The sequence below is a fragment of the Zea mays genome, chromosome 3 (genome assembly GCF_902167145.1).
Source record: "Zea mays cultivar B73 chromosome 3, Zm-B73-REFERENCE-NAM-5.0, whole genome shotgun sequence".
In the NCBI taxonomy this organism is placed as follows: Eukaryota; Viridiplantae; Streptophyta; class Magnoliopsida; order Poales; family Poaceae; genus Zea; species Zea mays.
The window spans coordinates 97354330-97426418 of NC_050098.1; the positions used below are offsets into that span (position 1 = coordinate 97354330).

At 48.0% G+C, this 72089-nt stretch overlaps 1 protein-coding gene and 1 pseudogene across 10 annotated transcripts; one reads left to right on the plus strand and one right to left on the minus strand.

Annotated features, from left to right (window-relative positions):
* Nucleotides 1-19742: 19742 nt before the first annotated feature.
* On the minus strand, nt 19743-57051 carry LOC100193153 (uncharacterized). 10 transcript variants are annotated; one of them, XM_035965639.1, is made up of 17 exons: nt 56933-57051; nt 54711-54775; nt 53896-53951; nt 52957-53052; nt 51397-51788; nt 49263-49401; nt 48608-49027; nt 41595-41830; nt 41277-41404; nt 41088-41206; nt 40921-41013; nt 38663-38764; nt 38474-38576; nt 20772-20855; nt 20611-20706; nt 20387-20514; nt 19743-20251 (listed from the first exon to the last, which is right to left on the minus strand). In XM_035965639.1, the coding sequence occupies exons 5-17, from the start codon at nt 51681-51683 to the stop codon at nt 20150-20152; spliced, it is 2037 nt and encodes a 678-aa protein (XP_035821532.1). In that variant the 5' UTR covers nt 51684-51788; nt 52957-53052; nt 53896-53951; nt 54711-54775; nt 56933-57051; the 3' UTR covers nt 19743-20149. The 10 variants fall into 10 exon arrangements, with proteins under 10 accessions (XP_035821532.1, XP_008672124.1, XP_023157592.1 ...); XM_008673902.3 differs by lacking the exon at nt 52957-53052 and having other exon boundaries at nt 51397-51770; XM_023301824.2 differs by lacking the exons at nt 52957-53052; nt 56933-57051 and adding an exon at nt 55850-55942 and having other exon boundaries at nt 51397-51770.
* An 875-nt stretch (nt 57052-57926) lies between these two features.
* On the plus strand, nt 57927-58537 carry LOC109944826 (germin-like protein 8-14; annotated as a pseudogene).
* Nucleotides 58538-72089: the final 13552 nt, after the last annotated feature.

Here is a 72089-nt window from a genome sequence, read left to right on the forward strand (position 1 = left end):
GGCATCCCAATGGACGAGGGTGGCACTCAACCCCTTTCAAGTGATCCAAAGATCCACTTGAATACCACGGTGTTTTTCTTTTTTTCACTATATCCCGTTTGCGAGGAATCTCCACAACTTGGAGCCTCTCGCCCTTACAAATGATGATCACAAAGAAGCACAGATGTAAGGAAGGGAAAAGCAACACACACAAGTCTCAAAAGCAACAGCACAATCACGCACACTGGTCACAACTTGAGCTCTAAGTTCACACGCGGAGTTCTCAACTCAAGAGGAGCTCAAATTGCTATCACAAAGAATCAAATGTGCTAGAATGAGGTCTTGGTGCTTAGAGATGATCAAAGAATGTGTGGTGTACTCCTCCATGCGCCTAGGGGTCCCTTTTATAGCCCCAAGGCAGCTAGGAGTCGTTGAGATCAATCCAGGAAGGCAATTTTTGCCTTCTATCGGGTGGCGCACCGGACAATCCGGTGCAGCACCGGACAGGCACTGTAGCATGTCCGGTGCAGATTGCTTTCCTATTTTGCCGCAGCCGACCGTTGAAGATTTGGAGCCGTTGGCGCAGCGGACACTGTCCGGTGCACACCGGACAGTCTGGTGCTCCCATCAGACTGTTGGCTCGGCTACGCGTCACGCGCGGATTGCGCGGCCGACCGTTGGCGCGGCCGACCGTTGGCTCACCGGACAGTCCGGTGATTTTTAGTCGTACGCCTCCGTCGAGACCCGAGAGCAGCCAGTTGACCAGACGCCAACCTGGCGCACCGGACACTGTCCGGTGCACCCAGAGTGCACAGAGTCTTGGCTGCTCCAGCCAAGTCTTTTTCCTGTTGTCTTTTCTCTGATTCTAGCACTTAGACAATTATGTTAGTACACAAAAACCAATGTACTAAGTCTAGAATCATACCTTGTATCTTGATTTTCACTTCTTGAGTCTTTGGCACAATTTAACACTTAAACCATTTGTGTTGGGCACTTAATCACAAAAATACTTAGAAATGGCCCAAGGGCACATTTCCCTTTCAGTTAGATAGAGCTAAAGTAGACAAAAATAATGAATTAATCGATGCTATAAATGAAAAGGATAGACTGCTAGAAAATAAAGAGGATATGTTATATGAGGAACATAACAAGTTTGTTAGTGTTCAAAAATATCTTACTTTAGAAATTAAGAAAAATGAAATACTGTCATCTGAGTTGTCTTCCTGTCATGAATCCATTTCTAGCTTAAAGAATTTAAATGTTGAATTAAATGCTAAGCTAGAGAAAGTTAATGAAACTAGTTCATGTGTAGAGCATGTCATTATTTGCAATAGATGTAAAGACTTCGATATTGATGCCTGTGATGAACATGTTACTTTTATTGCTAAACTAAACAATGAGGTTGCAAGTCTTAATGCTCAACTTAAGACTTGCAAAGATGATTATGATAAGCTAAAATTTGCTAGGGATGCCTACACTGTTGGTAGACACCCCTCAATTAAGGATGGACTTGGTTTTCGAAGAGAAACCAAGAACTTAACAAGCCAAAGGACTTCCGTTCTCAACAAGGAGAAAGGGAAGGCCTCGATGGCTAGTAGTTCTCATGCCTATATTTATGATAGGAAATTCACTAGTCATGCTTATAATGATAGATGCTATGATCGCATTGTTTCCCATGATGCTACATTTAATTCTCATGCTATGTTCGCATCTAGTTCCACTTTTGTTCATGGTAGAAGAAGGCCTAGACGTAATCATGTTATGTCCCATGCGCCTAGGAAAACTTGCAATCGTCCTACTATTGTTTATCATGCTTGCAATACTTCCTTTGTACTTTTATGCAAAAATGCAAAAGTGGTTGCTAGGAAGTTGGGATCCAAATGCAAGGGAGACAAAACTTGCATATGGGTTCCAAAAACTATTTTGACTAACCTTGTAGGACCCAACAAGAGTTGGGTACCTAAGACCCAAGCTTAAATTCCTTGTAGGTTTATGCATCCGGGGGCTGAAGCTAGATTATAGACAGCGGATGCACAAACCATATGACGGGGGAGAAGAAGATGTTCACCTCCTATGTCAAGAACATGGATTCCCAAGACACAATTATCTTTGGAGATGGGAACCAAGGCAAGGTTAAAGGATTGGGCAAGATTGCTATCATGAACGAGCACTCGATTTCAAATGTATTTCTAGTAGAGTCGCTCGGGTATAATCTACTGTTTGTGAGTCAATTGTGTCACATGGGTGTTGGAACTTGCTCTCTGGTGCAAGGTGATCCAACGGGGGTGTGAAGCGACGTAAACAGGGTTTTCGCACGAGACGGCAATAGCTCTGTTAATCTAGCCTCTCAAGGGCACTGTGTGGGGGTATTTATAGGTATCCGGGTGCCCAGCGTCCCGTGTTAAGGACGCATGTGCCCTCAGACACCTAGGTTATCCCCGGAATATTCCCATAAACCAGGGTTACATACCGTAATTACAGGGAGGCCTTTACAAATTAGGCATGTAACGCGCAACGGCCACGCAGGGCCTGTTACAATGGGCCGGATCACACGCGGGCCTCCACTCTGGACGAGGTCACAGGATGATACGACCTCGTTGCGGGTCTTCGTCCGGCGGTGTATGAGACGAAGGGTAAGTCTGCCCGTTGTCTTGTCACCGTTGGTGCAGCGAGTACGGCGAAGGCCTCAAGCGAAGGGTGGCGTCTTCGCCTTCGCCCCAACATTTGCCCTCCGAGGGACCAGTTCGACTAAGTCACCTGGTGCCGAAGACGTCGCTAGATGGCGGAGACGCTGCCCTCGCTCGAAGTGGTTCCACGGGGGTTTTTGACATGACCGTTCATTGACGTCGTACTGTTGGATTGCGGGTTTCCCGAAGCGCCGCGCCCTGTGTATAAAAGGGGACGGGGGGGCGGCGCGTTTTGAACTTTATCGTTCCGCGCTCCGTGAAAACCCTAACCGCCTTCTCAAACCTCCTGCTGCACGTTTGCCCTCCTTGCTCTTGTTCGCCGGAGATCTGGTCCGTGTGAAGCAGACCGCCCGCCGCCGCCGACGGTACGTAGCGATGCCAACCTTTTCTTCTGCTGCCGCTACGCCGCCGGCCGACGCGTCGTCTGAGGAGACGCTGAGCACTGTGGCGGCAGAGGAGTTGCGCGCCGGCGACACGGTGGATTTCGGTGTGTCGCGGATGTCCTCGGTCCGCGTGCAAGATATGCAGCGGCTTGGTTACTTTGGCGGCGGAGTCGCTCGTGTCCTGGGGACGGAGGAGGTCCCCGAGCCAGAAGGCGAGTTGGTTGTCTTCGAGGCGTTCTTTGCCGCTGGTCTTCGCTTACCTGCGCACCGATTCGTGGGAGAAGTCCTGCGCAGATTTAACGTCCAGATTCACCAGCTGACTCCGAATGTCGTGGTGGCTCTGTCGAAATACGTCTGGGCGACGACTTCGTACGGCGGACAGCCATCGGTCGAAGTCTTCGCGAAGTACTATTGCCTGCATTGGCAGAAAAGGATGATCGGAAATAAGGTTGCTCAGTTTGGGTCCTGTACATTTACGCCGAAGACCGGCAAGACCTCGATGGAGGTAGTTGAGTTGGTTCCTTGCGCCCGCAATAAATGGGGCAACTGGCATGAGTTTTGGTTCTACGTTGCGGAGGGCACAGTCGAAGACCATCCGGGGCTCCCCGTGGCTGAGATGTGCTCGCATTATTACTCAGCATACCCGCAGTTTGAAGTGGCGGAGGAGGATGCAAACGAAGGGGCCCTTCGGTGCGCGGCCGGCCTGAGCAGCGGACGCGATTTGGTTGAGGAGTTTGTGGCGTATGGGGTGTGGCCTTTGGCGCATGGCTGGGCGCTGGGCGAAGTATGCCCTCGCCAGATGCCTTCCCGTGGTGGGATGCTGGTGCGAAGTCCCGCCTTCGCACTGGATCTGCATAGCCACGATCCAGCCGCCTTTGTGCGTGAGGCGGAGGATGGGGCGGTGCGGATTGTTGGTCGGTACGTGCCGAAGACAGAGGGCCAGCGTAGCTGGGATATACGCGGGTCTAATGACCGCTTGAACAGGGTCTTCGAGTTGAACCGTCTGCCGTATGGCGGTTATCCCGGGCAAGACGATGTGGATCGTCGCGGGAAGAAGCCGGTGGCAGAGACTAGAGACGACCCCTCGCCGGCGGCCGCCCCATCCTCTAAGAAGAGGAAACTAGGTATTGCTACGGGAGGACTGGGGGTTTCCGATGGTTTTGCTAGGGAATTGATGAGGACATGCGCGGCCCCAGGGGGAAGGATGTCTTCGCCCGAGCTCCGGGAGTCTTCGGCGCGGATGCTGAGGGTTACCGGGGGTTGGTGGCATAAGAATGTTCCTATCCCTCGCGCGGTCGGCGAAGACTTTTTTACATCTCGCATGGTTCGTGATTGGAGAGTGTTTCCTTACGGGCGGAATATTGTTGTTGTTGTGTCGGCAGTGATGGACAAGGATTGTCAGGGAGCTGCACAGAAGCGCCAGGCGATCGTCAGGCTGCATGAGGCCAGGCCGAAGAGGTCGCAGGGTACTGCGAAGGCTGCTGCCCCCGGCGGAAGCCAGTCGACGCTGGCGGCGAAGTCAGCCGCCCCTGGGTCCAGCAGGGTGCCGGAGGCTGTGAAGGCGGCCGCCGCCGCCGGTACCAAGTCTGTCCCGGCGGGAGCCGTGAAGGCCCGAGAGTTGCCTCCGCCGGGCAAGCGCGTTGCCGACTTCGCCACCGATATTAGCGTGGATGATTATCTTGTTGGTAAGTCGTTAGCTCGAGTTTTTTTTTAATCTGTTGATACGCTGCAGGGTCAGGCGAAGGCCAACTCGTTGTTGTTCTGCCCGTCGTGGCGACCGCGGCGGCTGCCATGGTGCCTAGGGCGAAGGGTAGTGCTCTTAGTGCCGGTGGTGAGATTCCGGCACTCACTGCCATCAGGGACGAGGCGGACGCTGTGTCCCGCCGGCTGAAGGAGGCATTAAGTCAGGTAAGTTGAGCTAGACTTCGGTTTTTACCAGCTTCGTTGGGGTTGTGGTCTTATGTGTGTCTTGTAGGCGGCTGACTTCGCAGACCGCGCGGTGTCGGGGGCCCTTACGGCAGTTGTGTCTGCCGAAGTCGAGAGACTTCGGGCGCAACATGCTGACGTCGTCCGGGAAAAGTCGGCCGCCGACAGCAAGTGCCGCAAGTTGGCGGATAAGGTGGCCGCGCTGGAGGGTGAGAGGACTGACCTCCGGCGCCAACTGGCGGAGGAGAGGAAGGAGGCTAATGAGGCTCTCGCCAAGGCGCAGTCTGCGCAGGCGGAGGCCAATTTGGCGCGGGCGAGGGCAGTCTTGCCAGACAGCGCGCCGAGGAATTGGAGGAGCGGTTCAACGCTCTGCAGACCCGTGTGGAGAAGGCCGAGGCTTCGACGCGCTCGGAGGCTGAGCGGACACGCAAACAGCTTATGGACTCATACCACGAGCTGGGCGCGCGGACCGCTGAATTCGAAGTGCCAGACCGAGAGCCCGGACTTCGCTGCCTCGAGTGGCTGCAGGAGGAGTTGCTGGCGCTCTCCGCCATCGTGGAGGGGTTTATGTCCTATGCCTCCCTGGTCACCTGCGAAGGGGCGATGAACGAGCTGTCCCGCGAAGGGTGCCGGCACTATGAGGTCTTCGACCAAGCTGATGAGGATTTCGAGCGCGATATTTACAAGGTTGAGGACCCTGTGGTGAAGGAATCCGCGGGAGCCCTCTTCGACCGGATGTGGGGCCCTCACGGTCGGGAGGTGGTCAGGGAGCGGACCGAGACGGCGAGGGGTCAGGTAATATTTGACTTTTGTTTGGTGTTGTTGAATGTGGGTTATATGTGGGTTTGCTGAATCTGTGTGCTGTGTCTCAGTCGGCGCGTAACGAGAAGGTGGAGGACTTCGGGGCTTTGAACAGCGCGCAGCCTGATTCGGAGTCGAACCCGGTGGCGGCTGTGTCCGAGGCCGCCCCGGCGCCGCCCCCGGAAACCGTTGAAGGCGCCCCTGCTGCCCCCGCAGCCACTACGACCGGTGGTGGCTCGTCGCCAACTGCTGCGCCGAGGGCTGAGGATCCTGTGAAGATGGCGGCGGAGCCGGCAGCGGAGGATCCCGCGACGGCTAGGTCTTCGCAGGTGGCTTAGTGGGTGTGGGTAGTTAGGGAATTTTGCATATGTTGCTGAACCTTGGTTGCTGCGCAGGTTCAAGATTTTGGGCCTGCGCACGCAACCGCTACTGCTAATTTTTTGGCGGCTTCGACCGTGGATGATGGGAATGAATCGGATGAATCTGCGTCTAAGTTTTCTGATTTTGGTGACTCTGTGACTTCGGTTGAGTGGACTGAAGAGTCGTCGGATGAGGACTTGGATTACTTTGCGGCCTTGGATGTGGCGGCGGCGGAGGCTTCGCCGCGTGCTGTGGATGTTGAAGTTGTGCCTGGTCCAAGTGCTGGGCGCAGGCGGCGAAGGGCGGTTGCGAAGCGTAGAGTGAGTGAGGCGGACGGCGGTCGGCTTCGTGTGGGCAGGGTTGGTAGGCAGGAGCTGTTGTCCCTGCCGGTCGCTACGAGTGCAGGTGAGGGGGAGCTGCGAAGTCTTTTTGCGGGTGAGGAGCTGAGGATAATGCTATTTAACTATAAGGAGATGAGAATTATTCCGAAGGTTGAGCCGATGTAAAGTGTGATGCCCTCGCTTGTACATATATAATGGCTTGTATGATGAGGTTGTGTGCCTTCACGCATTCGGCTATGCTCACGAAGGTGTTGCGCACTTGGTCTGGTGTATTTGTTATGTCGGTCTGGCGCGTATGTAGTTGGTCTTTGCGCGGATAGTTTGGTGTAGTCTTTTTCGCACTTGTTGTGCCTGGTCCGGCTGCACCCTTAGGCGACTTTTGCACGGATAGACTTCGCGGAAGACTTCGATTTTTTGCACTTGTTGTGCTAGTCCGGCTGCACCCTTAGGCGACTTTTGCACGGATAGTCTTCGCGGAAGACTTCGATTTTTCGCACTTGTTGTGCTAGTCCGGCTGCACCCTTAGGCGACTTTTGCACGGATAGACTTCGCGGAAGACTTCGATTTTTCGCACTTGTTGTGCTTGTCCGGCTGCACCCTTAGGCGACTTTTGCACGTATAGTCTTCGCGGAAGACTTCGATTTTTCGCACTTGTTGTGCTTGTCCGGCTGCACCCTTAGGCGATTTTCGCACGGATAGTCTTCGCGGAAGACTTCGATTTTTCGCACTTGTTGTGCTTGTCCGGCTGCACCCTTAGGCGACTTTCACGCGGAGCGTCGCACGCGAGGGTAGCTAGCGCTCGGCCTCGCGGTGACTTTGTATTGGTCGAATGTCGGAGACCGTCGGTGCGGTCTTTTTTCGACGTAGATCTTTGCGGGGGATTTTTCACTTGTATATTACATGACTCCGCCTCGTTAAAAACCTCACCCCCCGGGAGGAAAAGAGTGCGGGCCAGAATAAAATTGTTTTTGCGAATTACAAGGGCGAGCTGGCCCTGATGAGTCAAACAAAAAATTTGCGGAGATTGTCGATGTTCCAGGAATGCTCCAAGTCTTCACCGTTTGGCGTTGCGAGCCTGTATGCGCTGGGGGAGGCCTTCGTCTTGACAATGAAAGGGCCCTCCCACCTGGGCTCCAGCTTGCCCCTGGACTCTGTCCGAGCTGTTCGGACGAGTACGAGGTCCCCTTCGCTGAATTCCCGCGGGATGACTGTGAGGTCGCGCCATGCTTTTGTCTGGGCTTGGTATTTATTTAGAGCCTGTAGAGCGAAGACGCGGTCTCCGTCGATAAGATCCTTCGAAGTGGGTTCGTCCACGTCGGGGACAGCTAACGCAACTATTCGCGGGGATCCATGCTTTATTTCTTGTGGGGTCATGGCCTCCGATCCATATAGAAGGCGGAAAGGGGTGAACCCAGTCGCCATGCACTCAGTCGTGTTTAGCGCCTAGACCGCTTCAGGTAACAAGTCGGCCCACCTGCCTTTTTTCGTCGAGGAGCATCTTCTTAACAGCTGTGAAAATTTTTCCATTGGCACGTTCCACAACTCCGTTGGACTGCGGGTGATATACTGAGGCGAAGGCAAGCTTAGTGCCAATGGAGAAGCAGAAATCCTTGAAGTCTTGGCTGTCAAACTGCTTGCCGTTGTCAACTGTGAGTTCCGAGGGTACTCCGAAGCGGCAAACAATGTTTTGCCAAAAGAATTTCTGTGCAGTCTTTGATGTTACTGTGGAAACAGCCCTCGCCTCGATCCATTTGGTAAAGTACTCGACAGCGATGAAGGTGAACTTGAGGTTCCCCTGAGCCGTGGGCAGGGGCCCGACGATGTCCAGGCCCCAGCGCTGGAGAGGCCATGTGTGGGCGATCAGTTTTGTGAATTGCGAGGGGTTGCCTAATCAAGGAGAAAACTTCTGGCAGGCTTCGCAGGACCTTGTGACCCGATTTGCGGCGCAGATCATTGCGGGCCAGTAGAAACCTTGGCGGGTCACCTTTGCGGCTAGGGCCCTTGGCCCTGCGTGAGAGCCGCAAGTGCCACTGTGGACTTCGCGCAGGATTTGGACGCCTTCGGTCTCGGTGACACATTTAAGCATTGGCTGACTGACCCCCTTCTTGTAGAGTTGGCCCTCAATCAGTGCGAAGTCCCGGCTTCGATGTTTGAGGCGCTTGGCCTCGTTGATGTCGGTTGGGTGGTAGTACCCCTGTAGGAACAGGGTTATTGGTGCTCGCCAGTCTTCGGTCATAATAAGGTTGACTATGCGGTGGCCCTCGCTGTCATTGGTTATTTTGAGCCCTTCGGGGCTCCGGACGGCTGGCGTGCCGATAACATGGTAGAACACGTCGGAGGGCAGGGACTCGCCTCTGGCAGCAGCCTTGGCCAATGCGTCGGCTTCTTCATTCTTGGCCCGGTCCACATGCTGCAAGGTGAATCCCTTAAATTGTCTCTCGAGACTTCGAATGGCCGCGAGGTATTGCATAAGTGCGGGGTCCTTTGCTGCATAGTCTTTCTCGACTTGGCCGGTGACTACCTTGGAATCTGTTCTGACAATGCAGGTGGTGACACCAAGGGCCCTCAGCTTGCGGAGGCTGAGGATGACGGCTTCGTATTTTGCTATGTTGTTTGTGCATCTGTCAGATTCCAGAGCAAAGCTGAGGCGTGCCGCGTATCTGTGCTTGACCCCGGCGGGTGAGGTGATGACTGCAGCGGCGCCTGCCCCCGCATGACACCATGCGCCGTCGCAGTGGATCGTCCAAACCTTCTCTGCGGACGGGTCCGGCTGTGTTATTGGCCCAGTCCAGACGACGACGAAGTCTGCCAGAACTTGTGACTTGATGGCTGTCCTGGGCTCGAAATTGATGTGGTAGCCGGAGAGTTCGGCCGCCCACTTGGCAATCCTGACCGATGCCTTCGGGTTTCTGAACAATTCACCTAGTCCCCTATCTGAGGTGACCTGGACCTTGAATGCTTCAAAATAATGGCGCAATTTGCGCGAAGACATAACAACTGCATAGGCAATCTTCTCCAGTTCCGTCATGTTACATTTGGATGGTGTTAGCACTTCGGAGACATAATAAACTGGGCACTGCCTGATCACGCCCTCAACTGTCTGCTCCTGCACCAGCGCCGCACTGACCGCATGCGGTGAAGCCGCAACATAGAGCAATAGGGGTAGCGAAGAGTTGGGGCTTGTAAGGACTGCCAACTCCGACAGGTACTATTTTAATGAGGCGAAGGCCGCTGCCTGCTCTGTTCCCCAAGCGAAGTCTTTTGCGCCACGGAGAGTTTTGAGGAAGGGGAGACTTCGCTCAGCTGATTTGGAGATGAATCTGTTGAGGGCGGCCAATCTGCCCGTCAGGCGCTGGACGTCTCTGGCTGACTGCGGGGGCGTCATGTTGATGATGGCCTGAATTTTGGTTGGGTTGGCCTCGATGCCGCGGTGTGATACCAGGTAGCCCAATATTTTCCCCTAGCGAACGCCGAAGATGCACTTTTCGGGGTTCAGGCGAAGTCGTGCATCCCGCATGTTCGCGAATGTCTCGGCGAGGTCAGCAAGATGGTTCTCCTTGCTCCTGCTGGCGACGACGATGTCGTCCACATATGTGAATATATTTCTGCCGACTTGCCCCTCGAGCACTGTTTTGGTAAGCCGGGAGAAAGTGGACCCGGCGTTCTTGAGTCCCTCCGGCATTCTGATGAAGCAATATGTGCCGAAGGGTGTTATGAAGCTGGTGCTGGCCTTGTCTTTCTCCTTCATATATATTTGATGGTAACCGGAGAAGCCGTCGAAGAGTGACATGACTTCGCACCCGGCCGCGCTATTGACTATTTTGTCGATCTGAGGCAGCGGGAAGTTGTCCTTTGGGCAGGCCTTGTTGAGACTGGTGAAGTCGATGCACATTCGCCACTTGCCGCTCTTTTTCTGCACCATCACAACGTTGGACAGCCACGTGGGGTAAGCCACTGGCTCGATAAATTTGGCTTCCAGGAGGCGATGTACCTCGGCCTTGGCGGCTTCTGTCTTCTCGTCAGACATTTTACGGAGCCGCTGTTTTTTTGGTCTCACCGAAGGGTCGATTCCCAAGCTGTGCTCAATTATGGATCGGCTGACCCCGACCAGGTCGAGGGCGGACCAGGCGAAGACGTCTTTGTTCTTGGACAAGCAGCAGAGGAGTTTCTCCTCGTCATGCGAAGTGAGGTCTTCACTGATGGTGACTGTCTGCTTGGGCGTGGCCTGGTCGAGGGGAACAGTCTTGGTCCCGTCGTTGCTCTGCAGCTGTGCCTTGTCGTGTTCTTTGTCGGTTGGGCTGGCGGACGCAGGGACCTCGCGCTGGGCCGTGAGGCAGTGCACATTTCTTTGCCCGGGGACGAAGTCCCGCTCTATGTTGCGCGCAGTCTGTTGATTGCTGTAGACCGTGATGGCGCCTAACGGACCTGGTATCTTCATGCACAGGTACAGTCCGTGAATGGCTGCCTCAAACTTGTTGATGGAGCCCCGGCCCATGATGGCGTTGTACGGATACACCATATCGACGATATCAAAGGTTATTTGCTCACTTCGGGCATTGGGTGCTACACCGAAGGAGAGAGGTAGTTCTATTTTGCCGACAGGAAAGGTGCCCTTGCCGCCGAAGCCATACAACGGGTTGTCCGAAGGCTTGAGCAGGTTGTGGCTTATGCCCATGCGGTCGAAGGCATGGAGGAAAATGATGTCTGCTTGACTGCCATTGTCGACTAGGACTTTGTGCAGGTCCCAGCCTGCCACGCTGCAGTTGATAACCATGGCGTCGATGTGGGGGGCGCTGCGCAGGTCGACGTCTCGGGCGTCGAAGGTTAGCGGTACGTGGGACCACTTCGTCTGCACGACTGGGCCGGTAATGGCGACGTGGTTGATGCTGCGGTAATGGTCCCGCTTCTGCCGCTTTGTGTCGAAGTCGGTGCTGGACCCCCCAGTGATCATATGAATGACTCCGCGATACGGCTGATCGGCGAAGTCTTCTTGTTTTGGGGCGTGGGGGTGGGGGATGTTTTGTTGTTGCTGGTGTGGAGGTGGGGGTGGGGGAGGTACGATTTGTACTTCCTGGTGGTGTTGGTATGCGTGGTGCGGTGGATGCGGGGTGGGGGCGTGGATGTATGGTGGAGGGGGTTGCTGATAAGTGTGCGCGACAACTCTAGGGTTGTCGGCTGGCTGTGCCCGTGCCATCCTGTCTTTGGTGGCCTTCGTCTCTGGGCAGTCTCTGGTTTGGTGGGCGCAGTCTTCGCCGTGAAAAAGACAGTAGAATCGGCGCGGCGGCTGCGCACGTCCCCGACCCCTACCGTGAGTTCCATTTCCGCGGCCCTGGGGGGGATATTCCTGACGGCGAGGGGCGTCACCAGCGGGGTGCTGGTTGGCGATGTTGTGCACCTGCTGCTGATTGCGGCCGTCTCGACCGGAGTCTGGCTACGGAGTTCTCGTCCACGTGCGGCTGGACTGTGGAGCATCTTTGGGTTTCCTCTGAGACTCAACCTTGCGCTGGTGGAGCTCTTCGGATTTGGCGTATTTTTCAAATAGCTGATATAATTCCTGGACGTTCTTGGGTGGATCTCTGATGCAGTGGTTGTAAAGGACGCCGGCGCGAAGGCCACTAATGGCGTAGTGGATGGTGATCTGGTCGTCGACTGAGGGCAGCTGTGACTTGAGTGTTAGAAACTTGTGGTAATACTCCCGCAGAGTCTCTTTTTCCAGCTGCTTGTAGAGTGAGAGTTCGGCCAAGGCGTCGGTGTCTGGGCGGTACCCTTGGAAGTTGAGCAGGAATTTGTCCCGGAGGCTTCTCCAGGAGTCAATGGACAGCGGGGGCAACCTGGTGAACCAGGTGAGAGCTGGGCCCTCGAGGGCGATGATGAAAGACTTGGCCATCGTGGCGTCGTCCCCTCCGGAAGATGCAACGGCGACCTGATAACTCATGATGTACTGTGCTGGGTCAGTGTTGCCGTTGTACTTGGGATAGGTCCCTGCCCGGAAGTTGGCAGGCCAGGGTGTCACTTGCAGGTGTGGCGCCAGGGGACTTCGCTCGTCGAGGTAGTTGACCCCTTGGAAAGGCGCGGCGTGTGGGAAGGCGTGGTCGCGCTGGGGGAAGTGTAGGTCTTCCATTTGCGCGCTCTGTTGCAGGGGTGGCCCGTGCTGCAGGCTGAGGTGGCCTTCGCGTATGTCCTCCAGTTGTGCGCGCTGTTGCAGGGGTGGCCCGTGCTGCAGGCCGAGGTGGCCTTCACGCTGCATCAGCGCGATCTCCTGCTCGAGGTCCTGTGCCTTCTGCTCTTCGTCGTGTATCATTTGCCGCACCTTGGCTAGTGTAGACACACGTTGGCGCTTGGCCTCCAGTATCTCTTTTTGCCTCTGGAGATTGCGGTTCTTGATGCGCAAGGCGCGCAGCTGTAGCTGTTCTTCCGCTGAGACGCCGAGGACTTCGCCGTCCTCGGTGAGGTCCGCGCCCTCCGGCGGGGCGAAGCCTGGGGGAGGTTGCGGTTGTCCTTCAGGGCCGCAGGTGCGGAGGGCATCGTCTTCGCAGGTGCGGAGAACGTCGTCTTCAGTAGCCTCTTGGTGGGTGGAGTGGGTGAGGGCGAGGGCCTTGCCCTTTTTTGCGGCCAGCAGTGCTGCCTTCGCAGCCTCGTCAGCCTTCGAGCTAGCTTTCTTGGGTGCCATCGCGGGTGGTTTTTTTGTAGCACGAACGGTGGGCGCCAAATGTTGGAACTTGCTCTCTGGTGCAAGGTGATCCAACGGGGGTGTGAAGTGACGTAAACAGGGTTTTCGCACGAGACGACAATAGCTCTGTTAATCTAGCCTCTCAAGGGCACTGTGCGGGGGTATTTATAGGTATCCGGGTGCCCAGCGTCCCGTGTTAAGGACGCATGTGCCCTCAGACACCTAGGTTATCCCCGGAATATTCCCATAAACCAGTGTTACATACCGTAATTACAGGGAGGCCTTTACAAATTAGGCCCGTAACGTGCAACGGCCACGCAGGGCCTGTTACAATGGGCCGGATCACACGCGGGCCTCCACTCTGGACGAGGTCGCAGGATGATACGACCTCGTCGCGGGTCTTCGTCCGGCGGCGTATGAGACGAAGGGTAAGTCTGCCCGTTGTCTTGTCACCGTTGGTGCAGCGAGTACGGCGAAGGCCTCGAGCGAAGGGTGGCGTCTTCGCCTTCGCCCCAACAATGGGCTACAATTTTTTATTTACAAATATTGATGTATCTGTCTTTAGAAGGAGTGACAGTTCATTAGCTTTTAAGGGTGTATTAGACGACAAGCTCTATTTAGTTGACTTTTTGAAAGAGAATGCTGATCATGCAGGCTTAATAGCTAAGACTAATATGGGCTGGCTTTGGCATCGCCGTCTAGCACAGGTTGGGATGAAGAACCTTCATAAGCTTCTAAAGGGAGATCATGTGTTAGGACTAACTGATGTTTGTTTTGAGAAAGACAGGTCCTATGCAGCATGTCAAGCAGGGAAACAAGTGGGAAACACTCATCACAACAAGAATGTGATGACAACATCAAGACCACTGGAACTTCTTCACATAGATCTCTTCGGTCCCGTTGCCTATCTCAGCATCGGGGGAAGTAAGTATGGTCTTGTTATAGTTGATGATTATTCCTGCTTCACTTGTGTTTTCTTTTTGCTGGACAAATCCAAAACCCAAGGGACCCTAAAGCGCTTCTTAAGGAGAGCTCAAAATGAGTTTGAGCTTAAGATGAAGAAGATAAGAAGCGACAATGGGTCCGAGTTCAAGAATCTACAAGTTGAATAGTTTCTTGAGGAGGAAGGCATCAAGCACGAATTCTCCGCTCCCTACACACCACAACAAAACGGTGTGGTAGAGAGAAAGAACAGGACGCTAATCGACATGGCGAGAACGATGCTTCGAGAGTACAAGACGCCTGAGCGGTTTTGGTAGGAAGCTGTGAACACAGCTTGCCACACCATAAACTGGCTCTATTTGCATCGTCTCCTCAAGAAGACCTCCTATGAACTACTTACTGGTAACAAACCTAATGTTTCTTATTTTCATGTTTTTGGGAGCAAGTGCTACATTCTGGTGAAGAAAGGTAGACATTCAAAATTTGCTCCTAAAGCAGTTGAAGGGTTTTTACTAGGATATGACTCAAATACAAAGACGTATAGGGTCTTCAACAAATCATCAGGATTAGTTGAAGTCTCTAGCGACGTTGTATTTGATGAGACTAATGACTCTCCAAGAGAGCAAGTTGATCTTGATGATATAGATGAGGATGAGGTTCCGACGGCCGCAATGCGAACTATGGCAATAGGAGATGTGCGACCACAGGAACTACAGGAACAAGATCAATCTTCTTCCTCGACATTGGTGCATCCCCCAACTCAAGACGATGTATAGGTACCTCAAGACGAGGGGCAGGATCAAGGGGGAGCACAGGAAGACCAGATTATGGAGGAAGTAGCACCACGGGCCCCTCCAACTCAAGTCCGAGCGACGATCCAAAGACATCCCCGGGCCTGTTTGGTTCGGCTTTTTTCTGAAGAGCTTTTCTGAAAAGCTGGCTGTAGTGAGAAGCTGGTGGTTAGAATCTAGGTGTTTGGTTTGGCTGCTGTGGAGAGAAACTGGTGGTTAGAATCTGGGTGTTTGGATACGGGTACATCATGAACAAGGCTACTAGGTACATATTGGTCAAAGCCTCGATCGTGTACATCATGAACAAGGCTACAAGATAGTATTTACCTGCAAAAACAAGGATCTAGATGTTTGATAAGCTGGCTGTAGGAAGAAACTGATGATTAGTTTGCTCCATAAATAACACATGTGATGTTCATTACAACTAATTTGATTTCATCCCTAAATAGTTTGCTTCCGTGCCGGCTTAAGGTGAGAAGTCGTCCAACTTCTCATGGACGCGGGCTGCTGGCCGATTCTTAGCCGATGTGGTGAAGCCGTTGCGAGCCGCTGGTGGGAAGAATCTGGTCACGAAGCTAACTGTTTGGATGAGCTTCCAGCTTCTGGCGGCCAGAAGTCCACCAAAAGCCGATCCAAACACGGCCCATGACGAGGCGGCTCGACTTGTGCAGCTTGCCGTGTTTTGATCACGAAGCTTCCCCCAGCGACGTACTCAACGTGGTCGAGCGGCCCCTTCACGTCGACGCTGGCGCCGACCGAAAGCTAGGTTTGGTACTGGGTCATCTGCCCGCCATCCCAAATCGACGGGTGCAGCTGGGCCCACCGAGGGCTCATCGTGGATGGGACTAGAAGCGAGCCCGAGGGGGAGGCCTGTTCGGTGCCAGCGGTGGGGACGAGATCGCCGATATGCGGTATGTGCTGAGGACTCCTTGGCATTGTCTACGAGGGGGAGAAATGGGACAGAATCATTTGCGATTTTTTAATGGAAAAAAACTAAGAGTTTACTATGGTATTGCTAGCTCCACTCCATTGACGTGTGAAAGAGGAAAAATAGTGTCCAACTCAGGCGCCAATATTATTTCTTAGTTGTTTAGCTGAGAACAAAAGCATAGACCGTAGCTGAGAACTAAGGGTGTGTTTGGTTTGTGGAATCACTTCATCCAAAATGTAGTGGTGCATCATGGGTCCATTCCTCAAATTTGGTGGGATGACCTCATTCCTCATATTAGTACTAACTAAATAACTATAAGGAATGAGGTGATGATGGATCAACTCAATCCATTCCACAAACCAAACAAAAAAATGAGGAGTGAGAAGACGATGGATTAGATCATTCCTCAAACCAAACAGCTTATAAAAATAGAGACAGCTTCCGGACAGGACAGACGCAGTGAGTTGATTTCAATTGAGCTTTAGTGATGCCTTTGTGAATTAAAACACCATTGATCTCCTTCCTGTCAGGTTCTTGCAATCATCTTTTCCTTGTTTTAGTATTTGAGACATATTGATAACCTATAAAACAAAGCACAATGGTCACCTCCTTTATGTATTTCAATCACACAATAAATTGTTGTCATGTCACAATGCACCATGCCTTCTTATATTTATACATTTTTATTTATATAGTTTGATATTTTGACAGGCTTAGTGCCTCGTATCAGATGAACCCGCCTTTATCATTTTTTTTACTTATCACATTAATCAAATTAGATTCTAATATATATTCAATTCCAGTGTACAAGTAAATTTTTTTAAAACAATACTATCAGAATTGTTGCTGGTCCCAATTGTCCTAATGTTTGTAATGTTGCATGTTTTTATTCATTATTCAGACCTCCACAATGGATGTTTCTGGTCCCAAGTGTCACTGTTTCTCCAGTAAGGCGCAATGTTGTTTCACCATTGTGTTGGGTGTCCTGCCCAAAGTTCTACCAAAAAAACATTCCATTGAAACCTCTTGCTGTTTGGTGCATGGGTACTTTTTGCTCGGAATTGTATAGTAATGAATTTTGTTCTTTCTGAATTTGTCAACTACCTGACATCCATCCCATATGCCATTGGACTGAGTTGTCCATATCAGACACTCCAATATGACATCTCAGTCCATATCTATTAGGAGTATCTTGGTTTGGTGCACATGACATATTGGTTTGGTACATATGACATCTCAGTCGAAACTGGTTTGTAGTGAAAGTTTGCACCAAACCAAGACACTCCATATGACATCTCAGCCCATATAACATCTCAGTCCATATGTATTGGGGCCGTTGGAGTACTAGCTTATCAATGTCATGGAACAACTTTTAGAAATGCATGTCTTTGATAAACAAATGGTAGTACTTTGTCTTTACATAAAATAATAGATTACTACAGATTTTAAGATTATTTGTCTCCTATGTGTTTCAGGGTCTAATGATAAAGATATTATCAAAATCGCTAGAGAAGGCGAAAGTCAAGTTATGTCCTACCAGTTGCGCATCTTTAAATTGTGTTCAATTTGAATAAAAAAATCGATAATTATATGGCATGCTTAAATTTCTGGAGAGACTACATGTTCTATGTTTTTTGTTGGTTTTATTGACTTTTGTTGGTATTTAAGTTTAGGATTTATTCCACACGGAATAAACGAACAAATATAGTTGTTTGGGTTTATGGATTTAGGGCATGTTTGGTTTGTGGCTAATGATGCCACACTTTGCTTAAGGTTAGAAGAACAACCTTAGACAGAAAAATTAGGTAAAGTGTGATAAGTTAGGCAGCCAACCAAACAGGTCCCCACAAGGGATTAGTGAAAGACTTGGATTCATCCAATTCATGTGCGGAGAAAAACCGACCCGAAAAAAATCCCAAAGGGTCGAACAATGCCTAAATTGTTCCTTGAACCTTAACTCTTTAAGAATATACAACTCTTCGATGTATCGTCCCGAAAGGGGGGAAAGTCACAGGCTCAAGTATCCTTCGTGTCTATAGAACATAGCTTTTAACTACTACTCTTTAAATTATATCAAATTACTACATCCTTTCTCAAATATTTATCACCCGCTAATTCATTTCTAAACTAAAACACAACAAATAAAAAAGAACATAGGGAGTACATTGTAGTGAATTTATATGGGGGTAATCACGTGATCAAAGAACCAAAGGTAAACGCACATAGGGGTGAAAACAGGTCAGGTATACCCGTCTGGTACCGGATACGGATAGTGCAAATACCCATTTTTCGGATACGGATTCGGGTATTTTTATATTCTGGACGGATACGGGTAATACCCGGATACTGTAGCTCCGGATTCGGGTCGGATACGGAACGATGACTACCCGGTAAATACCCGGATATTCGGGTCGAATACGAGTACCCATTTTTTCTTTTTCTGCATAATAATATAGTTATAAAATTATATCATACTTTTACATATGAAATCAGATGAAGATAAAATTTATATGAAAATTGTAGATATTGAAGAGATCTATAACTTTGTAGTACATCAATTTTTTGTTTAAACATATATTTAGGCCAAAATCATTAAAATTATGTCCAAATTTATATCAAAATAATATACTTTATTATTTTTATGTGGGGGGCTTAAGGTTATATTCACGTGGGAAGCTTAAGGTTATTTTTGTATAGACTATTTATTAGTATTGGTAACTTATTTGTAATTTCCGGTCGACGCTACGTTATTTGATGGATTTAATTGTATTTTGATGATTTTCTACGACAAGAAATTAATAATACATAAATAGCCTAAAAATCATGAAATTTTACGGAGGCACAACATATGTTCATACATAACCATAGAAATGTTTGGATCATAAGATCTATAAGATGTCATGTTTCTTATATTTCACGTTCACTTATTTGTATGAGTTACATGTGAAATCACTATAAGTATCCAAGTTTCAACATAATCAGTAGTTTACTTTATCATTTTTATATGAGGACTTGAGTTATCTTCGTATAAAATGTTTATTTGTTTTTGTAACTTATTTACAATTTTTGAGTGAAACTAGAATATTTTATGAATTTTTAATATTACGGTGTTGGTTCTACAATGTCCTTGTAATTAGTAACTTTGAATTGCATTAATGTTAATTTTATTGGTTTCCTTTCCTACATTTGATCTATCATATACATTATTATATATTTGTTGGGTGGTTGAACAAATAATATCATTAGGACGAACTACCCGACAATTATCCGGTATCTACCCAAGTAGTATCTATTATCAATTTCTTACGCGTCCGGATTATTACCCGGTCCCGTCATGTATCCGTCCCGAATCTTAACTACCTGTATCCGGTCTCGTATCCGAAAGAAATACATTAGGGTAGAATACATGATGACCATGTATCCGACTGTATCCGTCCCGTTTTCATTCCTAAACGCACAACTCAATAATTTAGAGTGGTTTAGACTTTCGATCGAAGGTAATACCATACGTCCAGCCTTGTCCCTTGTTTTGCTGGACAGTTACAAAGAAGGTTTCTTGTAATGCGCCAGATAAGTACACAGATGAAAACAGGAAACAACCCCCTCTACAAACTTGATCTATTTCAATATTTACATAAAATCCCTTATAATTCAAGACATACTGCTATTACAAAGATACAACCCTTGTAAGATGAGTCCTCTTCGTTATCTATTTCGATCCCATGGAACATTATCTATTTCGATCCTCGAGAGCATGAGAAGGTTATCTCTAGCAGATCTATTATCCAATCTCCTATCTCATCCTATATATCAAACTTTACTTTACAAACAGTATCAAACAAACTTTACTTTACAAACAGTATCAAACAATATCATCTACAGTTCCGCATTCTCTATTTTACACTACCCATGAAGACGGTCTAGGTCTGAGTTGGACCCACAAATCTTCTTCTTTGTTGTCAATGTTGTACCATCTCTTTACATATTGCTTTTTATAGATACATTAATTTTTTTATTCATCTAAAAAACTGTATGCGGAAAAGCTAAAACATTTTATAATTTGGAACGGAGTATTTGACTTCCGCGCTAGTCATATGTCAATCAAAACCAAGGCAAACAAATTTACAGAAAAGTGAAGATTTAAAAACAATTGAAACTATTTGATATGTAGGCTCCTGGATATTACTCAGCACTCCAAATAGACAGTTCAAATTTTGATGCTTCAAAAGATTGTTAAACTGTAGAGCTGTGTTATGCATGTCATGTTCCGGCTAAAATCGTTGAGCTCCTTTTTCTATAGTGCCGACATGATTGTATTCGTTGATGCCTGCCGACAGACTAGATCGATAGGCTCCCAAACTGCCTGTTCCATTCTTCATAAGTCCCCAGCTCGCTTGAGGAAACAGAAGGTCTTACCTCCCGCATAGCATTCTCGAAATCCTGCACATTTCAATAAGCATAACAATCTTCATAAAAAATACTCAACATCAGAAGCGATCCCTTGAGCCAATAAAACTTCTTTTTCTTTTTTATTAGATTTAGATGACCAGAAATCCTGATTTCATGGGCAAATACCTTCAGCATCACTGGCCGCATATCCTCCTTGCTGAGCTTTGCGATTTCAACGCCCGTCTGAAGAGCCTCTCTTAGTGGTCCCATTGAGGCATCTTTCACCAAGTTTTTCATGTCAGATCCTGAGTAGCCTGGAAATAGCAAGCATTGTTTAAAGCAGCTAAATTCAGTATGATCACGTCAAAGCTGATAAGATAGTAGCAATATTAAGAAGCTTGGATGGAAACCTTCAGTTAATTTACAGATGGCACTTGTTTCTTCTTCCGAGAGCATGAAAAGTCCATCTTTCTCCAATAGATTGCGAATTATCCAAGCCCGTGCTTCTTCACAACCATGGTGCACTAAGGTTTCTGAAATGATAAGTATAAAAGAAAAGAAATAGTGTTACCTAATGAAGGAAGGGGGATGTATAGACGTTTCGTGAGTCGCCTGCGCGCTGCTTCATCCAGTTCCTGGGGTCTGTTTGTTGCTCCTGCCATCATTTGCTCCATCAGTATGCTACTAGTTTACTCGCCATCCTCTATTAGATGCCCCATGTTTAAAAAATTTCATAGTTTTCACAAAACATGCAACAAATTTACATAATGAACACAAGGCTAACATGCGTTAGTTGTAGTCACAACGAGTGGAGAAAAATGTTATGAGATTGTATGATTGAGGCTAGTCCTAAGACCACCGATCATCGATTAGGGTATGCTGCAGCTTCAGTAGGACAGGTGCTTGACTCCTCCAGGTCTAGACTACAGGGCCCGATCTAGCAGAGATGGGCAAAGGCACCGGCAGGGGAGACCAGGACAGGCAGGCGGAGGATGGAGAACTAAGCGCTGGCGAAGATACAGGCACTACCGGGAGGTTCAGACGCTAACAGGAAGAAGCAGGCGAAAGCAGAACGAAAAAATGGCTTGCAGTGTGAAAGGGAAATATGTCCATTTCTATAATGTTTTGGTGATTAAGTGTCCAACACATAATAAGTGAGTAGCTATGTGCCAAACAAGCAAGAAGTGTACGTTTCTAGACTTAGTACATTGTTTTGAATACTAACATATTTTGTCTAAGTGCTATAAAGAGGGAGAAAAGAATTGGAAAAAGACTTGGCTCGGTGCAGCCAAGACTCAGATCAGTCTGGTGCACCGGACAGTGTCCGGTGCGCCAGGCTGGTCTCCGGTGAAAAGGCCGCTTTTCGGGAAAAGATAAGCGGTGTACGGCTATAATTCACCGGACTGTCCGGTGGTGCACCGAACTGTCCGGTGAGCCAACGGTCGCCAGCGCAACGGTCGGCCGCGCAATCCGCGGGCGACGCGTGGCCCGCACCAACGGTCGGCAGGGGGCACCGGACTGTCTGGTGTGCACCGGACAGTGTCCGGTGCGCCAACGGGCCCGAAGCTGCAACGGTCGACTGCGCCTGTTTTGGAAAGCAATCGCGTACCGGACAGCTACAGTGATTGTCCGGTGGTGCAACGGACTGTCCGGTGCACCACACGACAGAAGGCAAGATTAGCCTTCCAAGATTGTCTTCAACGGCTCCTAGATGCCTTGGGGCTATAAAAGGGACCCCGGGCGCATGGAGGAGTCACCCAATCATTCACTAAGCATCCTAAGGCATCCAGACTCTGTTCCCGCGCATTTGTTTCGTTGTGTTAGAGATTTGAGCTCTATTCGAGTCGAGGACTCCCTGTGTTGTCATTTGAGCTCAAATCTTCTCTTGTGTGCGTGGGTGTGCTGCGATTTGTGTCTTGTGTGTGTTGCTTATCCCAACCTTACTTCGTGCTTTCTTTGAGATCAATATTGTAAGGGCGAGAGGCTCCAACTTGTGAAGATTCCTCGCAAACGGGAAAAGATTATAAGGAAGAAAAGTTATGGTATTCAAGTTGATCATCGGATCACTTGAAAGGGGTTGAGTGCAACCCTCGTCCATTGGGACGCCACAACGTGGAAGTAGGCAAGTGTTACTTGGCCGAACCACGGGATAAAATCGCGTGTCTCTTGTGATTGCTTTCTCTGTGATTGTTTTTTTCCTCAAGAACTCGCTTCTCAACTACTTAGTCGCACTAACACTTCTATAACTAAGTTTTGTGGCTATTTAGTGTTGAATTTTACAGGATCACCTATTCACCCCCCCACCTCTAGGTGCTCTCACAATGTGTGTGCGTGTGGTTGGGGGGGAGAGAGAGAGCAGCGATGTCCCTGCAGCTGAAGCTACTCGTCATCTTCACAGCATACTAGTAATTACGAAAACCTTGTGTTCAAGAAACTATATACTAAAACCTAATGGGCCAGCTAAGGGTGTGGCAGAAAACAGGCCACGCAGGTGTTGAGTCCAAATTGAACACGGTGTGAACAATGTCTGCGGGACTGTAGCACTTGAATCTAGTTCAAGAAGTTAGAATAGAGATTGCTGTGACTAAGTTGGTTTAAGAACACAAGGATTGGTTTATTAGGAAAGGAGAGTTCAAATCAATAAGGATTCCACCTCTAATTTGATTGGGAACCATTTTAAGGGCAATGTAACCATTTTAAGGCAAGCAAAGCAAACATCTTGACTGACCTCAAGGGCTTTCTCTACATGATCTCTCTCGCCCTTGCTCGTTGCAGCACCGCTACTCTGCACCCACGCCATCATGGCGCCTTACCGAAATCGGAAATTCCAACTCCAACCCCCAATCTCACTTTTTTGAGTAATTCTCAATTGCGATAGGATCAATGATCCTACCAATCTTGTATCAGAAATGCCAGGTTCCAACGCTACTGCTGCGATTGACGACAAGACTTCATCTCCGCCGGCACCATAGGGAGTGCCACCATCTGCCCTCGAAGCCATGACATAGGCCCTCTCCGAGGTCGCCTAGCAGATGGGCAACCTCAACGTGCAGTAGGTCGTCATCCTCTCGCGGTTGGCCACCGTGGAGAGGGATTAGGCGTCAACATCAGCAGGTGACATGCCCTAGGGCTTTCCGCAGTGGATGTCGGGGTACACCACGACAGCGTTTCCGACTTACTCAGCCACCACTGCAATACCGCCTGCCACCACTGCTCCACACACCGTGTCGCCCGCCACCCCACCCACCGCTACCTCATCCATTCCATCCACCTCATCAATTTCCACCATCACCGTCACCGCTACCCAACTTATCTGTAACACTAGCCCTAGTGTTCAAGTAGTTCCCACTTCGTCGCCGCCACCAGCACCAACCCTCAGCATGGCCACCGGGTTCGGCATCCCTCACATCAACAAGCTCAATTTCACCTCCCATGATGGCTTGGAGAATCCTCTAAACTGGCTCACCCATTGCGAGCAATTTTTTTAGGGCAACACACGCTCGCATCGTACAATCTACACGGCACGACACAGACGTGGTTTTACGCCTTCGAGCCGAACAAGGGCTTCAAGGAGCTTTGTAACTTGCACTTCAGACCGGCCATCTCTACTAACCACCTCTCCATATTGGCGCGACTCCCTTTTACCTTCATGGTACATGACAACCAGGAGCGTTTCAATGCCCTGATTTGTCACACACCTTGACTAGATGCCGCTCAGAAGGCTAGCTTGTTCATATGGGGCCTCCCGAAACACATCAGCGTGGATGCCCAGCTACACGCCCCCCCAGACCTACGGACGTCCATGCATGTGGCCCTGGCATACGAGCATCGCGCAGAGGCAACCTTACCGACCCTAACCCCACGTACTGCATACCCTCCACAACACCAACTGGGGATGCTGCATGCACCTCATGGGACACCCCGTGCCCCGGTCGCAGGAGCCGCCCATACAAGAAGCGATGGCGTCTACACTCCACGCCTCGCCCCACAACAGGTCCTGTTGCAACGACCATTTCGCCACCTATCGCCAGCTGATGCTGGGACACCAACGGCAAGGGCTACGCTTCAGCTGTGATGAGCCCTATGTGCAGGGGCCATCAATGCCAACAATTGTTCTACCTCAAGGCAGTCGACTTCTTGGCTGACGATGTCACCGACGATGTGGCTTTTACGATAGAGCAGCCTGGCTCCCAGGTCATCTCCCTCCACGCCATCGTCAACATTCTAATTGAGGAGACTATGCACCTCAGTGTCTACATCCATGGCCACAAACTCCTCGCCCTCCTTGAGGTCAGCTCGACCCACAATTTCATCGGCGGTGGAGTTATGTGCTACATCGGGCTAGTGATAAGCGACAACAACATGAGGGTCACGGTGGCCGATGGCAACCATGTAGCCTACACTGGAGTGGCTCGCAACATGGCCATGTGCATCAACATGGAGGACTTTTCCATTGTTTCAGTATCAACCTAGGCGGTTTTGTACTTGTCTTAGGCGTCGTCTACCTTCCAACGTGGTGATCCACGCATCGTCTGGAAGGGTGTGGGCTCCCCTCACGATGACATCCTGGAGTCGACTCTCCGGGCCTTATACTTTCACCACCAACGGCCTCTGCTAGACCACCTCCTCCAACAATACAGAGCAATTTTCAACGAGCCTCGTGGACTTCCCAACGCGTTCCTACGACCACCGGATACACTTGTTGCTAGGCACAGCATCAATAGTTGTCTGCCTGTACCGCTACCCATAGCTTCAGAAGGATGAGCTCGAGCAGAAGTGTGCCACCGAGCTAGAACATGGTATTTTTTTCTTGAAAGGCACAGGAGAACAACACCCCCATATATTAAGAATGAAAGGTCTAAAATAGACTAGGTACATGGACTTCGTTACAAAGGTCAAAAACACAAGAACCTAAGGAGGTCCATCTAATAGATAGAACACAACAACAGCTATGCTATAGGGAGAAGGGCAGCAAGGTATGAAAAACCCTTAGCCCCAGCCATCTCCCACATCAATCTCTCTTCCCCAGCCATCTTGAGAGCTAGAGAAACATTAGGGGTCCAGCCATCAAAAATACATTTATTCTGATGATTCCAAATGATCCAAGCTCCCAAAGCAATGATAGAATCGATACCCTTCTTAGCTTGACTAGTAACTGAATCTGAAGCATTTCCCACCAGTTCATAAATGAGGATAGACCGAGCTGCGGGGTTAAATTCTGCAGACCGAAAGGTTTCAGCAGCTACAACCAGAATACCCTCGAGAAAACGCAAAAAACTAGAAGATGATCCAGGGTTTCAACTTCTTGGTCACAGAGGGGGCAATTGGTTGGATGATCCAGCCCTCTTTTAGCTAGTCAGCCGTCCAGCATCTCTTATAAGTTGAGAGCTAAAGGAAGAACCTACACTTTGGAGGAGCTCAGGGTATCATATGCCCTAATACCTCCCCGTTCTCCACGCCAATGCTGCTAACAAAAAAAGGCAGACGAGTCCTAGCGCTTCTGCATCGACTATAGGACACTCAATGACAAGACATTCAAGGACAAGTTCGCGACTCCAATGGTGGACGAGCTCTTGAATGAACTTGATGGCACCAGGTTCTTCACTTGGATTTGCAGTCTAGCTACCACCAGGTCCAGATGCATCTAGAGGATGTTGGAAAGACGGCGTTCCACACACATCACGATCATTTTGAGTCCTCGTCATGTCTTCTGGCCTCTCCAGCCTGCCAGCTACGTTCCACGCACTCTTGAACGACATCCTCTGGCTCTTCCACCGTAGGTTTGTGCTTGTCTTCTTCGACAACATTTTGACCTACAGCTCGTCATGGTCCTAGAACTTGTAGCACATGCGCCTCTGTAAGCAACGCAACGAGACTCTTATTCGCATCGAGAGGGTGACGCTATGAGTTGGGGCAATTTTCTTGTTTATTCTTCACACACTACACAATGACATACCCATCTAAGGGTTGCGTCTCTCGTGCCCCTACACCTCTGCACAGAACGGCCGAGCCGAACGCATGATCCGTACCACCACCAATATGCTCCGCTGCCTTCTCTTCCAGGCGTCTCTCCCTGCCACCTACTGGGTAGAGGCCCTGCACACTGCCACCCACCTCCTCAACCGCCTTCCCTCGAAGGCGGTGCGCCACCCTACCCCTCACTTCGCCCTATACGGTGTTAGAGGTACACAGAGTGTTTTGCCGGGACTATTAACCTCAGCTATCATTGCTTGATTATATAGAAAGATGAGTCACAATGATTACATAACAGCTCATTAGAGCTTAGCTAATCTGATAGGAGCCTTGGCAGCCGCACACACCTGTTGAGCTGCTCAAGGTCTTTAATGACTATAATTAACTAGCACAAGTAACTAGGAGAATGCTTAGGAAACAGGACATGCTTAGGAAACAGGACTTAATAACAACATTTCTCCCCCTAAGGCCTGTTTCAACTGATATTGATCTCCTTGATCCCAATTCTGCTTCTCATATCTTCCAACTTGGTCTTGCCCAAGGCTTTGGTCAGTATATCAGCAAGCTGATCTGCAGTGGGAATAAATTCTGTTTTGATGCTACCTTCTTCCACACAGTCCCTGATGAAGTGATGCTTGATTCTAATATGTTTGCTCCTGTCATGGAAAACAGGATTCTTTGCCAAAGCTAGAGCAGATTTATTGTCTACTCTAAGTTCCACCACCTCAACTTCTCTTCCCAATAATTCTGCAAACAGCCTTGACAACCACAAGGCTTGGGTTGCAGCTGTTGTCATTGCCACATATTCAGCCTCACAGCTTGACAAGGCAACAACTCTCTGCTTGATAGATTACCAGCTGACCAGACTGTTTCCAAGGAAAAACAAACATCCAGTAGTGCTTTTACTTGTATCAATATCTCCAGCCAAGTCTGAGTCACTATAACCCACAAATCTTGCCTTGCATGTCATTCTAGTATAGCATAGCCCATGATCTAGAGTACCAGCCACATATCTCAAGATTCTTTTTACAGCCTGAAGATGTTCAGCTGTTGGCTTCTCCAGAAATCTGCTAACATACCCTACAGCAAAAGCCAAATCTGGCCTTGTGTGCACTAGATATCTCAGGCTACCAACTAGTCTTCTATACTGAGTTAGATTTACCTCCTTTGCTGTACTTTCCTTGCTCAGTTTCAACCTTTCTTCCATGGGGGTGGTGGCTGGATTACAGTCTGCCATACCACCGAGCTCAAGTATCTTCTTAGCATAATGAGTCTGTTTCAGAGTAATGCTTCCCTCTGATTGTCTTACCTCAACCCCAAGATAGAAAGACAACAGACCCAAATCACTCATTTCGAATGTCTGCTTCATTTTTGCCTTGAAAACTTCAATCTTCTGCTGATTGACTCCAGTGATGATCAAATCATCAACATAGACTCCAATTACCAGCAAAAAATCACCTGAGCCTTTCCTGTACATGGCAGCCTCATATACATTCTGCTCAAAACCCATCTGCTTGAGAGTCAAATCAAGTTTGGCATTCCAAGCCCGAGGAGCCTGTCTTAGGCCATACAATGCCTTGTGTAACCTGTACACTTTCTACTCTTCTCCTGATACTTCAAAGCCTGGTGGCTGAGTAACATAAACCTCTTTCTTGAGTTCTCCATTCAGAAATGCAGACTTCACATCCATGTGATGTACTGCCCAACCTTCTTGTGCTGCTAGAGCAAGTAAAACACGTACTGATTCCATTCTTGCAACTGGTGCAAAGGCATCTTCATAGTCAATCCCTTCCTTCTGAACAAAGCCACGGGCCACAAGTCTTGCCTTGTGCCTGATCACAGCACCATGTTCATCCTTCTTCAATTTAAACACCCACTTCAATGAAATTGGGCGAAGACCTGGACTAGAAGTAACAAGTTCCCAAGTCCCATTCCGCTCAACTGAGCTCAGCTCTTCCTTCATTGCTGCCTGCCAATCTGGGTCATCTTTGGCCTCTTCATAGCTTGTGGGCTCACCGGCATGAGTGAGGTTCAGTTCTGCAAACAACCTCTGTGCCGGCAAAGGGGTTGGCTGATTACCAATAATATCATGGATCTTCCTATAACGAAGCTCTTCACCATCATGATAAGCATCCACCCTTTCACTATCATTCTCCAGAGTCACATGCTCTATCTGCGGGCTTGCTGGAGCTGGTGTAGGTGTTCTAGGCGACACAGACACCTCTGTCTCCACTGCGGATTCCTCTGCTTCTGCTGCAGACTCTCCTGTACTCACCAAAGGGAGACTAGGTGATGTAGGATGTGGCTGAAGAGGTGGTGAGGGTAACACTGAACTCTCTGCTTCAGAAAACTCTTCTGCCCATGGGAACTCAACAACAAAATCGCTGCCTGCTGCCGCTGATGCCTAGTCCCAGCCACGTCCTTCATCAAATACCACATCATGGCTAACTCGCACGCGCTGGGACACTGGATCAAATACACGATATGCCTTGGCCCCTTCTGCATAGCCAATGAACACTCCAGCCTCACCACGATCATCAAGTTTCTGGAGCTGAGTAAGCCGCCGGGTATAAGCCACGCAGCCAAATACCTTGAGATGGCCAACTGTTGGTGCCCGGCCATGCCATGCCTCATACGGAGTGACATTCTTCAGTGCCTTTGTTGGAGATCGATTCAGAATGTGCACAGCCGTCATCACAGCCTCCCCCCAAAACCGAGAAGGCATCCGGCGTTGCTTGAGCAGAGCTCGTGCCATGGCCACCACAGTTTGATTCCTGCGCTCAACCACACCATCCTGTTGCGGTGAATAAGGAGCACTGAAATGCCTTTTAATACCTTCATCAGCGCAGTATGCGGCGAACTCCGCGACGGTGAATTCCCCGCCATTGTCGGTGCGCAGGACCTTCAACTTGCGCCCGCTTTCCACCTCTGCTGCCGCCTTGATCTTCTTGATTGCTTCCGCCGCTGCGTCCTTGGATGGCAGCAACACAGCCCACATAAAACGGGTGGCATCATCGACGAGCAGCCGGATGTAGCGGTTGCCCGCCGGTGTCGCTGGCGTGACTGGGCCGCACAGATCACCGTGCACCAATTCGAGTTGATTCTGGGCACGATATGCTGCTGCGGCCGGAAAAGAGCGCCGCCTCTGCTTCGTGGTGACACAAGTGTCACATACCTGCTCCACATGATCGACCACCGGCATCCCACGCGCCATCTCCTCCTTGCTGAGTCGCCGGAGTGCATCGAAGTTCAGATGGCCGAAACGTTCGTGCCACTGCCATGCCTCAACATCCTTGCGCGCCGCGAGACAGATAGGTTGTGCAGCCTCGAGGTGCAAAATGTACAACCTGTTCTTCCCTCGATGTACCTTGGCCAGCAATCAGTGATGATTGTCCCAAATGCGGAGCACGCCATGGTTAATCACAACCTTGGACCCTCCTTCATCAAGTTGTCCCAGACTTAGTATGGAGTTCTTCAGCGCTGGAATGTAGTAAACGCCGTGAAGAACTCTCTGCTCACCAGTCTTGGCTTGAAAAATGATGGATCCAACTCCCTTGATTTCCACCTTCGATGCATCCCCGAACCGGACCGTTCCTCGAACGCCAGTGTTCAGATCAGCAAAGAGTTCTTGACGCCCGGTCATGTGATGTGTTGCGCCAGAGTCTAGGTACCAACCGTTGTCCATATCTTCTTCATCCACGCCAAGGTAGGCACAAGCACGTGGCTTAGAGAGCTCGACGTGCTGCGCCGTGTAGCTGTGCGCCGGCGTGCTCTGTTCCAGGCTGATAAAGCCATGTGCCAGAAACAGAGCACCATCTTCTTCACATTCGGCGTACTGGACGCGCGCCTCATGCCTTCCTTGGTTCCCGCCACGATGTCCAGCCTGATTTCCGCCGCCGCGACCTCCACCACGGTTGCCATCGCCGCGGCCAGCACGGTTTCCACCGCCACTGCCGCGCTCTGCATCCTCACGACGCGGCTGCGGACACTCACGTGCCCAGTGGCCTTCCTGGTTGCAGTTGAGGCAGGTGTTGGGGCCGACACGGCCAGCAACATTGTCGTCTCCTCGTCCGCCACCACGTCCACCTCCTCTGCCTCGTCCTCGTCCACCACCGCGGCTGCGTCCACCGCCACCGCGCTGGTTCCTGGAACCAGAGCCACCTGCATCGTCTCCCTTCTTCTCCTTTCTGCATCGCGCTTTCCACTGCTCCTCAGTGTACAACAGCTTGCCATTGATGGCCATCGGCTCGGTCAGTACTTGTTCTTCGCGATTGTCCACCGCCTTAAGCCTTCCAGTCACCTCCTCAAGAGTCAGTGCCTCAAAATCAAGGAACTGCTCAATGGCGACGACGATCTGCGAGTACTTGGTCGGCACCGTGCGCAGGAATTTCTCCACCACACGCTCCTCAGTGATGTCCCTATCACCATGGATGACAAGCTGCTGGTGCAGAGTTGACAACCGCACAGCAAAGTCATCCACTTGCTCACCAGGATTGACGCTGATGTTCTCCCAATCACGGCGTAGGCGCTGCAGCGTTGCTCGACGGACCCTGTCCACGCCGATGCGGGTCGCAGCGATGGCGTCCCACGCCTCCTTCGTCGTAGCCTTGTCGAGCAGTGGGAGACCCATCTCCTTGGGTACAGCCCCGACGATCACCTCCAGTGCGCGTCTGTCATCGCGGAACTGGACAGGACCGCCTTTAATGGCGTCCCAGAGATCGCGCGCCTGCATCCTTAGCTTCATAGTCTGGCTCCACTCGTAGTAATTCGTCTTGTCCAGCATCGGCCACGCCGTGTCGCTGTCGGAGTCGCGGTACACCACCCTTCCTTGCGGCGACTCGTAGCGACCACCGCCGCGGCAGCGCCTCCGGTCCCGCAGTGGTGACTGCGAACGCCTCCGGTCTCGCGGAGGAGTCCGCGGCCTCTGATTCCTCTCCATCTCCTCTTCCTCTTCCTCGACCTCCTCATCTTCTCCCTTCTCGGCAGCGATTTCAGCCCGCAGCTCCTGCGCCGTCCTTGCCGCCGCCTCTGCTGCAGCCGCTGCCTGCTTTGCTGCCTGGACTGCCAGCGCCGCTGCTTCCTCTGCAGCCTTCAGGCGCGCAGCCTGGCTGGAGAAGTCGCCCAGCTCTCCTTCGCTGGTTCCCTTGGCCTTGAGCCTGGCAGCGCGCTCAGCAGAGGTCGACATGAGTAGAGAAGAGAGGAGTCGGCCTTGAGGCTCTCAGGTGTCTAACCTAAGCTCTGGTACCAAATGTTAGAGGTAGACAGAGTGTTTTGCCGGGACTATTAACCTCAGCTATCATTGCTTGATTATATAGAAAGATGAGTCACATTGATTACATAACAGCTCATTAGAGCTTAGCTAATCTGATAGGAGCCTTGGCAGCCGCACACACCTGTTGAGCTGCTCAAGGTCTTTAATGACTATAATTAACTAGCACAAGTAACTAGGAGAATGCTTAGGAAACAGGACATGCTTAGGAAACAGGACTTAATAACAACATACGGCACAGCCCCTTCCTATGACCACCTTCGCGTGTTCGACTGTGCCTGCTACCGTAACACTTCCGCTACTGCTCCTCATAAGCTTTCTCCTCGCTCCACCCGCTGCCTATTCCTTGGCTACTCTCCTGACCACAAGGGGTACCGGTGTCTGGACCTCAACTCCCACCGCATCATCATCTCTCGTCACGTCGTCTTCGACGAAGATGTGTTTCCCCTTGCTGGCTCCACCCCACCCACCGATCTTGACTCCCTCCTCGAGTCCGATCCGATTCCTCCCCCACCCCCGGCGCCCCGTCTTGCGCCGTTCCTACTCCTCGTGCGGCCACGACGCCACCGCTCACGACCTCTTCCGCGCCACGCGCGGCCCCGTCGGCCCCGCCTGCGCCACGTGCGGCCACGTCGATCATGCCTGCGCCACGTGCGGCCACGTCGATCATGCCTGATCCACGCGCGGCCACGTCGATCCTGCCTGCACCTTGCGCGACACCGTCGACCACGCCTGCGCCATGCGCGGCCCCGTCGATCCTGCCTGCGCCACGCGCGGCCCCGTCGACCCCGGCTCGCTTCGCCAACCCCGCACTCGTCTACCACCGCCACGGCCACGCCACTACCTCGGCGCCCCCCGACTCGGGCCCGTCGACGAGCGCGGCCCGCTTCGCCGACCCCGCCGTCGTCTATCACCGCCGCGAGCCGGCCATACCCGCCGCTCTCGACGTTCCGGTGGTTCGCTCCGAGTCGTCCGTATACCACCCGGTCGCCATCCACCGCGACCCCGGGCACGTCCACCCGATGGTGACTCGGGGCGCCGCTGGCGTTCTCCGCCCCGTCGACCGGCTGATCCTGGCAGCTGCTACGTCCAGCACTCCACCCGACGCTTCCCTAGGTGCCCTCCTCCGTTCGCACTGCCCTCGCCGATCCACATTGGCGTCGTGCTATGGAGGAGTACGCGGCCCTTTTGGCCAACCACACCTGGGACCTGGTGCCGCGTCCACCAGGCACCAACGTGGTCACCGGCAAGTGGCTATTTCGCCACAAGCTGACCTCGGACGGCTCCCTCGACCGCTACAAGGCCTGTTGGGTCCTTCGGGGCTTCACCCAGCGCCCCGGAGTGGACTACGACGAGACCTTCGGCCCCGTCGTCAAGTTCGCCACTGTTCGCGCCGTCCTCTCCCTCGCCCTCTCCCGCGACTGGGCGATCCATCAGCTCGATGTTAAGAATGCCTTCCTCCATGGCACTCTGACGGAGACTGTCTACTGCAGCCAGCCCACCGGCTTCGTCGACGCTGACCGTCCGGATCTGGTCTGCCAGCTGAATCGGTCCCCATATGGCCTCAAGCAGGCGCCACGGGCATGGTACAGTCGCTTCGCCTCCTACCTGGCCTCCATCGGGTTCGTCGAGGCCAAGTCGGACACATCCCTGTTCATCTACCGGCGCGGCGACGACACCGTCTACCTCCTGCTCTACGTCGACGACATTGTGCTCACGGCATCCACCGCCGACCTTCTACACCGCACGATCGTCGCCCTTCAGCGGGAGTTCGCGATGAAGGACCTGGGGCCCCTCCACCACTTCCTCGGCATCACCGCCGAGCGCCGGCCTCAGGGTCTCTTCCTCCACCAGCGCCAGTACGCAATCGACATCCTGGAGCGGGCTGGCATGTCTGACTGCAAGCCCTGCTCCACGCCTGTTGACACTCAGGCAAAGCTCTCTGAGGACGACGGGCCTCCGGTCGCCGAAGCGACGTCATACTGGAGCCTCACCGGCGCGCTCCAGTACCTCACCTTCTCCAGGCCCGACATCGCTTACGCCGTCCAGCAGGTGTGCCTGCATATGCACACTCCGCGGGAGCCCCATCTCACTGCGCTCAAGCGGATTCTGCGCTACCTCCGCGGCTCCCTCGACTACGGCCTCGTCCTCCGCCCATCCCCGACGTCGGAGCTCGTGGTCTACACCGATGCTGACTGGGTTGGCTGTCCCGACACGCGCCGGTCCACCTCCGGTTACGCCGTGTTTCTAGGTGCCAACCTCGTCTCTTGGGCCGCCAAACGGCAGCCCGTCGTCTCTCGCTCCAGCGCTGAGGCCGAGTACCGTGCCGTGGCCAACGGCGTGGCAGAGGCCTCCTGGCTGCGCAAGCTCCTCCACGAGCTCTACAGTCCCCTCCAGCGCGCCACCCTCGTCTACTGCGACAACGTCAGCGCGGTCTACCTCTCCACAAACCCCGTGCAGCATCAGCGCATGAAGCACGTAGAGATCAACCTGCACTTCGTCCGCGAGCGTGTCGCTGCCGGTGACGTTCGGGTTCTCAGCGTCCCCACCACGCTGCAGTTTGCCGACATCTTCACCAAGGGGTTACCGTCGAGTGTATTTTTAGACTTTCGATCCAGTCTCAACATCTGTACAGGGTGTGACTGTGGGGGGGTGTTAGACTACCCGTCTAGGGTTTGGGGTGTTCCCCATGTAATTACCGTCTCACCCTCCTTGTAATGGGCCAGGCCCAATTACTAAAGTCTATTAATACTACACCCAACCCTGTTTAGGGTTATGGGTTCACATTCCAACACTGTCCTATCTCTGCCCTCTACTATCCATAAAGCAGTCAAGAACTGCAGCATGGTACTGCTGTCCTCTACCCAAACTGCAGCAAGACCTAAAGCCTAAAGTGTTGTCGTCTACTCAAACTGCAGCGAGGACTAAAGCCTGCAGCAAGGACTAAAGCCTAAGATGCCTAAAGTGCTGTCCTCTACTCAAACTGCAGCCAAGACCAAAAGGACTGCTGCTGTCCTATGCCTCCACAACCTAAAGACTGCTGCCCTCCACTGCAGCAAAGACCAACAAGGACTGTTGATGTCCTTCCCAAAGACAAAGGACTGTTGTTGTCCTTCCCACAGACCACAAGACTTATTCCAACAGCCTCGTCTTTGGCTTGTGGTTGTCCGCACCAAGCACTACAACCTGAATTTCCTCCTTGACCAGCGATTGTCCAGTGTGCCCCACACCAGTGGATCAACAAGTTGTTCTGGTTTGACATCGCAGTGGAGTACCATCCGCCTGGGGCACCTCAACTCAGTGGCTGACGCCCTGTCCCATCGTGACTCTGACTCAGCAGTCGTGGTCACCAACACCAACTCGGTACTTGCACCGCCGAGATCTACTCACATGTCGGCCCCTTCTTTCCGTCTCCTCGAGGAAATCCACACCACCACAGGGGCTGACGTACAAGCCGATCACATCCAACAACAATTGTTGGATGCCTCTCTTGCCTCGGCCCTTGAGGCACCTACACGTCAGGCCCCGGGGCACCTCTTGTCCTAGCCCCTAAGGCACCACTGGCATTGGCCACAAGGGCACCACACACATCGTCCCCACAATGCACCTCAAGCATCGGCCCTCGAGACACCTTGAGCATCGGCTCCCAGGGCACCTCTTGCCACGACCCTCAGGGCACCTCTTGCCCTAGCCCTCATGGCACCTGGTGCACCGACCCCAAAGGACCTCTTGCCCTAGCCCTCGGGGCACCTTGTGTGTCGTCCCTTAGGGTAACTCTTGCCCTAGCCCTCAGGGCACCTCAGGCATCAGCGAACCTCTTGTGCTGGCCCTCGGGGGCACCTTGTGTGTCGTCCCTTAGGGTACCTCTTGCCCTAGCCCTCAAAGCACCTCAAGCATCGGCCCCTAGGGTACCACTTGCCCCAATCCTTAGGGCAAATCGTGCGCTAGCCCTCAAGCCTCAGGGCAACTCGTGCATCGGCCCTCAGAGCACCTCGCATGTTAGTCCCTGAGGCACCTTTTGCCTCGGCCTGGTCCACCACCGACGGCTTCATCCACGGCAAGCACATCTTTGTGTCGATGCAACACGATTTGTGCGACCAGATGGTCACACTAGCCCATTCGACTGGTCAAAAAGGGATCCAAAAGACCCTTAAGCGCATGTGCAAGGACTTCTATATCCCAGGCGATCGAGTTCTCGTCCGCGACTTTGTTCATGCGTGTGTCACATGTCAGCACAACAAGACACCGACCTACAGTCATTCGGTCTCCCTCAACCACTCAATGTGTCATCCTAGGTTTAGGGTTTAGGGTATCAGCCCGAGTGGTCGAAGCAGTGTTGTCCCTTCACCAGGTCAGGGGTTCGAACCCCCAGTTCCTCACCCAAAAAAATCCCCTTGTTGCGCCCCACATGCTTATGGGTTACATCCTACGCGCCACCCTCCGGTTGGGGGCCGTTGCAGAGTGGGCGGTGACAGCCCGGCTGACGGCCTATTAGTGATGGGGGCCAGGTTTCGGGGGTTTTCTCGGCCAGTACCATGTTTCGGTCTCCTTCTTAATTGAATACCGGGAGGGCGGTCTTTCCCTCCCCGGCCGAGTTTTTTGTGTCATCCTAGGTGTGAGCGGACATCTCGATGGAATTCATCGAGGGCCTTCCCAAAGTCCACAGGAAGTCAATCATCCTCACTGTCGTCGACCGCTTCTCCAAATACGTGCATTTCATTTCCCTCGGTCACTCGTACTTGTTCGTCTACACAACTTGCCCACCTCCACCATCGGCGACCACAATTCGGTCTTCACCAGTCACATGTGGTGTGCCCTCTTCTAGATGGTTGGCGTCAAGCTCCTCCTGAGCACAACATTCCAAACCAGATTGATGGCCAGCCGGAGGTCGTCAACAAGGTGATAGCCATGTACCTCCGTTGCGCCATTGGGGACCAACTGCGTGCTTGGGTCGACTGGCTTTCGTGTAAAGAATATTGCTACCTTAGTAACTGGGAACTGGGAACTTGGCCACGTTCCTCGTTCCGGGAATGTTCGTTCCGTTCCGGGAACGTGGGAACAATCTCGTTCCAGTAGTGTTAAATCCTAGTTTTAGTAGCGTACCACACCACTCCCTTCCAAATGGTGTACGGCCAGCCCCACCGCCTCTATTCTCACACACAGCAAGGGCTGCTTAGATAGAGGCGGTGCACTCCCTCCTGCGTGACCGTGACGCCTTCATCATGGAGGTTCGTCAATGTCTTCTCCAGGCTCAACAGTACGCCAAGTGTTACTACGAGTCTAAGACAACTAACATCATGAGCTCCAGTTCAAGGTCCGCAATTGAGTCTGACTCTGCCTTCTCCATCGCCCAACACAAACTTGGGCCTCGCTATGCTAGCCCCTTTCAGGTGTTGGAGCGTGTTGGGCAGGTGGCTTGCCCCCTTCAGCGTCTAGAAGCCACTCATCTCCATGGCGTGTTCCACATGGGGTTGCTGAAGCCGTTCTACGTGAACCCTCGAACGATTTTGCCTAGTGCTGCCTGTTTAGAATGGTCGGTTGTCGCTTGCTCTAGAGCGAGTATTGTGTTATGCCATGGCACCTGACATGTGCTCGTACATTGGCAGGGCCTGACCACCGATGACGCTACTTGGGAGCAGCTAAACAACTTCAAGAACCTCTACCTAGACGTTTAGCTCAAGAACGATTTGTTTAAAGAGGCGAGGAGAGATGTTATGAACGGCATCTCCTATGTGAGCCGAAAAACAGGCCACGCAGGTGTTGGGCCCAAACTAGACCAAGCATGAACAGTACTCGTGGTACTTGAGCGCATAACGTACCAACAAGTGTTGTAGTGTGGTATTGTAGCGCATGAGCCCTGTTTAGATTGAGTTAAATAGGGATTGCTAAGATTGAGTTGGTTTAGAAAATAAGTTTGGTTTGTTAAAAAAAGGAGTGCAAATCTATAAGGACTCCTCTAGTTTGCTTTGGAACCAAGTCCTCTAGGGACTATAAATATAGGGGCAATGTAACAGTTTTAAGGCAAGCAAAGCAAACATTAAGGGTTTTCCCTACATGTTTTCTCTCGCCGTCACTCGCTACCACACCGCCGCTCTACACCCACGCCACCCAATCTCACATTCCTACCACTTCGCAACCGCGGTAGGATCAAGGATCCTACTAGGGTCAAATTCTTCCCACCAGAAATTTTTCTTAGGTTGGTCCAACTAGTCATCTAGATGGCATGATCTGACGACTAATTGTGATTGGTTGTTCATTAGTGGGACAACTAGTTTTACGATCGTGCTAATTGTATCGAGGGCCCTTGCCGAGTCCCAACTTGATCGTAATTAGTCGTCCAATCTGATAACATTACTTGAGGATCTTAAGCATGCCTGGAGGGGTTTAAGATCGAGCACACAATCACAAGGTTCAAGATTTATTTTTTCTGAGCCAATTTTTTATATGGCACAATGTTTACTTCAGCCCTTCCATGCCTCTCACTGACATATGGGTACAAACCCACCTCACAGACACACTAAGGTTTTTCTAAAAAAACCAACGCTACTCTCTTCGTTCCAAATTGTAAGTTGTTCTCACTTTTATAGATACATAGCTTTTGTCACACACCTAGATATACATTGTGTCTACATAGTTATCTAGAAAAGCCAAAACAACTTACAATTTCAAATGGAAGAAGTGTAAGAGATGTTTATACATTTCTCATTGAGTGGGGCAGGGAGGCAGGATAGATGAAGGATCAATCAATATAGCAAAAATGGATCTACTTATGTCAAAATTGAACTCTCGCATTGATCTACCCAAGGTTCAATGTCAACTCTCTATTTTTATTGTTTTTCTCTCTTATGTTTCCTTTTGCTTGGTGTTTTTGTCAGAAGTTAAATATCAACTCCATTGGACATGCATATAACTTCAAACTGTAGTTGTCTATACAATATGCCTATGCCATGATGCATTAAAAAAGAAATGCAAAGTTAAAGATGGTTATGATACTTAAAATGAGAATTTATCATGTTTGATGCATGAGGTACCTATAAGTAAGATCTGTTCATTTCCGGTGTCAAAACCTTCCATCTCAATTAGAAACTGTGTTTTCAGTCTCCTGCTTGATTCATGTTCACCATCTGATTTGCGCTGCAATCATGTTAAAGGTTATCAAGAGTCCACAAAACAGGATGTGTATGGGTATAATAAAAACAAGACATCACAACCAAACAAACCTGAGATAATAATGAGTCTATCTCATCCACAAATATGACAGCAGGTTGACGACAACTGGCCACACCAAAAAGTGCCCGAACAAGTTTTTCACCCTCACCAATCTGCACAAGAAAAACAATAAGAATCACTATCTCAAAACAGGGTTTTCATTCTTTTTTTCTTGAACGCACACAAGAGTTGTGTATCATTATATATTAAGAAGAAAAGGGGGGTGTAAAGCCCCAAAACCCAAACAACAACACACATGCCACACCTTACTCACCTATTACAGTAAAAAAGACAACTTGACCTCGACTGAGGAGCCCTAGTTTGCACTTGGCACTAGAGTGAGATGAGAAATTCCTCTAGCCCCAGCCAGACTCCAAAGAAGTAACTCCTCTCTAGCAAGAAACAGCAGAAATGATACCAAATGCAGCAACCACAAAATGTTTCAAGCGTGAAACTGTATGGAGCTATCCGTGTGTTCTCGTTGGAGCTCAAAACGCTTCAAGCCTGGTTTTTCATTGATTCTAGTTTCCCTACTGTGTACCGATAATTATAGTTTTTCCGGTTATTATCCTTTTTGAGTGTAACAAATTAAAATGGTCTGTAATGAACTTGTTCTTCACCCACAAAACAAGTTTCAAAAAAAAATTGAAGCATATTTCATTTATATGATTCTTTTTATAAAAAAAATTGTGCGGAATCCAGGCTAACATCTAAACAGTTTCATAAAATAATTCTGATTCATCACCAAAAACACTCCCCGAGAGAATCTAGATCCAAAACATATCTACAAGAATCTGGATCTCTACCAAAGTAACCAAACGCATCCTTAAAGTGCAAGTTGTAGTCAAGGGACCAGATGGTTGCTGTCCATGACCTCACCACTCACCAGTAACAAGTCAGCTAAGTAGTAGTGGATGTGCGATGGGGACTCAGTGCACATGGCTATCTATCTATATAAGATAATAACAAACCACCAAAATCAATCTTGGCTATCTCCTGGCTCCTGATTTCCTGAAGCATGGATCTAGGCCTTAGCAAATAAGTTGACAGGTTGATGGGATGGAGGAATGGGAACACAGAAAACAAGATGATGGACACAAAAACCATAGTATGAAAGTGGCTCTCTTCTGATTTGTTTGACAGGTTAAACATGAAGCAGGTCTTTTTGGAACAATAGTTAGAACAATGTTCTTGGGCTGGGGAACATATCATTGCTCCAGGCAGCTAAGGTTTGGGCTTATCTCCTAGGTACTAGGCTTGTTCAACAACGGTTTTGTGACCCTTTAGATAGTTTTTGAAACCAACCTGTACGTCCGCCAGGCGGATTGGTTTCCACGGTTTATTAGTTTAACCACGCTTTCCTTGTTGTGCAGCACTGCCACCGCTACTGGCTCCAGCATGACATCCAGCCACGGCTTGCATCGCTTCCGCTAGCCTGACCTCACAGTGAGTGTCGCTGGTCCAGCTGACACGTCCAGGCGACAGCAACACAGCTATGTGTCCAGGTCCATATCGCAGTTTGAATCGCAGCTCCACGTCAAGGACGCAGTTTGACACCCACGCCACAACTCCGACGAGCCTTGCCCTGTTGCAGCACCCACGGCTGCGGATGGCCTTGGTGGAGCTCACCAGTGTGGCCTGGGAAGACCTTACCAGCGTGGAGCTTGCCGATGTAGCTAGCCGGTGATGCTGGCTCTAGTTCCTAAGTCCTAACAGCAAGTACCAGGGAACAATGGATCTTACAGCTCAGATTTGGCGTATGAGGAAGACAATGGGTCCAACAGTTTTTTGGACAGGTCGACACAAACCGTCTTCCTTTGCAGTTTGGTGTACCTAGCTTGCTGGTTTGAGTGGTTTGCAACCAAACCCTGAACAGCCTACTAGGTTCTAAATCTGACGATAACATACACCCACCATACACATTAGAAAACAACTTCCTGTATCCCATGGCTACAAGCATCAATTTAATTCCCACCAAATAGTGTTATATACATACATATATACATATATATATATATATATGTGTGTGTGTATATGTATATATCAATCAAGCAGGAATGAGCTCCTGGACCCCAATCATTCCCCCCTTCTAGTACTCTAATCCACTTAAATCTGGCCACCTCCTGTTGATATTTACCCGGTAATGGTGTAGGGACTGTTACGGTTCTGAAGGTACATTAATTTGAGTATGCATATAAAGATGATGCAGCTTTGATAGTAAATTGATGAAATTATCAGTGTTAAAAATCAAAACAAGTGACATGCATACCCATTTGCTTGTTAGTGAACTAGCAGATATGTAGAAAAATGTTGCCTTGGCTTCACCAGCTATTGCCTTTCCAATCATGGTTTTGCCTGTTCCCTGTGGAAAATAGTTCATATATTTAGTATTCATGAAAGAGAGGCGTGCCACAAGAAGATGAGATAGATACCCACAGGAGGTCCAAACAACAGTAGACCTCTTCCAGGAGACCGACAACCACGGAATATATCAGGACGTAGCAGTGGCCATATCACCATCTCTGTCACACACTTCTTTGCATGTTCCAAACCAGCTATTGCAGTGAGGCATGAATTAGCACAGGGGCAACAGAAATACTGAAGACCAACAAGGAAACTACAAACCTATGTCATTCCAGCGGACATTAGGATCCCTATCCATTATTTCATTACTGACATGTTCAATAAGGCGAGGTTCTAGATTCCTCAGCTTCTCAGGAAGCTCACCATCAGGAGCACAAAGCATTTCAATACTGATAATTACCAAAAAAAAATATTAGTAAGATTGAATATGCACATACATAGTTTGTAGGTGTGACTACTAATCATTCACATTAGACATATAGAATATGTGATGCACAATTTTTAGTGACAAAACCATCACAAGAAGCAAAACATAAAATAATCCAAATGGTATTTGATACTTAAGTTGAAAATGCAAACCATTTCCTTGTTGAATCTTCCATGGACTCGTCATTTTTACCAGTGACCCGTGAGATCGTTGTACCTGATCCTCCATTGTTTCTGATAGGGGGTATAAAACTACCACGTGGTCCACGACGAGAATTCCAACTTGGTCTCACGCCATAATTCCGTGTACTATAGTTGTTATCACATTGTGGTGATACAGAAGCACCTTGTGGACCATTTTGTGCTGGCTTTTGCACAACATCCAACCCCTAGAAAAGGGAAAAAACACAGCAGAGGCACAAATTACTGTTAGTGTGATGTATATTGCAATGGGCTTTGGTCCACATTCCTGGATATATAAAAATATAAAATATATATCCTACCCAATTAGGATCAGGGTTTCAATCTATCCAACATGGTATCCAGCTAGATTCTCTCTTCTCCCTCCTCCCATTCCCCTAGCCACCTGGGCCTGCCACCGGCCTCCCTCCCAGCGGCGGCCAACCACTCCTCGGTGCCTCTCTCTCTCCCCCGCGGGCGCCAGCCCCTCCCTTGTCCTCCTTGCTGCCATGTCCGACGCCATCGTGTCCACGAATGAGCTCCTCGCGTTGGCCGACGAGGCTGAGCGCCGATGTGACTTCTCTGTCACGGCCACTTGCCTCGAGTCCACGTTGTGTCCACCCCACACCGCCGCTCTCCTCTCACTCACCGAGGCTCGTGCGTGACTCTGCCTCGCCTCGCGCCCCGCGACTCCTCCCGCGTCCCGCGCTCCCACCTCCTCTCCCCTGGTCGTGGGCGTCGCCGCCTCCCCCGCTGGCGCCCCCCTCCGACCCTTCCCCAGCGGCAACCAACACTGCGCCCCCACACGGCCATCTCCTCAGCACTGCGCCCCACACAAGCACGCCCCCGACCCCCTGGCCGCTCCCTGTGCCCAGTTCCTCTACTCCTGGTTGCGACGCGCCTTCCTCCCCACGCGGCGGCCTTGCGTCGGCCGACTCCTCCAGCGTCGGCATCCACTCCAATGTGGGTGAGTGTGGCTTCCACTTCCCCAGCAGCGCGCGCAGCATCGTCTCTCCCAGAGCCGACAAGCGCGCGCCAAGGACCACGCCCACACCGCTGACATCCCTTTTGCGTCCCCTGCATGGAGCTTGGGCCAATCTCCCATCAGCAGCCCCACTCCTCCCCACGCCCATTGACAACAATCCCTACAGCTACATGCCTACGCCACACTTTTCTGTGCCAAGCGTTCTTCCTCACCCTCGTGCATGGTCTGCCCCGATGTGGTCTCCACTGGCGAGCACGTACTTCTCCCCCTGCTCTGTTGCGACCCACTATACCGCTTTCGGCCTCTCCCTTCCTACACCTGCTCTTTCGACATCCATCCTTCGCTCCACCGCGGTTCATGTGCCTCCCTACCACGTGTGTGTCTCTCTTTACGACGGACAGCTTCTCCGGAGCACATCTGTGGCCTTTGATCGGGTCATGAACCCGGTTCTCGGTGTCTACATCGAGCTCTTCCACCCTTCGGCCTCCATACAACCTCAGGAGGACCGCCACGCTACTGGACCATTTGTGTCCATGATGCCGCGATTGTCTCCATGACAAACGAAGCCTTGTCGTCTCCTCCACCCATGATCGCCGACATCATGCTCGCCACTCCCGACCCCAGCCCCCTCTCGGTGGCTCTGTGGGGGTGCCTCCCCTGGCTCAATCGTACCCCATGTCTTCGCAGCCCCCTCCTCCCACCGACTGGGTTGTCGACTCTGAAGCCTCGTACCACACCACTACTGACTACATTATTGTCTCTTTACCCCATCCTCATAGCCCCACCTTCCCTTCCTACATCATTGTCGGCAACGGCACCTCATTAGGTGACACGGTCCTTCCCTGTCTTTTTACCTCACCAACATCCTTGTTGCCCCCAACATCATCTGGAACCTTCTCTCGTTCTGTCGCTTCACCACTGACAACCACTGTTCTAGGGAATTCGATCCTTGGAAGCTCACCATACGAGATCTTACCACTTGTGTTATGGTTGCTCGATGCGACACCTCCAGTCCCTATATCCCATTCGCTTCCCTGTCCCACCTTCCTCTACCCATGTTGCCACACTCTACGCCCTCGCCTCCACTACCTCTACCTCCACTTGGCACCATCATCTTGGCCACCCTGACCACGACGTCTTCTCCAGACTCTCGGCCACCTCAGCCATCCCTTTCCTCCGCGGCAACGCCACCTCGCTTTGCCATGTCTATCAACTTGGGCGTCACAATTGCTTACCATTCTCTTCTTCCATGTCCCGAGCTACTCGCCCCTTTGACCTCATCCACTGTAATCTTTGGATATCCCCTACTCTAAGCATCTCTGGTTACTGGTACTATCTGGTCATCCTAGAAGAACTCTCTCACTACTTGTGGACCTTTCCCCTCCGTCGTAAGTCTGGCACCTTCACAGTCTTTCTCACTTCTTTGTGTGGGTGTCGACTCAGTTCGGTCGCACCATCCGGGTTGTTCAGTGCGATAATGGACGGGAGTTTGACAACTCCACGTCTCGCACCTCTCCCACGGCGTGATGCGGATGTCGTGCCCTCACACCTCCCCTCAGATGACTGAGTCGAGCGCATGATTCGTAACACCACCAACATGATGTGTTGTCTCCTTTTTCAGGCTTCTCTTCTCGCCCGCTACTGGGTTGAGGCGTTGAACATAGCCATCTACCTCCTCAATCGTCTTCCCTCCAAGGCGGTCCACCACCCCCTCCGTTCTTTGCCTTCTTCGGCACCAGCCCCTCCTATAAGCACATTCGTGTCTTCGGGTGTGCCTACTATCCCAATACTTTTGCAACTGCTCCTCACAAACATTCACCCCGATCGGCAGATCCTCTCATTATCTTTTCCTTAGGTACTCCTTTGATCACAAGGGGTATCGATGCCTAGATCTTCTCACCCACCGCATCATCTCTTGGCATGTTGTCTTTGGTGAGGATGTTTTCCCCCATGTTGGCTCCGCCCCTTAGTAACCGGGAACTGGGAACTTGGCCACGTTCCTCGTTCCGGGAATGTTCGTTCCGTTCCGAGAACGTGGGAACAATCTTGTTCCAGTAGTGTTAAATCCTAGTTTTAGTAGCGTACCACGTTCTCGTTCCTCGATCCCATCGATCCGGGAACCTGGTTACTAAGCTCCGCCCCACCTCCCGACCTCGATGCCGGATGCGACGATGTTCCTCCTCTTCCCCTACCCTCTTTCGCGCCGCAAGCAGCACCATTGCCTCCGCCTGCGCCACGCACGACCCTATTGCCTCTACCCACACCACACGTCGCCTCCACCCACGCCACACGCAGCCTTGTCACATCCACTCGTGCCACGGGCGGCCTCGCCTCCTCGCCCACCTTCGGCTCACTTCGTCGATCCCACCCACGTCTATCAGCGACATGTGTGGCCCGGTCCACCAGTCCCCTCCTCCGACGAACCGCTCTATGCCCTGGCCCGTTCCCGTGGCGAGCTGCTGGTGCACCATCCGGTTGCTATCCACTGCGACCCACGCCACACTCGATGGTGACGCGTCGATCGGTCGACGTTCTTCGACCTGTCGACCGACTAGTGCTCACAGCCGACGTTACTTTGCCACCCTTGCCTGTCCCCTCCATCCATGCCACGCTCGTCGATCCTCATTGGCGTCTCGCTATGGAGGAATACGTGACCCTGCTAGCCAACCACACCTCGGACTTGGTGTCGTGTCCCCCTGGCACCAATGTGAACACCGGCAAGTGGATCTTCCGCCACAAGCTCAAGTCCAACGACTCCCTGGATCGATACAAGGCCCATTGGATCCTTCGAGGTTTCACTCGGCGCCTCGGAGTGGACTACGACGAAACATTCAGCCTCGTCATCAAGCTCGCCACCGTTTGGATCGTCCTCTCCCTTGCCCAAGATTGGGCAGTCCTCCATCTGGACGTCAAGAATGCCTTCCTTCACGGCACTCTGACCGAGACAATGTATTGTAGCCAGCCCGCCCGCCAGCTTCGTCGACTCCACTCGCCCAGGTATGGTGTGTAAGCTTAACCGCTCTTTGTATGGCCTCAAGCAGGCGCCTCGGGCCTGGTATGGTCGCTTCACCTCCTACTTGGTCTCCCTCGACTTCGTCGAAGCCAAGTCGGACACGTCCATGTTCATCCTTCGACGCGGCGACGACACCGTCTACCTCCTCTACATCAACGACATCGTGCTCACAGCGTCTAGTGTCGCCCTCCAACGCACGATCGTCGATCTACAGCGTGAGTTCGCGATGAATGACCTCGGCCCTCTCCGCGACTTCCTCGAGGTCATCGTGGAGCAGCGCCCCTAGGGCCTCTTCCTTCACCAGCATCAATACGCCCTTGACATTTTGGAGCGGGGTGGCATGTCTGAATGCAGGCCCTGCTCCACACCTACTAACACTCAGACGAAGATCTCAAACGACGACGACGCCCCGGTCAGCGACGTGATGGCCTACCGGAACCTCACCGAGGCTCTCTAGTATCTCACCTTCACCTGTTCACCATGCTCGACATCGCCTACGCGGTCCAGCACGTGTGCCTTCACATGCACACCCCGCGGGAGCCCCACCTCACCGCTGTCAAGCGGATTCTTCGCTACCTTCACGGCTCCCTCGACTACGACCTCATTTGGCCCTCTCCGTCTTCTGATTGGGTTGGTTGTCCCGACACCCGCTGGTCCACCTCCGACTATGTCGTGTTCCTAGGCGCTAACCTTGTCTCTTGGTCCTCGAAGCGGCAGCCTGCCGTCTCCCGCTCCAACTCTTAGGTTGAGTATCGCGTTGTGGCCAACAGCGTGGTCGAGGCTTCCTGGCTTTGCCAACTACTCCAGGAGCTCCACAACCCCCTCGTTCGTGCCACCGTCGTCTATTGCGGCAACGTCAGCGCAGTCAATCTCTCCACCAATCTCGTGCAGCACAACGCAGGAAGGATGTAGAGATTGACCTTCATTTCGCCCGCGCTCGTGTGGTTGTCGGCGATGTCCGCGTTCTTCGCGTCCTGACCACTTCACAATTCACCGACATCTTCACCAAGGGGCATCCATCCAGAGTGTTCTTTGAGTTTCGGTCCAGTCTCAACATCTGTACAGGATAGAGTTGAGACTGTAGGGGGTGTTAGTGTGATGTGTATATTGTAATGGGCCTTGACCCACATTCCTGGATAAAAATAGTATATCCCCTGCCCAATTAGGGTTAGGGTTTCGCTCTATCCAACAATTACGTTGGCAAGTCATTAGAATTATCATCAATGCAGGTAAAGAAGCGTGGGAGGGACAACTCTACTATATTTAAGTGTGAATAATTCCTTCGTGCATCTCCCCTCCTCACACGCATGCGCATCTTCTCCCGCCTGCCTCCCACGCTAAGGAATAATAAAAGCAGGACTCGAACCGAAATATGCGTCCGCTGTAGTTCGAACCCGCGACCGCCAACCACGAAGCTCAAGTCTCTAACCGGTGGACCTAGAGTGTGCTTGTGCAATACAAAAGAAATATATTTAACTTAGTTACAAATTGACGAAGTTGTGCTATTAATGAAACCAACTCTAGGAAATTCCACTAATATTTTCTAAGAAAAACAAACCTAACACATATTTGAATAATTTATAATATATTCTAGGTCTAGGTAAAATTGTATATATGCATATCGTACAATGTTTTCAAGTCGGACGACTTGCTGGTCGTTCTGGCTGACCGACTTGGGTTTTAATCGCGTTTTTTCCAAACCGACTTGGCGATTAGTCAGACGACTTGGCGATTAATCGCGTTTTTTCCAAACCGACTTGGACTATTAATCGTGATTAATCGGACGACTTGAAAACATTGATACACTAGCAATATAAGGCCAACTAAATATATGTATATAAATATATGCATATGAATAATTTGAAAACTAAAAAACTATAATCGTGCCAGAAAGAGAAGACAGCTCAGGCACTCACGGTTCTCGAGACAGATGGCACAGACCCACTTTGAATCGTGTCGAGTTGGGCCATGATACTATTAAATCTCCACCTTTCTTCTCAGCACATCGTCGCCGGCATCTCTAGGGTGAAATCCTAGGTGCAATGCGAGCAGCCGGATCCGTGTGACCCGACCCCATGATTGCGTCGTCGCGCATTCAAACCTGCGTGAGGCGCACCGTCGCATCCGCCGTGCTAAGGGGGACGGCACCATTGTACGCCTAGCTCGGCATTGGTTTGGCTAGACGCGCCGACTAACAGTGCTTGTGTTGACCCTGTCCTGATCCCCGATTGCCTCACTTTGGCGCGAACTGAGAATCTCTGAGTTTGGATCGTGTTTGAAGAACTATCTCATTTAACCAAGATCTACCAATATAATATATAGAAACCGTAGCAATGCACGGGCAATTAATTAGTGTCACAATGGAAGTTCAAAAGTGTGTAACATATGTGGCTAATGGTGTCATGCCATGCAATAAATCCCTTGGTTAAAGGGTTTATAGCTTTGCATAGAAGCTAAAAAGAACTTACATAGCTTGATGAAGGAGACAAATTTGCTAATCAAGAGACAATTATCATAATTTACAGAGCAACATTTTAATAAATAAATATTTGACACAAATATTTCCCAAAAAATAGTATTGTCTGTTGATATTGGTGATTCACTGATTCAGGATTGCATTCAGTGACAGCAGCTACAAAAGCGAGAAATAGACAAACCATTTACCTAGCTAGGGCACTAGTCAATGTAGTTCTTTAGAAAAACAAAATGATATGATTTAAGCTAGCAACTTAATAACAATCAACTAATGCAAACAAGACCTACAACCTATAAAGTATAAACAGAAGCAGACTGACAGCCAATGTCTACAAGCCTATAATTGAATAAAACAAACGTTGTAATTTATCTATTTAAAACCATTGGTGTTTTATGAAATTTGCATACAAACCCTTGTCCTAAATATTTGCCAAACAGGACATAAAATGATACAACAAATAATAGACGATCAGCAGCACAGGTAAAAGTACATATTCGTACAATTGTGCATACCATCATTCTCTTGGCAGTCGTAAACTCATTGGCAGGAGCATCAGCTTCATCATTACTTGATGGAGAATTTGCAACCTCAAATATAGGACTTCTGAACCCTGTATGTTTCCACTTTGCATTCTGCAATTGCCCATGGGATTTCTCATCCTCCTCAACGTCCAGGTAAGCATGCCGCCTGTTACTATTTTGACTTGTTCTATTTTCAACACCGGCACACACTTTAGATGAGTTCTCTGATTTGAACATATTTTTGTTGGGTACGCCATTTGTCTTCAAGGACTTACTGCTATACAATGATGTCAACTTCGTTTGCATCATTAACTTTGAAGCCCTGATGCTTAGCTTCTCATTTTCCATTTCAGCTTGGCTTTCATCGACGCATGGAGCCCATTGAACTGAGAACTCTTGACATGTTGCATTCTTTCAAATTTCAATGCATATCATATGCAAAGAAAAGGTGTTTAAAGTTAGTGTGGAAATAATTTTAAAATCTATGTAACTCTTCAAATAGTGCTTAATAATAAGCAGTAAGGACAACACCACCCTTCATAGATAATTTAATAAACAGAAAAGTTAAGGAAGAATGGTATGAAATGAAAAACGTATAGACTATAGAATACCACAAAAGAGAAGTAAAATAAGTTGAAAATCATACCCGTTGTTCAGAAACATTTGCTTTAGACTTCTGAAGAAGAGCTTGGAAATACTTCGAACGCTGGATTCTTTCAACATTATTGTCACCCTGATTTGCAAAAACACAGCCAACATCCGTTCTTGCAAGCTCAAAAGCTGCACTGAACTCAAGAACATCAATGGCAAGTATTAACACGTAAAGAGGAATGTACCGTACACGCTATAGTGTAATCTCCAAGAATCCAAACCCATACAAAAGCAAACAGTGATTTTTATAAATGAATATATATTACCACAGGCAGAAATTGCATAACTGTTTTCTTCAGCTATTGTAACTAAACTAAAAGAGATAGAAAAAAACAAAAAACCAACTTTTACTACTTCTGGGACTGATAAGGGAACATTCAACAATTTTTTAAGTTGCTGCAGATATTCCTGTTTATGAAGCTCCAAATATTGGTTTAAATCTGCACAAACATTTCTTAATTGACACTTTTCAAACCTCGAATGCTTAAACATGCCTTATGATACATATACCCTTTTTGGTCTCACACTAGCACACTATAATACAGGTGCTGGTCTCAAAAAAATTATATCTGTGAGATAGTACACAATTGGGACATGTTTCACATGAGAAAGAGAACAAATTGTCCGAGGAACCAAGGTTATTTGCTTCTTAAATATTAAAAGTAGTATGCTACAGGTCTTTGCCAATCATAATTGGTGCTTCAAATCATAGTTATTAAGACGTCCTCAAGGCGACACTTAAGCGTCACCTAGGCGGTAAAGCGCTCAGCCGAGACAAGGCGTCCGCTTCGCCTTACCCAGCGCCTAAGGCGAGCAGAATGCGAGTGGGAGAGAGGACTCTGCCCATTGGCACCCACGTTAGGGAGGGAAAGGCAGTTGTGAGGGCGCGCCTGAGTGGCCGCGTCGGTGGCCTAGAAGGCGCCCGGCGCCCGCCCAGAGTAGATTTGGCGACGAGATAGAGGGAGGAGGGAAGAGGAGAGGGGGCGCACATGCGCAGAGCAGTGCTGGCGGCAGCGACCTGAGTGTTGGGCTGCTGGTGGTGACGAGCTCAGTGCTGGGCTGTTGGCAGCGGGGGGAGAAGAGCCTGACGGCTAGGGAGCGAATGGGAGGGAACGGAAAGAAGTGGCTGGCAGGTGTGGGGTGGGTAACCTAATTTTGATGGGCTAAGTGGGCTGCTGGGCTGGTTTATGAGCTTCTTGGACTGACTAGACCCTATTTGCTAGTGTAATACATCTATTTGAGACTATATTTCTATGTTTTTTTATTTTTATTATCTATTTTTATATATTATTAAGGCATCGTCTCGCCTTACGCCTTATTACTTAAAAGATAAAAAGGGGGGTCGGTCGCCTTACTTCGCCTTGCCGCCTTAATAACTATGCTTCAAATAAAACATAAACATTAAACAATGCGAAAGAAATAAGAAAAACGAAATATTATTACTCTAGTGAACCCTATATAAGATGAGGCTGCTGCTTCAATTACAGAACTTAGATAGCAATAAATCATTTGTAGAACATGGTGACACTCCAAACATTTGCACAACCTTAATATTGGTGGAATAGAACCATCTACTTTGAATATGTCTTTTCTATAAACATCCCATTTAACAACTACTAACATGTTTGCCCATGTTAGATTCAACTTTAGCACATGTACCAGCTGACTAGTATTCTGCTACTTGCAACTGAGCAAGTAGTTTCAATGAGAATTCCTTAGCATCGCAATCGACAGCAACATCAAAGAGCATGTGCATGCAAAGAAATAGCAGGATATCTTTCCATCTACCCATGCACTTTCTAAAATGTTATTTCTGGTTGGAAACATAAATACATGCTCTACCAACCACTGCTTATATATAGTGCAGAAACATTACTGCAACACCTGTGCTGCTGTGCATCCACATCTCATATGGATGAGAATAGAAGACATCGAGAACGCAAATTCCAAAGATCAGTGAGAACCAAACCACATACACTAAATCTAAAAAAATTTGTAGCAACGTCTCAGCAACTGAAGTATAATATTTTAGATCTGGACAGTCAGCATAGTTACCGTCGCGTTCCACGAGTTCGGACGCGAAATAGGGAGGGGGTGCATTGCACGGGGACGAGGGCGGTGTTCCGTACCGGTCGGAGTCAGAGGCGCGGGCGCGTGAGGCGGCGGCTAGCCGAGCGGAAGCCGCGGTGCGAATGGGCGCGACGAAGGCGGCGTCCTCGGGGCCCGCGCCTGCGGCTAGCGCCTGAGAGTCGAGGAAGCCGAGGAGGCGGAGCGCGAGCGCCTGCGCCACCGTGGCGTCCCCGTGCTCGAGTGCGGCGTCGGCGCCGAAGAGGAGGGAGTGGAGGCGCCGCAGCCGCTCATCCGCCTCCCTCCTCCAGTTTGTCGTGCAGCCGGCGGCCAAAGGCGGCTCCGCCATTTCTCGCGTCTCGCGTCTCGCGTCTCGCGTCTCGCCGCCCCAACTTCGCTTTGTTTCCCGCTTTTTTGCGCCCGGACTTATCCCTATCTATGTACCGTGAAACAGCTTCAACAAATAAGTTGATTCAACTTTTTTGCGGCGAGGACTTCTCTCTATCTATGGACCCTAAAACAAGATTTACCAAATGTTTGATTTGCATATAAACTTTCAGCTTCTGCAGTACAATTAAATTATATAATAGGGTGTTTGGTTTGAGGAGTACACTAGTTCGTCATTTTTTCACTTCCTTTTTTTGTTTGGTTTGTAGAAATAAATGAGTTGATTCATCAGCATCTCATTCATCATAGTTAGTTAGTACTAACATAATGAAGGCATATTAATATGCAAGCATTCATTAGATGCAAGCGTGCAAGCAGCTCTTTTAATACATTGGATCTAAATCCAACTATATGTGTAATTGTGGTTTGTTAGGGACTTTTTTTATAAAAGTACACGAGTGGTGGTGGGAGGATTTAAATATTAAATATAGCATACGGTTAGATCTAGCGGACCAAAAGATCTGCTTGCACGCTTGCACATAATGGATGCTTGCATATTAGTCGTTGCTCATAACGAATGGGGTCATTCCTAAATTTAAGAAATGGACTTATGATGCACCACCTAATCTTTGATGGAGTGATTCCTCAAAGCAAACACTTTCTAAGTTTTCTTGATTACTCTTGATAATTAGTAGTTGTCATGAGAGAACCGAAGTGTATGTTGTTTAAAACTTTAATAGGGTGTTTGGTTTGAGAAATCACTCTATCCAAAATGAGATAGTGCATCATGAGTCCATTTCTCAAATTTGGTAGGATGACTCCATTTCTCATATTAGTACTAACTAACTATGAGGAATGAGGTGGTGATGGATCAATTCATTTCATTCCACAAACCAAAAAATGAGAAGTGAGAAGATGATGCACTAGCTCATTCATTAAACCAAACACCCTATATGTTGGGGCCTTCGTCCTTTGAAGGTCCTCAAAAACGTAATTTAACAATGTCTTCCAAGCATGGCTTATGGACAGGTACCTTCGGACTCAGGTTAAAAGCATACACGATGAGAAGAGCATAATCATGACGAAGGTTGTCGTTGCTCCGAAGCTATGCGCAAGGGAGCTTCGGCTCAATCGCGGAAAAAGGAACCGACTTAAAGAGGAAAAGGCTATCTAGTCCTCATAGATTTTTCTATAAGTCAATAGTAAATGTAAAGGGCATAACTGTAATTCCTCACATGCTCTGTCCTGTGCCTATAAATAGATGAACAGTACCCCCGTACTGTTCACGCTGACTTGTACTGGCTCGTGCTTCACGCTTGTACTTTTATCTTCTGTCAAGCCGAAGGTACATTATTAATTCAATATTGTTTCTATTTCTCCATAATAATAGTAAAATGAGAATGAATTAATAATGTTATACAATTGTTCATGGTGTCTCTTATATCTCATATGCTTCTCCTTTTATTAACATACTAGTGTATGTCGCGCGCCCAGCGCGCGATGTCAAATTCGATTGCAGGATCTTAAAATATACAGAATATATATATATATATATATATATATATATATAAGTTAATATAAAACTTAGTATATGTATGTAAGAAACATGATATGTAAGTTAATATGAAACTCATAGTATATATATGTAAGGGTAAAGTCAATAGAAAAGAGTTGGCGAATAGAAGCCCATGTATAGAAGATTTGCTTGTACTAATAATGCAATATATGTAGGCTTGTATAAGCGACCACAACAAAAGCCATACAAAAATATATTAATCAGATTAGTTCAACATGTTCCAAGCAGCATTGTACTCATCAATATAAGTACGTTTCTAGCAAGTCTATTTATTAGTAGCCTAAGATATCGATCTATCACCTATAGTCCTATACATACATGCAAAAGGGTCTGTTGTAGCAACATGTCCTAGGGGCATGATTAATATCATAAAAATACATTAGCTATGTACTGCATAAAGGTGTTCACGACATCAGGGTTCACAAGGTTTTCCAAGAATATGTTTAGCAATATTGTCAAAGCAAAATATTGCGGCTGTTGTTGTGTCATCTGAGATGAAACTGTTTATATCTGTAGTGTACAAAGTAATTTTATGGTAACATACAAAATGTTAGGAAAAAAACATGTTTGTAGGATGATATGTAGGTGTAAAATGTACCTGAATTTGTGTTCCTGTGTAGCTACAACCTCGGGCTGCAACATGAGCAACGGTACCTGGTGAAATCAAGATACGTTGACCTATTATTTTCATTGGAAGGGACTTTTTTCTTGATCCTGTCTAAGAATATAACAGAGATTTGTATAACTTACCTTTAAGCGCTTTTATGTACTCACTACTTAAATATCTACATTGCATTTCTATTGATATGGTGGACCTACATATTTTACTCATCACTTAGGTCATTTCATAGCCATGATAGAATAAATGTATCTATTTTATCTACATGAGGTACATATTTTTTACCTCTCAAAGCCAATCTACGTTAATTCAAAATATGTTTCTGAGCTTATTGTGATTCTCTTGTATCCAGTAGGAGGACCTACCAATTATACTATATGTTAATATGTTAAGGAATATCTTATGTCAGAAAGTTTGAGGTATATTTTCTAAAACAGAGAAATTACATCTGATGTCAAGTTCTTTTTCGACATTGTGCGCTTTTAAGTGCAGGTACAAAATCAGGGGTGGATCCTTCTCCTTGAGACGATTAGCCGACATATCTATCGCTTGGAACCGACGACATATCAATAATTTTCATTAGAAGCAAATAAAACTTGTAGCATTTCTTGGGTCCCCTCCAAACCAAAGAAAAAAAATGCTAAAAGAACATCACATTTCTACTTCTTAATTGTGTTAGATAAAAATATTGGTAGCAGTGTGACTGTGTCACAATGCTCGAAAGCAAGCAACATCGCAACATAAATACATAAGTGTACATGTTGTCACTGAAAGAGGTAGTGCATATAACTTACCTAAAAAGGAGCTGAACATTTGTATCAACATCTGTGTAATGGACAACCACATGTCCATGGGAATCCTTGATGTAAAGAGAAATAATAAATATGTGAGTACGCATATGTTTAACTAAGTTTTTAATCTGCTAACAGCAATTGTACTACTAACATTAAAGTGTATGGAAGCACATATATGAAAGTTATAACTGACCTAGACAACAGTAAAGAGGCCTTCTCGATTAGTGTTCAAACCACAACACTGTGGTTGCATTAATCCTCAACACAAAGGAAAATACTATAGTATGGGAGTATCAATGCTATTTAATGGACTTTTATTACATTCTCTATGACCAAAACATCATGGAGAATGCGGTTTTTTTTCAAACGTATGAATATGTGAAAGAATCTAAAACAATAGTGTTCTTAATAATTTGAAATACGATCTCAACCTCTACTAAATAAACAACAGTGAAGGCTCTCATTTTTCCGCCTATTCCGAAAGAAGAATCATGTAACCTCTGCTAACAAACATATAGCGCCAAGGCTAAAAATAATAATGACTTTCGTGTTCATTGTATCTCCATCATCCTTCGCCATTTAAACACAATATTTAGTAAAGGACGTGCTACAAGATTAATCAACAACCGAGAGTAATCCATCACCATACCTTGTTAAAACATTGTATTCTAGCCGTATTCGAAGTAATAATAAACATGAAATACATAACAATGGTCTTGCAGCACGTAAAAGCAAAAGGAGGAGGCAGTGCCCTTCGGCCACTAGCAGTCCTTGAATCAAGTAAAAAAAGGAAAAAAGAAAACAACAGTGACTACAACAAATAATTATCGATAACTGTTAGTTAACCAATCCAAAAAACAATCTAATGCTTGCACGGGCAGGAAATTCTACGATTCTAAACTAGACGGAGCTATAAAACATAAGTAGTCATTTGTGTGTTGTATAAGAACACAGGCATGAATTGAAAAGAAAAGTATTAATGAAGGAACTGAAAGATTGTAGGGTAAATCGTCTAGAATGGTTAGAGGAAATATAAGTAACAGTTCTGTTACCATGTGTTATATGAAGGGTTTTATATTAAAGTGATTTGAGCATATTCATGTAGTAAAGTCACAGTGCCTTTCACGAATATCACATACCTAATTAATACTAACAGTTATCCCATTCTTCCTAGGGATAAAATGGATATTCATTTGATAAGGAAAATGGATGTCATAATGGTAAAACTATATACATAATGAGAACTGATGCTTGATAGAGGAGCAGTGATATGGTACATATATCCTTTGTCTCACAATCTGAACCTTTCTTCCTGCAAAGTGGAACTGTTAAGTGCCAAATACCAGAATGCAGTGTCCTAATAAAGTTGGTCAATATAAACATAACGTTGGCAACCCAACAAGAAATCGTGAATATATAAAGCTGCTCTCATGAAAAGGTTAAACATATATAAGTGAAAAAGAAATAATTTTATTTTTCTTTATAAGCATGTATATCAGCAGGGAGAAAATCAATTGAAAAGAAATTAACACTAGAATTCAAATAAAGGTTCTCAAGAATTCATGCAATGAAGAAAAGATCTCATCTTCTAGGGCATGTGCCTGGAAAGTTAGATTATGTCCACTTTATAGAAAGAAGTTGAAGTAAGCAAAGATTGAAAGAAATTTTGCACTATATACATCAAACTGTGAGACCACAATTAAAAAAGTTAGGTCACGGTGTATTTTCAGCTTTGTGACTAATGATTATTTTGAGCCATTCATACGTAGTCTTAAGTTGTTTTGTATTTTTATTACTTGAAGTGTCTAGAAATATTTATTTCTATATGAACATCAAGTTTCTCCATGTGAATAGGCAAGGGAATGGTCATTGCATTGTCAGCAAATTGACTTTCTTCAGGAAAGTAGTACCTTAAGTGGTGCAGGCATCACAGTGTATCAGGCTAGTCTTGTGGCCTAGCTTCGTTGATATGATGATATCTTTTAACAATCAAATTCAGGATTTAATCTCGAATACTGGGCTGCTACGTGCGGTAAAGGGTGATGACTGTCTTTTGTGATCAGCCAGATTGGCTTCAAGTATGGGCAGAGATTGAGAGACATGACAGTCTTAATATGCTGCAGGCACCAATTGATTTAGAGAAAAATCAAGGAACGATGCTTGAGCACAACTCAATTGATTATAAGTCTCCAGTAAGGAAAAGAGAAACATCTCGACCTCACCTTGTCTATTGTGGCATCCGGCGTGGAAGCACAAGACGTCGTAGCATATGGCGTGGAAACATCGGAGGAGCTCCGGCCACCGCTACTGGCAATCTCGGAACCCCACGACTTCTTGGCCTGTGGAGCGGTCTTCCCCTGAAGGCCAACTCTAGGTGCCATAGAAAATGGAGCGAATCTTCGGCGGTGAGAATGGGGACAGATTGGAGCAGCAGCTGTGGTGCAGGCATAAGTTGAGCGGTGGGAGGAGAACCAAGCATAGCAGCTTTAGGTACCGGCAGCAGCACCAGCACCGCCCCATCTCCGGCTCTGCTCCCTCCTGCCGCGCTTGCTGATTGATGGCAAAAAAATCCGAGATCTGAGATGCGCTGCAGGCTGGTGCCGTACTTGCAGTTGTCGCCATCGCCGCCTACCAAGCACACGTTGGTGGCGCCGTCCGCAGCACCCATGATGCCGCATCGGAGCAGCACGTCGCGGAGATGAGCGTCGTGCCACACGGATGTAGAGATGTCGTGCGCCACCGGACGGGAGCCTGCGGCGGGAGAGCAACGTTCGGCCGAGATGCGGGGAGGGCGGTGGACGGGATCCGAGGAGGCCAGCGGTTGAACATGAGCCGACGCGTGGGTCGGCGGCGAAGCGAGTCGGTGGTCGTGCCCCAGGGCGAGGTGGGCCAACAAGGGCGACGGCAGGGACGAGAGGTCTGGGAGGGAGTGTCAAACTCACGGCGGGTGAAGGACGAGGAAACCTTGGACGCCCCTTGCGGCGCGGCGCCGTTTGACGGGGAGGCGGTGGGTGGAGAGCTTTTTGGAACCGTGATATCGCTAACACTGGGCTTCTGAAAATAGGTATCCCGAACAGAGCAATTGGAATTTTAGTATTATAATTCGTTGAACTTCGGAATTGTAGTATCTGCGTCAGATTTAGCTGCAGTAATCCTCGTTTTTACGGCAGTCCGTTTCTTACAACGGATCCACGGAGCTCCTCTCCCCGAGCGCTGCTCTTCCTCGGGCATCTCCACCGCGCGGATGGTGATGGTCCCGGGCGGCGTCGCGCCGCTGCACTCCCACCCGGGAGGCACCGAGCTCATCTTCGTCATCGAGGGCAGCGTCGTCTCCGGCTTCATCAGCGCCACGCTCAACAGGGTGTACACCAAGACGCTGTACGCCGGCGACTGATGGTGCTCCCGCAGGGCCAGCTCCACTTCCAGTACAGCCACGGCAACACCACGGCGGTGACGCACTGACGCTGTCCTCGTTCAGCAGCGACAACCCCGGCCTGCAGATCCTCGACTTCGCGCTCTTCGCCAACGACCTGCCCACAGAGGTCGTGAACAAGGTGACCAACCTGGACGAACTGCAGATCGTCAAACTCAAGGCGCTGTTCGGAGGGAGGGGCTAGACGCATATGTACTCCGTATATAGGAACAGTCAACGGTGTTGATCATTGAATTGTGTGTATTATTCTATACTTGTGATGGATATTTATCTTGTCATTCTATAAAATAAATTGTAACGCGGGCAGCAAGCGTGAGAGCGAAAGTAGCTGCCACATTTGATGTACTAATATTTACATCTCGATTGTTAATAATAATACATTATTAGCGCTAGTTTGATGACCCTATTTTTTAAGAAATTTAGATAAATTGTTGAGAATCGCTGGTAAAAATGAAGAACCATTCAAATTAACAGATTTCTTTGAGAAGAACCATTCCAACTTCTTCAGCGTAACTCTGCCCGTCAAATCACTAGGTAAAGACTGACATCTAAGAGAATGATAAATTAGACAAAATAAAAAGGAAAAAAGAACTGATTCGATGTCTCCATTAACTAGTAGCCCCAAAGCTGCATCTAACGTCAGATGCTCAAGACACTGCACAGGCGTCATCAGAACGGGAGATGGGAAGTAAGAATTGGGCGTGTTTTCGGGAATATTTACCTCTGCCTGTTCCGTTCCAGTCACTCAAGAAGAAGGCGCCTGCGCATACGACATCGCGGCGATAGAGTAGAAAGGCGTGAACGCGGTCGCCAACTTCGACCTGAGATCCTAACGTCACATGGCTGAAAGTGGCTGGAACCAAGTGCAGCTCCGGCAGCCTTCAACCCAGAGGCGGCGGCGCGGCGCTCGTGATGCAGGCAGCTCCACCGCCAGGTGGAGACGACCCAGATGCTCCCGCGAGGCAGGTTCCTACTCGACCATAGCAGTAGCTGCGGCGGCGGCAAGGAGGCCCCTATGTCCATGGCGTCTCCAGGTGCGGGCGGCATGAGGAAGAGAGGCTCCTCAACCGCGCTCAGCCTCCTGCTCGAGGAGAGGAGGAGCGCTCGGGGAGAGCAGCGCTCGTGGATCCGTTGTAATAAGAAACGGAACTGCCGTAAAAACGAGGATTACTGGGTTCAATCTGACGCAGATACTACAATTCCAAAGTTCAACAAATTATAATATTAAAATTCCAATTGTTCTGTTCGGGATACCTATTTTCAGAAGCCCAAGTGTTGATAATATCACGATTCCAAAAAGCTCGTGGGTGGAGAGAGCAAGGGGATAAGGCTCGTGGCGCCTGCCGGACTGCCGGCTGTCAGGTCGACGGGAGCGAGAAGACCTGAGGAAGAAGTGGCGATTTCTAGAAACATCGCGTCATCTAGAAACATCGCGTCATCGTGGTGTTTGTGTGTCCTCGATTGCAGATCCAACGGCTGGGAAAAAAAGAACGACGTGGACATCCTCAGAACCCGCGTTTCGAACCGGCTTTCATATAATAGAAATACTGTGATGATGAAGGTATGTCCTTCATGACCTTCGTCTGAAGATCATTATATCTCAAGGGAAATAATGCTTCGAAGGACGAAGGGTCTTAACATTTAACATTTTGTGTTGCCTTGTTCTTAATTCATAGCACTTGAGAACAAGACCCCAACATTGGCGCCCACCTCCGGTGAACTCTTTTTGACCACCTTCGGCAAGCACTGACCTTCGTCATGCCGCCGAAGAAAGCTTCAGCACTAGGGACCGCTGCACTGCAGCCACTGGACCCATACCAAGAAACTCTTTCTCTTCGAGAGGCTCGAAGCCAGAAGAGGAAAGCCACCAGTCCAATGCTCCAGGAGGAGGAGTTGGACCAAGAGATCAGGGATATGGAGATCATCCATCAGCAAGTACAAAGGAAGAAGGAGAAGATGGCGCGATTGGCTAATCTTCAAAGGAAGATCGACGAAGCCACTGAAGAAGTGCGTCATCTTGTTCAAGATGAACAAGATTGAAGGCCCCAACACAGGGAGCTTCGTCAAGAAGGCCTATTCAACGAGGATGCATGGTATGATGATTTTAATCATGATGCCTTTACTTTTGATGATGCTTCTCCCTTGGCAGCAGAACTGCAGGCTACCCCATGGACCCCATCATACAAGCCACCTCAGCTCCCCATGTATGATGGACACTCAGATCCAAAGTAGTTTTTGATGAGCTACGAAGCAACTATATCTTCGTATGGGGGCAACACTGCAGTCATAGCGAAGTCCTTCGTCATGGCCGTCCGGAATGTAGCCCAAACATGATATTCTTCTCTTCGGCCAGGGACCATCACGTCGTGGCAGAAGCTTAAGGACATGTTGGTTACCAGCTTCCAAGGCTTTCAAACGAAGCCGGTCACAGCTCAGGCTCTGTTCCAATGTACGCAAGACCACGAAGAATACCTTCAGGCATATGTACGAAGGTTCTTGCGACTAAGGGCACAAGCGCCTACCGTGCCCAATGAGATTGTCATTGAGGCCATGATTAAGGGCCTTCGGCCAGGACCTACGGCTCAGTACTTCGCAAGGAAGCCCCGCAAACTCTAGAGAAGCTGCTTCAGAAGATGGATGAGTACATCCGAGCTGACAACGACTTCTGCCAAAGAAGGGAGGAAGCTTACAGATTCTCCGAAATGACCAGGGGCTTCGGAGGAAGAGTTCATCCGAGGCACGTCAGGTCAATCCATAACTCCACTCAAAGTGATGACAAAGGAAGTCAGTCTCAGAGGTCACAATATACCTCACAATCTTCGGGGCAACAACAAAGCTTCTTCAGGCCACCAGCTCCAAGGGGCAGAGGCGCCAGGGGCTTCGGAGGAAGGTTTGGGGATTAGCCTAGAAAGATTTACTGCTTATTCTGTGGTGAGGACAAGGGCCATACTACAAGAATGTGCCATGTCACCATTCAGAAACAAAAGGAAATAGTAGAAGTCGAAGCCCGGCAGAACCAGCCGAAGCAGGTCTTACACACTGCTTCATGTCACTCTCCTTACATACCAGAGTATGTGAACAATCATCCTGCAGCTTCTATCGCTTCGGCCAGCCATTCACAGGCTTCCTGGCCACAACTCCCGCCTCCGCCACCACTACAACCGACCTATTCCCGAAGCCAACAACTAGAAGGGCGCCAGCCTAGGGTGGGCGTTCGGGTTACCCGAAAATTTCGGGTCGGGTAATTCGGGTTTTTAAAATTTCGGGTTTTGAAAATCGATACCCGAAGTTACAACGGGTTTTGCAATACCCGAAAATTCGGGTACCCGAAATTTCGGGTTCGGGTTCGGGTATTCCCGAACTACCCGTACTATTGTGTCGGCTTCATAAAAACACATACACCCTATTAAATTAGTATAAAAATATAGTTTGAATAATTATATACATGGACATATAAAACACAAGCAATCTACAATCACAAGTTATGCACACATACACATAATTATAAATGTACAAATTAACAATTAAGCATGACATGAGTACATGACACATGAAAGTTCGGGTAATTCGGGTATTTCGGGTACCCGATTGTGATACCCGAATTACCCGAACTAAATTCGGGTTTTCCAAGTTGCTACCCGAAATTCCCGAACAAAATTCGGGTTTCGGGTATTTCGGGTTCGGGTTCGGGTATTCCGGGTTCGGGTTTCGGGTTACGGGTTTTTTGCCCAACCCTAGCGCCAGCACTCTCAACAGCAACGGGAATTCAGGGAGGAATCCGAAGCTCGCACAGTCAACAGTACTGTGCCAGAATCAAAGCACATCTATTGAGAGATATCCTACCTCTGAAACATTTTTACGTTCATTGTCATTTTGTTTTTAATAAGGAACAATCAATGTAAACCTAGTTTTAATTTCTTGTAATAGTTTCGCTCCTATCAGAATGAAATATATCTTCTTCACAGACTTACGAATCTCAAAAATTGCTGAAGCTCAAAAGACGTTCCTAAGGGAATGCAGAGCTAAAAATCGCAGTGCAAGTTTCACCGAAGCTACAAAAAGTCGTTCCTAAGGAGCGCAGCGTAAGTTTGCCGAAGCTACAAAAAGTCGTTCCTAAGGGAGCGCAATGTAAGTTTCCTGCTCAAAAGTCGTTCCAAAGGGAATGCAGAGCCAAATACCGTCGAAATATAAGGCGAAGCGCGAAAAGTCAACGCAAAAAATACCACCGAAATAGAAGGTGAAGAAGTTCAAAAGACATTCCTAAGGGGATGCAGAACTTACACCGAAAAATAAGCGGTGAAGCCAAAAAATAAGCGACAAAGAGATTTTGATCGTTCCTAAGGGGACACAGAGATTGTGTGTTTCAGCGTGGGTGTGTGTCTTCGGCATTAGCATCATTCTTTGCATCATATCATCGCATCATCTCGCATAGCATCACATCATACATCATACCACACCAATGACACGATCTTCGGAGACTGGTTTACAATAATGAAAAGGTGCCAAGGCACAAAATAAGCTGAGAAATACATCCTCATCAGCTCTGATATAGAAGAAGAGATCTATTGTTTACGAAGCATTGATGTTTTTTGCGGAGCTTGGATGTTCTTTATGAAATATGGATATTCTCACGAAGCATAATTACTCTTCTTTACGAAGCATGAAAAGAAGGGAAGGTGTTTTTCGCCAAAGGCTCAAAAACGGTATGTACATAAAGTTTTATGCATCACAAAGAACTGAATTACAAACAACTTACATATTAGATTCAAAACTGTAAACATCAATATTACAGACTTAGTTCAGCAAATGTTACATTAATAGCCTAAAAACGTTTTTACAATAACTACTATTCTTCCTTCAGAACCTTCTCTGCAACTTCGTTAAGCAATTTGTTAACAACTTCGTCAACAATAGCTTCGGCCATATTGATGATTTATATTGCTTTCTTTGTTTCTGGGTCGGCCAGTGGGTCGAACGGCTCCGGTGGAGGAGGTAATTCATCTGCGGTAGAAAACATCAATTAGTTCGAAGTCACGAAAACAAACGACAAAGCTAGAGGCCATTAAATGATACCTATCTGTCTCTCGCGTTCGGCAGCTTCTTCAGCTTTTTTAGCCGCTTCTCAAGCGTCATGAATATCTTTTTCACTTTTCTTCATTATTTCGTGAGCCATTTCTCGGGCGCCATTTTCCCAGATATCAGTGAAAATTTTCTGCCTATTAAACTTGCTTCGGCCGAGGGGTCCTTCGTGTTATCCACGGAGAAGGCAGCTTCGGCCTGGGCCAAGGTTTTAACATGATTGCAACCCGCCTTCTCCAAGATGGCTGAAACTTCTCTCGCACCAGAGAACGCGCAGACATCCCCACGATCACTTAAAATTTCCTCAAAAGCTTCGGCTTCACCGCTGATCCACTCGATAACGCCCTCAGGGTCGCCTCGTATGAAGTTATCTTCGTTTGAATAGGCGCCCACGTTGGTGAAGCTAGTCTTTATCTTCTCCACGCAGCCCAAAGATTTTTCAAAACATCTTTCCTTTGATGCGCGAAGCTCTTCAACTATCTTTTCTAAATAATTTTTCCAATATTCGCTAGCATCTCGGTTAGCTTCAGCGATAGCGCATTTTTCTTTGGCCTCTGCTAATTGTTTCTGAAGGTCTTCGATTTCATTATTTTGGACCTCAGCTTGAGCTTTGGAACTAGCTTCGTCTTCTTTTTATTTTGTTTACCAATGAAATTAATATCTTGTCTTTTTCAAGACCTCCGTTCCTTAGTTCAATCACCTCCAAACGAAGGTTGTTCAGAGCCATTGTATACCCTTCATCTTCAATGTTTTTCTGTGCTCTAAGGGCATTGCTAAGGATCAAGCCCTGCAAGAGGAAGACAACAGTAAGTATAAACAAATGAAGTAATTCGTTTTCAAATACAAAATTGGTTTTTATACCTTTATGCTATTATATGTTAAACTGTCAGCCAATTCATCCTTTGATAGTATTGAAAGGACGTCTTCTAGCTTCGAAAATCCGAAGCTCCTACCATCTCCCGGCAGACGGATATCTCTTTGCTTTCCGGGAGATAGTACAAAAAATCTTCCTCCCCGCTGCCATTGAACACTAATGCCCCCTTCGGGTATTTCAGTTTTTGGGCATAATGTTGAGCTTCGTGTTCTTCTTCCTTAGAGAGCCCCTTCCCCGAAGCATGGCGGATGATGTAATCAATGCTCTCTTTTAAAGCTTCGGGAGCAGGAGTGGCAACCTTTTAAGGCGAAGTTTGCTCAGTAGCCTTTTCTTCTGTTGCCTTTTCTTCAATTTCCGAAGGCTTTTTCTCAGTGGGCTCTGAAGGCCCAGCTTCGGTACCAGCTTGGATTACTGCAGCTTCAATTTCGGTCGGCTTTGTTTCGGCTTTGGTTTGCACTTTTGAAGCCTCAACAGTTTTTCTTGAAGGAGTAGAGTTCAAAGTCTTTACTGCTTCCAACACATATAGTACATTTGCCATCCTTCTCCTCTTGGGAGTTGCAGCAGAACTTTTTTGTGCCTTTGGCACTGTTACTTCTGATGAAGGGCTTAAAATTTCTAGCGCTTTTGTGTCTTCAATATTTGGCTTTTAAGCCTTATCTTTCTCAGTCTTCGACTTAGCTAGATCAACCGAAGCTGCTGTTGGGGGTATGCTTCGTCGCCGAAGATCCTGTAAGAAGAAACACCTTCGGCAGATCCCCTCAAAAGCAGTGCCGAAGCTATCATCCATAAAGCTTCGACATAATGACATATCTCAAGACGAAGGACTGCATCGACTTAAAGATGAAATGACCGATTGATCCATGAGAATCTATGTCATAATTGTAATCTTTCGTAAAGGGCATGAATGTAATATCTCGCAGGTTGTACCCTGTGTCTATAAATAGATGAACAGTACCCCCATACTGTTCACGCTGACTTGTATTCACTTGCACGTCACACTCGGATTCTCACCTTCTGTCAAGCCGAAGGTATAAATGTAATTCAATATTAACCATGTTTATTTATGATTACATAATAAAAATGCTTGAATAATACTGTGACACCCCCAAATTCAGGGTGTTACAAATACCATATGATTACTCATGTCTTCTATGTGTCATATGATTTTGTTTACCATTGTACATTGAGATGATGAAGGTACGTTTTTCATGACCTTCGTCTGAAGATCATTATATCCTAAGGGAAATAATGCTTCGAAGGACGAAAGGTCTTTAATCAGTAACTTTTGTGTTGCCTTGTTCTTATTTCATAGCATTTAAGAACAAGTCCCCAACATTGGCGCCCACCTCCGGTGAACTCACTTCCACTTTTTGAGCTGATGGCTTCGTTCAACAATCAATCCGAAGCTACTTCGGCTACGAAGCTGGTGCTCCCGATAACAGGCGATTCATGCTCAGAGCCGGCCAACAAGAAGCAGAAGAAGGAGGCCCAGAGAAGGGTACAACATGTTGGAGTGCAGGGACCCTTCATCAAGTCAAAATGGTCCCACATCCTAATTACCTTCTCCCAAGAGGACCTTCAGCTCAAGGATTACCCTCACAATGATGCCATGGTCATATCTTGTGTCATCAAGGGATTTCTAGTCCACAATGTTCTCGTTGATACAGGCAGTGCAGCGGATATCATATTTGTTAAGGTCTTCAGCCAGATGCAAGAGCCAGACGATAAGATCCATGATGCTACACACCCTCTTTGTGGTTTCAGAGGAAGGTAGATCGTAGCACTTGGCAAGATCACGATGCCAGTGACCTTCGGATTTGTCCACAATACAAGAATTGAACAGGTTGTGTTTGATATTATTGACATGAAATACCCCTACAATGCAATCATTGGTCGTGGAACACTCAACGCATTCGAAGCAATTCTTCATCCAGCATATCTATACATGAAGATACCTTCGGATCAAGGGCCTATTGCTATTCATGGAAGTCAGGAAGCTGCTAGAAAGGCTGAAGGAAATTGGACAGACTCAAAAGCAATCCACAATATAGATGGAGCCGAAGCTTGTGAACAGTATAAGTACAGAAGAGAGAAGGCTGCTTCGGCTGATCAGCCGAAGCCCATGCTTTTATGCGAAGACATAGCAGAGCAGAAGGTATTGCTGGGGTCCTAATTATCCGAAGAGCAGGAGAAAACCTTGATAAGGTTTTTATTCAACAACAAAGATGTTTTTGCATGGTCAGCTAACGATCTCTGTGGTGTCAATAGGGACGTCATTGAACATTCACTCAATGTCGATCCATCCTTCAGACCCAGGAAGCAAAAGCTTCGAAAAATGTCTGACGATAAAGCCGAAGGTGCTCGGAACGAAGTAAAAAGACTTCTCAGTGCTGGTGTCATCAGAGAAGTAAAATACCCAGAATGGTTAGCTAACACTGTTATGGTGAAGAAGGCCAATGATAAATGGAGAATGTGCATTGATTTTACTGATCTGAACAAGGCTTGTCCAAAGGATGAGTTCCCATTACCAAGAATAGATTCTCTAGTAGGTGCAGCAGCTTCGTCAGAGCTCATGAGTCTACTAGACTGTTATTCAGGCTACCACCAAATATGGATGAAGAAGGAAGATGAGCCAAAGACCAGCTTCATAACCCCCAGTGATACATATTGTTATCTTCGGATGCCTAAGGGGCTCAAGAATGCTGGAGGAAGCTTTAGCAGGATGACAGCCAAGGTTCTTCATTCTCAGATAGGCAGAAATGTACTAACATATGTTGATGATATCATACGAAGCAAGAAAACCACATTACTGATTTACAGGAAACATTTGCTAATTTTAGGCAAGCTGTCTTGAAATTAAATCTAGAAAAATGTGTCTTCAGAGTGAAGAAGGGCAAATTCCTTGGCTGTCTAGTTTCAATGAAGGGGATCAAAGCCAACCCAAGCAAGATCGAAGCTATCCTTCGAATGGAGCCGCCAAGCACAAAGAAGGGGCCCAACGGCTGACAGGAAGACTGGCATCTTTGAATCGATTTATATCTAGATCAGCAGAAAGAAATTTACCATTCTTTGAAGTACTAAAGTCAGCTGAAGTTTTTTAATGGGGCCCAACTCAACAGAAAGCCTTCGAAGAGCTGAAGCAATACCTGATTGATTTAACAACATTAACTCCACCCGTGCTAGGGGCTCCATTGCCATTGTATGTGGCAGCTTCGCATTGTGCAGTGAGTGCGGCGCTTGTACAAGAGAAGCTTGAAGGACAAGCTAAAAAACAAGTCCCAGTATACTTTGTCTCTGAAGTTTTGAGTTTATCAAAGAAACACTATACAGAATTGGAGAAGGTGTTGTATGCTATGTTAATGGCGTCTAGGAAGCTTCGGCATTATTTTCAAGCATATCACATAATTGTTCCTTCATCACAACCCCTGAAGGATATCATGAGGAATAGAGAAGCTACTGGAAGGATTGGAAAATAGGCCACAGAGCTTAATGAATTCACTATTGATTACGTACACAGATCTTCAATTCAATCCCAAGCGCTAGCAGATTTCATCGCTGATTGGATGCCAGGGGCTCACGAAGAGGGGACAAGCAAAGATGTCGAAGCTTGGACAGTGTTTTGCGATGGTTCTTGGGGAGCCTTCGGTGCAGGAGCAGCTGCAGTTCTAGTGGCACCTTCAAAAGTCAAAACATGTTATGCAGTCAAACTGGATTTCAGTTGCACAAATAATATTGCTGAGTACGAAGCACTTCTATTGGGGCTTCGAAAACTAAGGGCGATGGGAATAAGAAGGGCCATCCTAAAGACTGATTCTCAAGTTATTGCTGGCCACGTGGACAAAAGTAGCAAGGCACGAGATCCGAAGCTTGAAAGATATCTGGATATAGTTCGAAGGCTGGAAGCTTCCTTCGAAGGTTTTTCTGTCAAAAATATTCCAAGAGGTGAAAATGAGCATGTAGATTTGTTAGCCAAATCAGCGGCTCAGGGGCTCCCCCTACCCTCGGAAGTATTTTTTGAAACAATAAAAGCACCTTCAGTTGAGCTCATGGAGAGAGCAGTGCTTACTATTTCTCCAGTACACAGTGAAGACTGGAGAACTGAAATAATATCTTTCCTCCAAGGCAATTGTCTCTCAAGTGACGAAGCTTATAACAAGAGAATGGAGGCAAGAACAAGACCATATGTGATGATAGAAGGGGAATTGTATAAACATGGAGTTTGTTCACCACTCCTCAAGTGTTTATCAAGAACTGAAGGTATGGAATTAATGAAAGAGATACATGCAGGTCTGTGTGGATCTCACATTGGATCTAGGCCCTTGTTGGGAAAAGTTTTTCGGCAAAGATTTTACTGGCCAAAGGCAGCTTCGGATGCAGCAGAATTAGTCTAAAAATGTGAAGGCTGTCAAAAATGTGCAAGAGACCAGAAGCAACCTTCATCTCTCACTCAGTTAATACAACCCACTTGGCCGTTACAAAGGTGGGGCCTTGATTTGTTAGGCCCACTTCCACCAGCACAAGGAAATTTAAAATATGTTGTGGTGGCGGTAGAGTATTTTTTCAAGTGGATTGAAGCGAAGCCTTTAGCCACAATAACTTCGGTCACCGTTCAGAAATTCTTTTGGCAAAACATTGTTTGTCGCTTCGGAGTGCCGAAGGCTATTACTGTAGACAACTGAACACAGTTCGATGCTGAAGCCTTCAAGGAATTCTATGAACAAATTGGCACGAAGATTCATTTTGCATCGGTCAGACATCCGGAGTCAAATGGGCTTGTTGAAAGAGCTAATGACATTATAATGATGGGAATAATGAAATTAATCTTCAATCAGCCCATAGGAAAGTGGCCAGATGAATTGATCAAAGTGGTGTGGAGCCACAACACAACAATATCAAGGTCAACAGGTTTTACACCATTCAAACTATTTTTTGGTGACGAAGCGATAACCCTAGAAGAAGCCAAGGCAGGATCAATAAGAACAGTGGCTTCGGCAGAGGACGAAGCTGATTATTCTGTGGAAAAAGATGTTATAGAAGGGATCAGGCTTCAGACCGTAGAGAATATCAATAAATACCAAGCCAAAACAATAAAATGGCATGATAGAAAAGTTCGACTAAAGAACATTAAGCCAAGGCATTTGGTGCTTCGGAGAGTGGCCAACCTAGATACAGTAGGCAAGCTGCAGCTGAAGTGGGAAGGACCTTTTCTGGTAGTATCTTCGTCAAGACCCGGTTCTTACAGGTTGAAGGATATGGACGACAACGACATTCCTAGATCTTGGAATGCGGATGAGCTTCGACGATATTATGTCTAGTTTGATGTAATCTTTTTATTTTTCTTATGGCACCCTTTTCCTTTCCAAAGGGGGAGAAAGGTTTTTAATGGGGCCATGGCATGTGATTTCTCTTTTTCTTATTCAGCTCTACGAGAGCAAAATCCCCCAAATATGTAAATGTAAAAAATGAGCATGCACCATCGAGTGGAGGGAAAAAGAAAAAAAATAGGGAGAAGCTCGAAAGTCGTCCCTAAGGGGATGCAGAGCACGACGAAGCTACAAAAAGTCGTTCCTAAGGGAACGCAATGTAAGTTTTCTGCTCAAAAGTCGTTCCCTAGGGAATGCAGAGCTTACAGCGAAAAAGTCAACGCTGATACCTCCGAAATATAAGGCGAAGCGCGAAAAGTCAACGCGAATACCGTCGAAATAGATGGCGGATAAGTTCAAAAGACGTTCCTTAGGGAATGCAGAACTTACACCAAAAAATAAACGGTGCAGCCGAAAAATAAACGGCAAAGAGATTTCAGTCATTCCTTAGGGAATGAAGGTTGTGGATGAAGCTTCAGATATATGTGTGTTTGGGTATTCATTTGCACGATACATTACATCATACATTGCATACATAAACACACATTTAGACATATATAGGATCATCATCATCATCATCATAACATACAGACACAGGCAGATGCTTCGGCTATAAGGATAAGGCTTCGGCAAAAAAAGAAGCAGTTTCACGCTTCGTTGTGTATGAAAAGAAGGGAAGGTGTTTTTCGCCTTCGGCTCAAAAAGTACTAGTTTCGTCCATATCAAAGCAGTTCATACATGGACGAAAAGGTAAAAATATATTACAAGGTATGTACAAATTTACAGAGTTAGTATTTGATTCTTAAGTTACAAATATTTTTACAACGATATTACAAGATTTTTCTCTAGAATTTTTTCAGCAAGGTCTTCAGCTTTAACATTAATGAGCTTCGGATCATCTGAGCTTCGGATCACCTGTCAAGCTTCGGCTCATCATTCCTCAGCATCGTCATCCTGTACATATTAAAACGGTATGGGAGAAGAGTAGAGTTCAAGAAGAAGGTAAAGTAACATGCACAATTTTTTTACCGGCTTAAGGTGGCTTCGAGCTTCGTCGCCAGCCATTTTTCGCCTGCCTTTTACCCAAACTTGAGTTATAAATCTATTTCCTATACTCCGAGCTAGGCTGGGGATATCAATTAAATCTGTCGGTGATAAGCTAAAATTTGGTCTGTTGACAATTTTTCCATGTTCACAGCCAGATTTTATGAAGGCAACAGCTGTGCCTCAAGGTTGTCGTTGCTCCGAAGCTACGCGCAAGGGAGCTTCGGCTCAATCGCGGAAAAAGGAACCGACTTAAAGGGGAAAAGGCTATCTAGTCCTCATAGATTTTTCTATAAGTCAATAGTAAATGTAAAGGGCATAACTGTAATTCCTCACAGGCTCTGTCCTGTGCCTATAAATAGATGAACAGTACCCCCGTACTGTTCACGCTGACTTGTACTGGCTCGTGCGTCACGCTTGTACTTTTATCTTCTGTCAAGCCGAAGGTACATTATTAATTCAATATTGTTTCTATTTCTCCATAATAGTAAAATGAGAATGAATTAATAATGCTATACAATTGTTCATGTTGTCTCTTATATCTCATATGCTTCTCCTTTTATTAACATATACTGCGATGATGAAGGTATGTCCTTCATGACCTTCGTCTGAAGATCATTATACCCGAAGGGAAATAATGCTTTGAAGGACGAAGGGTCTTAACATTTAACATTCTGTGTTGCCTTGTTCTTAATTCATAGCACTTGAGATCAAGTCCCCAACACTATAAATGGTGGCTTAGTGGGTAATTTCGTGCAAACTTCATGAGTAGGTATGAAAACAATTTTGTGAAGCACCTCTTAAGGAACTTCATGAGTTTCATAAATTCAAACTCTAGTTTCAGTTTTTTCAAAGCTAGAGCTCATGAAGATAAACCTGTTTGTATAGAAGAAGCTGAAATGAACCTGAAATTCTTAAAGTGAAGACCTCCAAAAGAGGTCATATATCTCTATTTCTTCCTAGCACTTTCATGCTCGACCACATCTTGCACGTGATAATATACTAGCTAAGTGCTCGTGCTTTCCTACTGTATTTGTCATGGTTTCGAAAACCAGGGGTCAATATAATTTGTGTTCGAGAGGGGATGCTAGCGCGGACTCACTCCGAATGGTGAATCGATGAGATTTGAACATAGGGTTGAGATAAGGAGTTATACTGGTTCAGACTTTCGCCCTAGTCTAGTGTAATGTTGATCATAATATGTGTTGGGGTCTCCTTCTCCCGAATGTCCTAAAACACACTAACTATTTTGTTTCAGCTAACAATGGTATTGATTGACTAAATGCCGAAGCGAGGGACACGCGAAGGCTTCAACAATCATTATGAGCATACTTCGGCTTAAGCTAACTTTGAAGGTCCCTCACAATGGACCAATTCAAGAGGAGTAGAAGGACAACTTTACCCTAGTGTTTACATTAGAATGAATGTATAGGAATCAGGGATACAATTGTAAATTCACTTGAGTCATGCCCTAAGCTTATAAATAGAGGAACAGTGTCCCGTAGTTTTCATCGGAGGGCCATTAGAGAGAACAGAGAGCACACTCTCAATTTGTTTGCTTCCCAAAGCTATTTTTGTGTCCCCCT

What these genes read in the sequence shown, in the direction of transcription:
- LOC100193153 (NM_001358658.1), bottom strand. Translation starts at nt 56,093, where the DNA reads ATGTTTATATTGACCAACTTTATTAGGACACTGCATTCTGGTATTTGG. An exon ending in CATCCCCCTTCCTTCATTAG is followed by an intron (nt 20,707 to 20,771) that starts GTAACACTATTT and finishes ATGGTTGTGAAG; the next exon opens with AAGCACGGGCTTGGATAATT. An exon ending in TGCGGCCAGTGATGCTGAAG is followed by an intron (nt 20,252 to 20,386) that starts GTATTTGCCCAT and finishes TGAAATGTGCAG; the next exon opens with GATTTCGAGAATGCTATGCG.